Here is a 51,751-nt window from a genome sequence, read left to right as displayed (position 1 = left end):
ATCTTATCTTTTAGTCGGATGTCCGGATTTCTAGATCATCACAAAAAGAGTGTTAAAAAACTGGGAACCACAAGGGGAAATACTGATACATGGCTCAATGGGCGGGTTTGTGTGCCATTGTGTTTGGAACTCGGTTGGTTGAAGCTATAAAAGCTAGATTTCCATTGGTGGCTTGGCCTTTGTACGTCGAACAAAAGATGAGTAGGGTGCATTTGGTACAGGGGATAAAGGTGCAGTGATGTTGCGGTTGGAGATGTCAAAGGACGGGTTTATGGTCGTGGATGAGTTGGCGGCAAGATTGAAAGAGTTGATGGAAGAAGAGAGTGGAATGAGGTTGTGGTCGTTTGTAACTTGTCGCCACGCTAACGATTTATTTCAAATTTTCACTACAACAAATATTCATTTTCTCACACTTATTTTTTTTATAATTTTAAAAAGTGTGAAAATTTTTGTATTTTATTCACATTTAAAAGTGTGTAGAAATAGTTTACATTTCAAAATGTGAAGAAATTTTAAAAATTATAATATTTACACATAAATGTGGAAAAGAAAGTTCACACTTTCAAGTGTAAAAATATATCAATTGTTCACACTTAAATGTGTGAAAGCCAATTTGTAACACTTATTTTCCTCACACATGAAGAGTGTGAAGAAATCATGTGTTACAAACTGACTTTCACACTTAAGTGTGAAAATATTTGATAATTGTTCTCACTTTTAAGTGTTAACATTTTGTTTATACACTTATAAGTGTGAAAAAACTATAACTTTTGAAATTTATTCATACTTTTAAATGTAACTTTTTTCTACACATTTTTATATGTGATTAAATTCATAAAATTTTTTTCACATTTTTTATAACAAAGTGTGAACAAATTAATTTTTTTTTTTTAGTGTTTTAATTAATGGTCCATCAACAAAAACGATCGTGAAGTATATGATTTGAGAATTAAGATTTAAGACCTAAGATATTATAGTAGAGTTGGGCAGATTAAAGGAAGTGTAAGTTTCACAGTTTCACTTACAATTGGACCCTAAATCAGATTCGGCCCAAAGCCCTATGGCCGAAGTTGGCTTACGGCCCATTCACGGTATCACGGGTTGAAACATCCGAAATCCGAAGAGCAGAAAGACCCGAAATTAGTTTTCTACTTTATAAAAAAATAATTTGGATACAAACATGATCAAAACATTAACAACTATTAATTCAAGATTATTATCATACACACAAAACAGCTAAGGATTACTTGCAATGGATAAAAATAGCCTCAAGAAAAAAACGCAACTGTTATGCAATGATACGTAATGTTACAAAGTGATATAATAAGAATAATAATAATATGAAAAAAAGATGAAAATGAAAACTTCATGGGTGACGAAAAATTAAAGGTAGAAACTTTTGATGAATAGAACTTTTTGGAGCCACGTTGTCACATGCATCTATTTTTCAAACTTAAAAAATAGTTTTACCAATTATAATAGAGTAGTTATATTAATAAGAAACTCGTCAATATAAATAAGAAACAAGTAGCAAATTGGTAATATTAACAGACAAGAAAATCGATATAAATAATCAACAGTATTATAACGGTGCAGAGGAAAAATAATCAAAACTAAATATTTTTTAAGATAAAACCGAGGGCAAAAATCGTACAGTTGTAAAGTTCATGATGGGAAAGAAAAGCAAGCAAACCAAAGAAAAAATCCGGAGAGTGCAACTGTAAATGTGCAAAAGATATTTAATTGAAACATGAGAACTTAAATGTGTCAAAAAACTGAAAACGAAAACTTATAGGAAAACAAAAGCTATAGGACATCACCATGTATGTGGACCACCTATGATTCTCATCATGACTTCGCCGTAAGGTTTTTGATGTTGGTGAAATACCTTCACTTAATACCTACATAATTTTGACATCCCAAGGCTTGAACCTGTATTCTTTAACTTCACATGCGAGCCCAAACTGTATTGTTAATAGGCACCACTCTCATCTACTGATAGATTGGTTAAAGCTTTGATAGGTTACAAATGTTAATATATAAAAGTGTAAGGGGGTTAAAAATGAAAAGAGACCAAAATTAAACTTTTAAAACATATATAGACTTGTTTTCTTATGTCACGACATCGTAAGACATAAATAATTTGAAAAACAGAACCGTAAAACATAGATAAAAATAGACGCCAAGGCCAAGGCCAAGGCCATCTCCAACCGTAGGCATGTGAGCAGGCGTGCGTGATCAAGCTCGGTGTCACATTTGGAGCTTGAGTTTGCTACCTTCAATGTGTACTTGTGTAGGCATATATGCAAACTGAAAGTTCGGTTTGCGTGGGGGTTAAAATCTTTGGGTTTTTTATATGCACATTCGTTGTAAATATAATGACACATAAATGTACGTTATGACTTTTGAGGGCAATGCTTAAGACTCTTGAACAGTTGAATTAGCTATAGATCGGCTCTCCGGTTTCGTATCTATTGCTGTCACTAGCTTTTTACTACAACCAAACTACGGTACTACAATCCATTTTAGAATACCCCAAACGTATAGTTTGTGTTATTTAACATTATATTCATTTGCTAAATAAAAATTAGTGTTTACGATAAAAATAACATATAATCATAAAAGTATAATCATAAATCATTGCATAAAAAGTTAAAAATTGTTTTTTGCAAAAATTGTATTTTGCAAACTTTTAATATATATATATATTCTCATTCTTTACGTATTTCTTTTCTTTTACAAAAACTATGAAAACCATTGCATGTATTAAATCACATATTATTTAAGTTCGTTTACATATATATGAAAAGTCAGATGAAACAAAAAAATCGGTAAAAATATATAAGATTACATAAAACTTAACATGTTCACCGGTACACATGAACATACTAGGTAATTATATAAATAATTTTACATGTTTTTAATTATTACTTTTGTTATTATACTAGCTTATTACCCGCGTAATACGCGGGCATTTATACATTATCCTTCACATTAATTAAAACTTTTAAAATATAAAACGATTAACATCTAAATAAATATTTACAAACTTTTGAACCACAATATATTATAATACCATATTTATTGTTAATTAATGTTAATAAATAATGTTTTCATTCATAAAACCAAAATATATGCGTGGAACACATACAGTATGTTCCAATAAATGTAGTTCACAATGTTGATACCCATTCAAAATTGAAATTTGATCAAAAATTTATATCATTTACACAACATTAGAAATACAAATATATTAAACTTTATATACATAAAAATATATTATACTATATAAATGATTTTATTTATTTATAAGTTATATACATAAAACAGTACGAAGTACTAGTATTATAAATATATAGCTAAAATGATATTTAATTAGGCCATTTAAATTAAAATAAATAAAGTTAAAGGACTTTATAAACATTTATATAAGAATATGAGGACCAAAAGTGTTATTAACTAATTCTTTATTCGATGATGATGTCATCAAAATGATCTAATGGTTGAAAATAAGAGATAAAATTCAATCAATGGTCATAACTTTTTTAATTTGGAATTGAGGGTTTTGTTTTAATATATATTAAAGATGAATTTTTATTACTACATGTTGGTGCATTTCCTAGTGACAACAGCATCCGTGAAATGTTGTTTTGAATCATTAGTTTAAGTAATAAAGTGAAACGTTATTGTATTTCGTAAAATAAAGTCAAACCTCGAATTAGTCAACACGTTGACTTGGTCAAGCTCGATCTAGTCAAGTTGGAATTGGTCAATATGTTGACTTGGTCGAGCTCGACCTGGTCAAGCTCGAGTTGGGCTTGGTCCGTGAAATTCGAGGTCCGTCTAGTCCATTAGTTTTAGTATAAATAGAGATTAAACCTTATGTTTAAGGTTAATCTTCTAGTCATTGTATTTTCATGTTTAGGGACTTGGTATTTACTTATAATTGCATTTACTGAAGTAATATACGGTTCCGGTTTATTCATATTCGTGTTCGTGTTGTTGATTGCTTTTGTATAAGAATTTTCGCACTTATATATTAGATACTTAATCTCGTGTGATCCGGTGGCATAGGACTTAGAATCTTCCAGTCATTTTGTTTTTCATATTTTCGTAATTCGAACTTGGTATCTTACTTGTAATTGCATTTACTGAAGTAATATACGGTTCAAGTTTATATTCACATTCGTGTTCTTGTTGTTGATTGCTAGTGTATAAGATTTTCCGCACTTATCATTGGGATACTTTGGATAAAGTTACTAGCTGGATAAAGTATTTTAAAGATCGACTCGCGACTTTGGCATCTAGGGGGAGTGTAGTGGTACCTTCTGATGCTTGTAAGGTTGGATTTTCAAGTAATGTTCGGCCAAATGATAAAGACAATGACTCTAGTAAATCTAAGGGTCGTGAGATGCCAAAGTGCTTGACATCTCATGCTCGAGATGTAGCTACCACTTAGGGGAGTCTAATGCTTCTAAAAGTGCTCGTGATTCTGAGAAAGTGGAGAGTGCTGAAGCGGAAGAGTGTGAGCTTGTATCTGAAAGCCTTCCTGTTGATTAGGAAGTAGACTTAGATCAAATCATTTCTAATTATGAGATCGTTTGTACTGAAGATATTGAGGCTGATATTGTTGAAGTGGTCTATCAACAATCTATACTTGTGAAGGCAACTCAAGATTCACTAGTTAGGAAAGTACGAAAGAAAGTTTTTCGTGAAGGAATTTTTGATTGTATTGAAAGAAAGATTAAGAAAGCTTCTAAGATTCTTTACTTAAACAAAGTAAAAGATTCTTCTTTATAGAGCACAAATGGACGTATTTTGAGCTTATTCTATGATCTAGAACTTCAAAAGTTTGTTGTAAAGAGAACTTCTGGTGTCATGTATTTTCCAATAAGTAAGAAAGCATTGAGTACGTTGCCAAAAAGGGATTTTGTTGATATTACAAAAGTACCTTTTTACAATTATGGCAATAGTCCACTTGGTAATCATTTTGTTCAATTGATGAAGAAGGAAGCAAGTGAAGGATGTTATAGACATTTTCGTCCTCAGAAAGGTCAATTGTTAGTTAAACCAAATGAAGTTGACTCGATTACTAAAAAGCCTAAAGGACGAATAGTTTTTAGTGAAATTGAATGCTTGAAGGAAGTTCTGATGAAAAAGTTGAAGCCGAATTTATTGTCAAATATGAAGTATTGGAGGATGGATGTCAAGTCTTTTGAAGCTGTGGTTGAAGACGGTGATTCAAATGAGCTTCTCAGAGTCTATGAGCCTTTTCATTTGGCTAATCTGTGTAAGAGAGACCTTGTGAAATTAGACAATACTGAGATGATGTCCATGGGCTGTAGTTTAAGATTAGTTCAGCAGTATCAACTAATAGTGAAGCAGTTGTTGAAAGATAAGATGTATGCCAAATATGTTTGAAGACTGTGAATACTGCTGAATGCTGAAGATTCTAAAGATTTTGAAGACTGCTGAAGATTTCAAGATGCCGATGTCAAGGGGGAGTTTGTTGGTGCATTTCCTAGTGACAACAACATCCGTGAAATGTTGTTTTGAATCTTTAGTTTAAGTAATAAAGTCAAACGTTATTGTATTTCGTAAAATAAAGTCAAACCTTGAATTGGTCAACACGTTGACTTGGTCAAGCTCGAATTGGTCAACATGTTGACTTGGTCGAGCTCGACCTGGTCAAGCTCGAGTTGGGCTTGGTCCGTGAAATTCGAGGTCCGTCTAGTCCATTAGTTTTAGTATAAATAGAGATTAAACCTTATGTTTAAGGTTAATCTTCCAATCATTTTGTTTTTCATATTTTCGTAATTCGAACTTGGTATCTTACTTGTAATTGCATTTACTGAAGTAATATACGCTTCAAGTTTATATTCACATTCGTGTTCTTGTTGTTGATTGCTAGTGTATAAGATTTTCCGCACTTATACATTAGATACTTAATCTCGTTTGATCCTGTGGCAAAGGGACTTTCACTACATAAAATGAACTTAAAACATGTGTGATTTATTTATATACAAGTTAAAATTAAAAAAATTCACGTATTTTTTAAAAAAAAGTTCTATAAAATAATGCTCTTTGTTCGATAAGGTTATATACTTTTTAGTATATGTTGGAAATAGAAATATCATATCTTTGTAGAAATACCATTTAAGAAAATAACATTTTATTGATAAATAAATTTGAATTACAGCAAGATTACAATGAAATAGCAACTAACTATCAAAGCAAGAAACAAAATTACATGAATTAAAGATAAAAAATAGAAGGCAAAACGGGCTAAAGATATGGTTAAACCAAGGTCCATTAAAACTGATTTTGGGGCACCCAAGTGAACTTGTCAGTTTCCAAGGATACAACAGCTATAACAAATTATACTGTCGGGGTTAATTTACAACCCGGCCAGAATGTACCTTCAATAACTAAACGTAATGAAGAAAGTGAAAGGAAATCAGTTGGAGGATCCTGATTATTGTTGAGTGAATGTTGGTGGTGTTGTTGCTGCATGACCACTACTAATGTTTATAAGTAGTTAGCAACAGGTTTTAATACCTGTTGCAACAGGTGTCAAACTAGAAGCACACAACACCAAGTGACAAACAAGTGGATTCCACAGTTCCACTTGAGTCATAAAAGCCATAATGGAGCCGAGCCGAGTCGAGCCAGTCAAAAACAAAGATGGCTCTAAAGCGGCCTGTGGCAATGCGGGTGTGCAAAATGCACCACATTATGCCTCATCGCCCAAGGGCCCATCGAGCGCTTCGCACCTCATTGCCTACTTGGGGTGTGACCCCTTATAAGGAATTATTATTCCTCCAACACTACTTCTTATAAACACACTTAATGTTTATATTTCTATCAATGTGAGACAAACCCACATTAGTTAGACAAATCTATTCACTTGAATATTTTATGTTATATTGTTTAAACAAATCAAATAATATATATATAACTTCCAACAATCTTGGGCTAACAAAACATAAATATTTGTTTATGCAGCGTTGAGTCTAAGCTATAAATTAAATATTTATAAAGGACCCAGAATGAACTTGTATATAGTACTGCATGACTGCATGCATAGTTGTCGACTCGTAAATCTCGAGTACTCGACTCGAAATTTGATTTTTCGATTCGTGATTTGAAATTTGACTCAAATCGTAAGAGTCAGGATATTTGAAAATGTATATTTTTGTAATTATGTGCAAGTATTTATTGTAAACATATTGTAATGTATTAATATATTAAGCTAAAAATAGAAATACTCTTAAAGTTAAATCAAATTTAAAAGCATATGAAAGAGTTATGTTTTAAAAAAAATAATAAAATAAAAAAATTGAAAATTATTTTGTGACTCGTGACTCGACTCATGACTCGAACCGACTCACACCACAAAACACGAGTCATGTTACGAGTCTAGAGTAAAACGAGTCATTCCATCGAGTCGCTTCGTTTTCCCTTTGTTTTGACTCGACTCGTATGAGTCGACTCGTGACTCGTACGAGTTTGATGACTATGACTTCTATGTATATTCATATTTAAATGAAGGATAATTTTTGGATGCTTCTCAATTATAGTGTTTGTTTTAGCATAGAATTCAAGAAGAAAGATGCAGTTTCATCGCCCTTGTAGATTTACTTTGATAAGATTTTGTGTATTTTAATTCAGATTTGCTTTTGTGTTCATGCACAAAGCTGGTATTGAATAAACTTTTATAAAACATCGATTTCCTTTGATAATAGAGTTATACTGTAAAACATAACTATTTTTTAGGTAAAATAAAACAGGTATTAATGTAAAACAAATAAAATAATAGTTTTTTTTACAACGATAACTACTATGCATCATAAAAATCATCGCACATCAATTGTTTTGTGATTCTTCGTGCATCAATTTAACCATGATCTAAGGGTTAAGATTTTATCTTATTTGTTTTACCATAATACTTGTTTTACAATACCCAACCCCACTATAAGTATATATACTATTCCTAATACCCGTACGATGTACGGTAACTATATAGATTGTATAATAAAAAAATTTGAATATGACTCATACATGATTCGTGAGTATGAAATAAGTTATATTTAAAATAAACCGATGATCGAAAATGATAAATATAATATATGTTTAGTTAAAGTTTTGGATTTACCTTAACCTTTTAGAACGACATCAAAATCAGAGCTTGTAAGTATAGTGGATGATAACAGATAGTCCTGTGATTTCAAATCGTAAACTCAAATTTTTTTAGTCTTCAAATTAATAACTTATTATAATTAATATAAGTAATAGGAGTTGAAAAATTGAGAAAGAAAAAAAATTTATTAATGAGAAAACAATCAATCAAATAAGGATGTAAATGTCTTTTGTATTAATAAGCCAAGAGTTATAGTTTAATTCTAAGTCTTATAAAGAAATTAAATTTATGTATAATTAAAAAAAAAACTAATTTAACTAAATAAATAAATTAAAAGGACACGTGTCGATCAAGGATTACGCCACGTGTCGTTTCAAGAACATGTCAATCTTGTTTTATTTTATTGGTAGATAATATATTCTTATATATCCTTACCGTTTCATAAGGTATCATAGTTGTTTAGAGTTCCGACATCTTAAATCTTAGATTTAGGGTTCGTTTCTTTTTTAGTCATTAAGTACCAAATGTGTATTAATTAAGTGGCTAAATGCGTAGATAATGTTTATATGTAATAAGCAAAAATTTGGTAATTGATGCTTCAAATCTATTTATTAAATAAACAAAATATAAATATAAAATTTGAGTTAATGTATTAAATTTTTAATTAATTATTAAGTTTAATAAACCAAAAGTAAGACTTAAATCTTTTTACATTAAATTTCGGGATAATCAACCAAAGAAGTGTTTAGAAATAACCACTTGGATATTCTGTTTAAGTCATTTACATTTGAGATAAAACTAGTATTATACCCGGCCGTTACCATATATCAACTTGAATGCGGGTCATAAATTTAAACATGTTAACTGTTACTATCAGACTAAGGAAAAACATTTTAGGAAAAACATTTAGTTAAACAATACACGACAAATCTTAAGCACAAGTTTTTGGCAATTTTTGGTAAAATTTATGGCTAAATATAAAATTGCAAACTTTTTTAGAAGATAAAAACTAAAAGTTAAAAACTTTTATGGTAAAGAAAACTAAGGTATTATAAATCCTAGAAAAAAGAAAAAAGTTACCCTCAAAAATAAAACCTTAATGGCAAAAAAAGTTTCAAGATTTAATAGGTAAAATGTAAAACATTAAAATGATAAGAAGACTGCAAAATCGATAATCAAACAGGCAAAAAAAAAAGCAAATATGTAGGCAAGCCAGCTGAACTAGCTAGGTTCTGTTCACGCCAAAATAATTTATATAGGTTATAATGATTGTCTTCCTATCGATAATTTAAACTTTAGATAAATATCTATTGATAATCCAAAAAATGATAAACCTCACATGTTTACATATAGATAAGAATCTATTAAAGTTGAGATAAAATTGGATCATTTTTATCCTTAAATTAAAATGATCACGGTCTAAGATTAAAGCTTAATACTTTAACCTTGAAGGATGGAACCCCGAAAGATCGAGCTCGTGTCTTTAGAAGTTCACATGTATGTCTAAGCTTTATTGATAACATATATTTTAAAGGGATTATTTTTTGTGTCAAACAGAGATTAAACTTGAGACTTTAAGGTTAACAAGGGTCATTGGTATGGTATTTGTACGTAATTGAAACAAAGGGGGGAAGAAAGTGAGTGAGGATAATTATGTATGATTGGTATGGTTCTTTATAGGATGTGTTTTGTTTATTTATACTATTTAATAGCAGAACATGAAGTGTTTGATTATGAGAATCATATTTTATATGGTTTTTACTTCATATATAGTGTAGATATAGTTATAGACTAAAAGGATAACCGCATAATATGTGGCAATGTCGAGTGGCGTTAGTTGATGTAAATGTAATTGGATTTAAAGATAGTAGTGAAAATATTTTAGAAGAGAAATGTTTAAGATGTAAGTTAGTTCATTAAAACTTTGAATAATTTTATATAACTCCAAAAGATGTTTCATTAAAGATATAAAATGTTATTCCGAATGTAGAAAAAGACTTCTATGTAGTAATATAAAAATATAGATAACCTTCCTACACAAACATGTTAGTGGTTCATTTAAAACCATCTCAGTATACTGAAAGTTAAACATTCTGATTAATTAACTAAAAGTCAACTTGATTAGGAGGGAGGAATGAAATTAAGATTGTAGACATTAAGACAACATCAAGCAAGAATCAAGGGCTATGGTTTCCTTGATACCACATGCCTTCATTCACTAATTGTTTTTTAAAACAAACATTGTTCCCTCCTCTCTTTCATTCTTTTTTCTTTCTTAAAGAAGAGATGTTTGGTCGGTGTGTTAGATGTTAAATAATGAGTTTTCTGTAATCATAAATTGAATGATTGAAATGTAATGTAGATATTAAACGATTATTTTTATTCTGTCATGTGATAGGTCCCGGCCATGCATGTGGTATTAGCCATTTGTATAAATTCCTTCGATGATTGAGGAACAAATATGACTAGTAGAAGCAATTGTATTTGAATTTACAACAAACAATCGTGAAATTATATGGGAGCAAAGGATATTGTTGTTGGGAAAAAGTGTATTTTTTCATCACTTTGGACATCAATAAATATATGGTCGTGTGACATATATCGTGAACCGTTTAGTGGGTTTTGTAGTCTCTGGCCAAGGCTACATAACAAACTAAGATGCGTCCAAATTGGGTTAAAGGTGAATGAGATATCGAGTCTCAAAGTTGTGTGTTTGGTGCATAAGTTGGAGTTAGAAAACCTTGTCCCACATTGGTGTGGGATATAAACTTCCACTAGTTTATAAGTGGAATTTTCTAAGCTATGTAAGATCTTGTGTTGTGTTTTACTTTGGCTCCTACCCGTGCGCAGGGGGTGCAGAAAATGGATTTTTGGGTCAAAATTCTTTGAACCAATGCGTGTACGCGCGACCTGCGGTCACGAATGCAGCTCAAAAAATTGGGGCCCGCAACTCACCATTATAGCTGCTTTATGATATCATTGGGTACAAGTTTTCTGAAACAACATCCATCTCTGTGTTCCGTTCTTCTTTCAGACAAGTGATCAATGTCTGGCAGTACGCTGCTTTCAACCGTACTCTGGGAACAGAAGGCGAATCTATTTAAGGTAATTGTGTCAAACACAAGCCCAGTTATATTTTGTTTTATTACATTTTCTTTGTTTTGCAGGATTGTTCGTGTGGCTGATTTTATTTAGTTCTGTTTTTCATTCTGAATATCTTTTAATTGCTTCATAATAATCTATCACTTTGTAATATATATATATATATATATATAAATATAAGGAATTACATATTGTTATTATACTTTTTCCAACAATTGTTTACGAATTACGTACGACATAGATATCCAAATGAAGACCTTATAGCTAAATTAAACAAGTTAGACACTAAATTTTTTTAGATAGTAACATTTTTGATGTTCCATTTACCTATTACAGACTTACTGTGAAATTTTAGTGTTCTAACTCTTGTAATTTATGTTTAAGTACAAGTGTACAACAATACTAACATGATAATATGATATACTCCATAATCTGTCTATGTTTTTTTAAAAGTTATTAGAGCACCCACAATGTCCGTTAGTATTCACCGTATTCCACTTTCAATACGGTCCACACCATTAGGTGTGGGCTGTATTCGAGCCGTATTAGAGCAGTCTGTGGTGGGTAATACGGAAGGTTTGGTTGTTTTTTTTTAATTCATAAATTAATTATATATATACATGTGTATAGGGAAACAATTAAATAAGAACAGTCTTAAAATAAGAACGGTAAGAACACTTAAAAAACATCATTTTGATGCATTAAAAGTCCATAAAACTAACATAGTGCATAACTAATTATCATTATTTAAGTGTTTAACAACACATTGATCCGTCAAAATCTAAAAAATCACGTTTTTTGGTGGATGCATCGTTTTTGAAGAATATGCATCCAAAATGGATGCACAAAGCAAAAAACATGATTTTCTTGATTTTGATAGACAATGTTTTGTTAAACACTTAAATAATGATAATTAGTTATGCACTATGTTAGTTTTATGGATTTTTAATGCATCAAAATGATGTTTTTTAAGTGTTCTTACCGTTCTTAAAAGACTGTTCTCACCGGAGTGTTAGTTTTAGACTTCATGTCACAATCATATTACAAAATCCTGGTAGGCTAACGTGTCCGTATTTAGAAGATAAAAGATCTAGACCAAAAATGAAAATCGGAAGATGTTAGAAGCCCTAATATATATATATATATATATATATAACTTTTTTTAAAATCGATTTATATATACATACATGTCTATGTGTATATGTGTATGTGTGTGTTTTGTGTATGTGTATCATTGTGTGTATGTGTCGAGAGGTTGAAGAAATAGGATAGATATCTATATATTTATATTCTTATTATAGTATTATTTATATATTTATTTATTTAATTATTTAATTATAATTATTATTATTTATAGTATAAAAAAATATTAATCAAAAGTTTAAAAATAAATATGTTGGAGTGTATTAGAATGTATTAGGTATTGGGTGTGAATTGAGGAAAATGTATTAGAAAGAAATTTTTTCTGATGTGACGTTGATGTGACATTGTATTGGTTAGTATTTACCCCGCCCATTAGGGGTGCTCTTATATAACTTGCTAGATTAAATATGTCCATTAGACAATAATATTATAATTATTGGTAATATTATAATAAGTAGATAATATATAAATTATTAAAAGATATTATAAAATGATTACTTAATATTCTTTTAATTTCATATTATATGTATGGTCACATATCTTAAAAAATAAAATAAATATGTTTTAACATTCCCATTAGTTAAGCTAAATGATTCAATATATTTACTAATAAATTTATAAGAAAAAGTGTTGTAAGAATCCTTTTGAATGACTTTTCAAAATAAATGCTTAAACTTTAGGTAGCAATTTAAATTATGATTTTATACAATTTAACTTTTAGAGTTTTTTTTTAAAAAATGAAAAAATTAACAACAAAATGTCACATAAGAAAACAGTTTACTTTTTCTTTTTTACAGTAAATTTCGCTGGAAACTTTGTGTTGCGATTCGACAGCGGGATGTATAGCATACGTTGTCTTAACCGGGTCCGCGCTAGAGAGCTCATTCGAATAGACATGTCTATTTCCAATACCCGATTGGGGGAAAAACCTCTACTAATCCACCCGAAGGCACGACGATTAATAAGGGTGTAAACCCTGCCCCTCAGACTCGAACATGGATATACCCAAATTAAACCCTTATCAAGGGAATTAATTCTTATGTCTTCTCTAAAGTTTAAACTCAAAACCATGCAAGGGGATGATGCTTCAACCATTGAGCGAAAGAGTTTACTTAAACTTGACATTTAACAATATACACTCTTAACATGTATTGTACAATATTTTTAAGCCATTTATTTTCTATCATCTTATTGAATACACTGTTTAAGGCGTTCGAACACGCCCACATGGATATATATAGTCTATACGTTCCAACATAATGTTAAGAAATTCTAATTTAGTAGATGAAAAAGATATGGACGTTTGGTTCTCAAAATTTAGAATAACTTACACCTGAAGTATATATCTTAGACTACTCATTTAATATAAACTTTTGAAACTCCATTCGAAGCATATACAAACTTGCATATTGTCCACTCGAATGATACCAATCGGTATGATTGACATAATTTCTAAAAGTTGATTAGTTTTATGGGTATGATTGGTGTTCTTTTTAAATGTAACACAGCAAACTAAGATTTGTAAAAGATAATTTTCTTTAACTTCGTATCAATTCAATTGTTCATTAGTGTCTAATTTGGTTACGAACTTTTGACTTAAAATAAAAAAGGAAGACAAATATGAGATGCGGCCGGACAGTGTATGAAAAAAAATTTTATTTTTTTGAAAGTTATGAATTATTGGTGAATGCACAAATTAAAGTCCTTGATAATAAAGATAAAAATAAAAATAGTCAGAGATAGGAAATGATTCCCTTAGAAAAATAGTTGAGATTCTAAAAACAGAGTTGAGATTATGTATAGTAGCTCCATTTACATTACACAAAAACAGGCCACATATTAAAGCTTTTTACATCATGCCTACAGTTTTACTACTATACTAGTAGTATACTAGATACTAATTACTAGATACAACTTAAACTACAGTTACAACTTTTTTGTAATTTTTCTCCCTCTAATTTGCCCTTCTTCAAATGCTACTTCTATCATCCTCTTCAAAGTTTGATGGTGCACTTCCTGATCTTGATAGAACACAACAATCTGAAAGTCATTTAACCAAAAATTAGTTAAATAGAACAAAGTAAGAAACTAGTAATAAAAGGTGTAAATAATCTGACTATATTATAATTATACCTTGTGAAGGCGAGTTATAAGACTTTTTGCAATGAAGAATAGCCCCTTGGATAGAATTCTGTTGTTCTAAAGCAGAATCATCACTTCTCGTTACTGGCGTCTGCAAAATAGCAGACGCCGAACGACATTTTCCTAAATGTTTACGTACCCCTTTAAATACCGCCCCGCGTCCACCTTTTTTCTCTTCTTTCCTAGGAGAAAAAACAGATGACGCGGGCGACGAAGATGGAGTGCTACATTTATCATTAAACCTTGATTTTTCATTACTTCTTTTTGAAGGTTTCATAATATTCAAATACTTATTCACAACATCTTTCGAAAACCGCTTTGAAGGCGTTCGAGCCTCATTGCTATCTATCAATTTCTCTGTTTGAAACTTATGTCTTAAACTGTTGTCACGTTTCAATAATGCTCCAATCTTAACAACTTCTTCTTGTTTTTGTTCTACTTCTTTTTCGGGCTTGGTTTGTTTTGTTTTGTTGTTGGTGTTTTGTAAGCCCAACATGAGAATTCGAAAAGGCGACTGAGGTGTTTTTTTGTTATTTGTAACAAAAACTTCCTCAGGGGACACAAATACGAAACTGGATTTTGTTTCAATGTCGTTTTCTTTGTCATTGTCTGTCAAGACTAAATCGAAAAACGATTCTTCGTCGTCGAACGAAGAACCGTAATCATAGTCTCGAACAGACAATGTTTCTCCGCCACCACCACCACCACCACCGGCAATTTTCCAAAATTTTAGTAAGCTTAGAACATCCATAGTTGGGAACGCCAGAGTAGTAATTGAAATGGGCCTAAAAAAAGGTGAAGGGCTTTTTTGAAGTGAGAATAGAAAAAAGTGTTTAAGTTGTGTGTGTAAAATGAGAGTGAATTTGAGTGTGTCTTTTTGAATTGGTTGGATGGTATATATATAAATGAAGTCATGTAGGAAATGAAGGGGGAGCATGTGACTATAACCCCGCGGCTACATGCTATGTATAAACATTAACGCTTTTTCCGATTTATTTTTTTTCAAATTTCAAAGATCTTACTTCAAATATGAGATCAATCGTGATGTCATTTGAAGTATGAGTTTAATAATAACGGTATGATTATTATACTCTTTTAATATTATAGTCTAAGTACAATGCTACTTGATGATAATTAATACTATTTTCGAATGTGCGAAACTGCGAACTAGCTTGTAACATATATATACTCATTAACCATTTATAAATATTGTTAGTCAAATATATGATTGAAGATATCATTTCCCAAATATACTTTTCCACACATTATTGACATGAGTTTTTTATTTTTAATGATAGTTTAATTCTCTTTTCTTGATTAGGGATAAACTTTTACATTTTAGTATCTTACATCTATTATCTCTGTCATAAGGTATTGTTGTTTTCTCATATCTAACGTTGCAAACGAACAAACAAACATGAACGAGGCTATATATATATTCTATTCATGTCCGTTTGTTAAATAATAAACGATTTACGAAATGATAATCGAACATTGTGTTTATGTTCGGTTACTAAGAAAATTTGTTTATTCATATATTCGTACGTTTGTGTTAATGAAAGATAACAATTGAACCAAATGAACACAAATGTACAAAAGCAAACACAGATGAACGCGCACTAGCTAACAAACATTGTATATTAACATCACAAATGGAACATCGAACATGCCTTTGAGCACAAACAAATTCCATCCGCATGTAACCATAGAATACAAATATTGTACATTCTTATATAAGGCAGAGTAAGTATAACGCATAATTATCACATTACCATTAATTACACTAAGTATTATTTTAATCGTATTATATTATACTAATGAAACTAGCATGGTGCTCACGCTATGCGGTGGCGGTGCGGCAATGCAGCACGTTGTGACGGGTGGTGGAGGCGTCTGATGGTGGTGACGAAAAGTAGTCTAGGTTATTGATGTAAATGTAATTAATATAATAGTTTGAGTAATTATTTTAAAAGTTGAAAGACTGGTGTATAATTTATTTCATTAATAAAATTTTAGGTATATTAGTCAAAATAGTTAAATTAATGAATAAAGAAGAGAATGATTTGAAGAAAAAAAAGAGTATATTGGGATATTTATGTCATATTGTATTGAGTAACTTTCAACATTTTTAGAAGTAAAAAAACTATTTTTTATAAGTAGGTATAGAACTATAAATATAGAAAAGAAAAAAAAAAAAAAAAGGTGTGCAACCCTTCCTATCGTAAACGATTTATAAATAAAAGGCTTGCACTCAACTATTTTACATGTGGATAATTGAGTCCTTTCAAGGTCAAAAGTACTAGACTACAAAGGTGTAAAAGAACATTTTGATTAAAGAAACTTTGCCATGGATGTCGGGCCAAGGATAGTAAGAAACTTCTAACCAGCATAGAATAAAAGCAAAAGGAAGTATTGGTTAACCTAAAAGAGCAAAATGTAAAAAAAAAGAAAAAAGTGAGTAATGGGTCAGAAATAAAGTGCATGACAAAGTGAAGGTAATAGATAGTGATACATTGATAGTTATATTATATTTATACCGGATTATAAAATAAATTCATTTTTTAACTTTTAACATTCAATTTCAATAATATATATACATATTAATGCATGATGTACCATACTTTAATGCATACAACTTTCTCTCTCCTTCATAAATCATTTTATTCCTCTAATTCTTCAAAATCTTTTATCTTAAAAACCATACATCAATAAATCATAAAAATTATATAGGTGTTCTTAAAATTTTATGCTCTTTCATTAGAGATGTCATTCGATATATTTTCGACGAATTTTTAAATCTAAGGGCGGAGCCCGTATGGCTAAGGCATTTGACTATCACACTTTATAACCAATCACCTTCTATGACCTATCACACTGTATGGCCTATCACCCCACCATCTCACCGCCGCAACATGCGGGTACTTGCTCTCGTAATTATTAAATGCATATACGTTATGCATCGAATATACAGTATAAAACTTGTATTTATCGTAGAGAATTTTTTTTTAAAAATGATTGTGTAAATAAATACAAAAGTAAAAAAGGTAAACATAATGCTATCATTCACTTAAAATATCAAGTTTTAAGATACAACGAACATGTATTATAGCATAGTATAGATAGATAGATAACAATCCCACAACTCTACACAAGTAAAAAGTATTGGCTATGGGAAAAGACCATGCTAGACGACCGGAAACAACACACTATTTTATCTCACCACAACACAACATTTTAACACGTCACCGTGAACATCACCTGAGATGCATAAAGATAATTTCTTGGCCCACTTTAACTCCCAACCTGAACCTCACAGGGAAGTCTACGACCACATACATGTCACCGTGAAAACCATCTGACGTGCCACCATCGTCCACATTAAGTGGCTAGTCATCTCCATGTTGAACCACCAAATGCACCATAACGGACACTTATAAAATTTATTGTATAGCAAATTTTAATATAAATAGTAAGGTGATATACTGATATATATATATATGCACTATCAAACTTTGTCATACAGTACTCAGTTGGAACTGTGTATTATTTAAAATACACTGTACAACTTTTACATAAACCAAGATCGGTAATATATGGCTAAATTTCAATATAGGGTAATACTCCGGTAAGAACATTTTTAAAATAAAAACGATGAGAACACTTAAAATTATCATTTTGATGCATTAAAAGTCCATAAAACTAACATAGTGCATAACTAATTATCATTATTTAAGTGTTTAACAACAAATTGATCCATCAAAATAAAAAAAAATTACGTTTTTTTTGTTGGATGCATCATTTTGATGAATATCCATCCAAGATGGATGCACAAAACAAAAAACATGATTTTTTCGATTTTGACAGACTAATGTGTTATTAAACACTTAAATAGTGATAATTAGTTATACACTGTTAGTTTTATGGATTTTTAATACATCAAAAAGTAGCTTTTAAATGTTTTTACCGTGTTCTCATTTTAAGGTTGTTCTTATTTGATTGTCCCTTTTCAATGTATACATATTTCCAAAACAAATAAAGGGAATGAAATGATTTCATACTTGAAAAGTATAAGTCACAAAAGGGTGGGGGCAGTCCTGTGAAAAAAGAGAGAACAAGGCTCACTTGGTCACTTTTTATCGGGTAATAAAAAGATTTGACTTGCTCAGACTTTATTAGTGGTACTTGTTTATCAGGAGTCTGGACCATTTGGTAACTTGGTATTCAAATATAACGCTTGCTCATTTTGGCCCACGGCCCACAAAGTTCTTTTTTTTCCTTGATTCGAGTATTTTCATATGAAAATTAGTAAAGCCAAAAATTAATAATTTTTATTTATTGTAGTAAAAATTAAACAATAAAGATATCTACTGTTATAAGAACAATAAAGATATCTTCTACTGTTAAAAGAACGATAAAGATATGAAGTGTTTAAAATTACATTTATAAATGAAATTTATTTATTACAATTTCACATTGCATTCTAAAAATCTCTCTCAACCTAATTAGTTGAAGCTGTTTTTCTCATATAAAGAATAGTTTTAAATATATATAGAATACATAGTTTTCAAAATTGTCAATAGTACGTTATATGACATCTCTAATTAAAAATGATAGAATTATAAATATGTACTTTTTTTTATTATTAATGTATAATTTTTAGAATACGTTTATAAGTTTTTTAATTACTTTTTTTTTAAATAACGAGTTATTAGTTAGTAGTTAGCATTCGAGACAACATAGTGAATATCAATTGGGTAGTATGTGAAGCTCGAACCACGCATACCTTTGATAAAACCCAAGATTTTCGAAAATTCCAAATAATTTCCTTCTACAAATGTAAAAAGTATTAATGTTTCACAGATATCAAAACTTAAAATTTATTCTCGCATTATAAATTCGTTCTTAACCCAATTTAACAAGGTTATATAACAAAACTAAATCGAGAAAGAAAGTCATAGTTTCAACAAAACACCAGATGACCAGATCAAACATTTATCAAAGTGGGGCCTATATATAAACTTGGTTTAAAAGTATATTCTTTGAGAATGTACCTGTATTTTATGATAATAATAAAGTAAAGAAAAGGATATACCAAAGCATAAATGGGTGTTTGCTCATGAAGACATACCACCAATATTTAGTTTCGTTTGTTCAACGTAAAACAAATAACGATGGCTGACCAATCTCACCTTATCATATATCCCTTCCCCTGCCAATCTCACCTGGAAGCTGTAAGAAATGGAATTAGATAGATGGAGTTTACTTTTCAAAAATAAAAATAAAAAATAGATGGAGTTTAATTTTTTTGGACCATCATATAAGATGATCCGTACGTTAATTTGAACCCACAATTTTTGGTTATGATGATAAAATACACCTTCATTTTATGTTTGGCGCTTCAAGTTCTCATATGCAATTCTCATTAATACTACTGAGACTCCACTCCAGGTAATACTTTGGTTCCCTAGTCATTAATTAGCACATCTTTATATGTACGTATACTTGTAGCTAGTCTCATATGCAAAATATATATCTGAAAAATGACTCCATACAATGCAATGACACATGGTCAACCCTAATTCTTTCTTTACCTTAGATCTAACCATATGACTTGATCTCATATTAGGCCCATCTTATTTTTCTACCATATGTATATTGCATAGGTCAATTGTGTATTGTGACATACTTGAATATCCATAAATCATAAGTAGTTTTAGTCTAACCTCAGTTTTTGAAACGACACGACTCGATTAAAGAAAAACTAAAAAATTTTTATTTTTTTTTTATGCCCAGGTGTGTCACATGCTATATGCATGTGCCACATTTTTGAGTTAAAATCTGAACAGAAGCAAATATGTGCCACATGCTGTATTTCATGTGCCACATATTCTGACTTCAAGTTTTCCATGTGCCACATCCAAATTGTATTTGCCACACAAATGACCAAAATCCGAACAGAACCAAAACTGTGCCACATACCTTTTCTGTACGTGTCACATATTTTCGCTGAACAACAAAATGACCCTTTATAACACTTGACTCAACTTGCAATCTTTAAGACTCATTTCCAAGCTTTCAAACACTGATTATGGACACATTTTGAACTTAACAGGTAAAGTAATATCCTTACAAACTTCATTCAACAGAATGTACAAAGATAACAACTCATGGGTACTTTACCCAATTTGCCACATTATCCAAAACACCATTTTGACTTCAATTTATCATGACTAGTTACAAACACCACAATGTACAATTTACATATCCATAAGATTCAAAATGCCAAGATTGTACCAAGAGCCATATGAGGTGGGATGCACTAAGTCTCTAACCAAAAGAATACCATTCTTCCGTAAATGGCCAAAAATACCTTCGAGTCAACTAGCACTCCAAAAATCAACACTTCAATTCAACTAGAATTAGTTCCTTCTTTCGGAACCACCTATAAAATGGTATACAACTAAAATATAAGCAAAGGCTTAGTGAATATACTTGCATACATTTACGAATATGAAGGAGGGCATGTACAAGGACTATTACATGTAACCTATGGCATCGTCATGACACATTTACATGCTCACCTTGCACTCTAACAACACATATATGGATCCATATAAGCTAAACAATCATAACAATCATGTCAATCGGGATTCTTAGGCCCCGGAGGTTCTTAGGCCTCAAATCATATCAACTATCGGGATTTTTAGGCCCCGGAGGTTCTTAGGCCTCATAAACAATGCCTCACATGGGCTTAACACCGAACCAATTACCATACTTGGAACATTCACATCTCATGATAATTGGCCCAACGTATACATAAAGGTATGCAAATATACTCACCTCCTCCGCAACAAGGACAACAAAGCTATAACAATAATGCTCAACAAGCTCAACCTATAATCATATCATAAAAATGCATTAAGCTTACATTCACAACTTGACTAGCTCAACCTACTCATACTCAATCACTAGCCTTTCTAAACCCAAAACCCAACCCATTTGTCATTGAGTTACTTCCATTCTCAAGATTAACATTGGGTAGTTCAACCTACCATTTTCATCCATATTCCATTAACTAGCAAAAACTCATATTTTCTTATAAACTCAAATTATCACATAACCCTATAAATTTCATAATCAAATGCATCATATAACTCAATGACAACTAGGTTAACTAAGGAATTGGGGAACAACTACCATCATTCAAATTCTAGCAAACCCTCAAAATGGTTCATCCATAAACCCTAATTCTCAATAACAAATGAAATAATGAAATAAAAATCAATACCTCACAATAGAAGATAATAGCTTAGGTTTTCAATTCACCAATTTTTTTCCCTTTTCTTAATTAATTTTGGCCACCACCTAGAACCACCAAAACCCTAACTTTCAAACTCTTGAATGGAGATAAATTGATGGTGATGATTGTTAGGGTGATATCTAGTCTTGAATTTGAAAGTATTTTGACCTTGATTTTGAAGGAAATGGGGGTGGATTGCATGTGAAAAAAGAAGAAGAAGAATATTAGAATAAGAATTAGATGGGTGTGTGTGGCTGGCACATTCTATGGGTGCCATGACCCACTTCCATTTTTGAGGGTATTTTACCCACTACCCGTTAAAGTTCCAACTAAATTAACCCCATATTCAAAAATAAAACACTAGGAAATTAATTTAATACCAAAACTATATATATAAAAAAGGTTAATTTCTTTTACCTTAAAATCTTGTGGCGTTACAGTTTTGCACCAAAATGGACTTTCATGTGTTACATTCAAGTATTCAAGTATTCAAGCATATGGCCTTTACATGTCATTTTTTAGTTTTAAATTACGACTTACGAGTATCTCAAATAAACCTAAATATTCAACCTTTTAAAATTATACTTACTGGTTATCTCCTGATATCTAAGTAAAATATTAACGTCTACATAAAAAAATTTACCTTGTCAGCCAAACCATATAAATATCACGACATCAAAATCAAGCTCAAATTAGTATAGTTAAATATGTGATAACAACGAACTAATATACTAATAACACTAAATTTGTAAGTACCAAAATAAATTATTTAACGGGGGTTTGGAACTTTGGATATATGGAGACTCATGTTCAAATTTTAGAGGGAAAAGTTTTCCCTAAATATGTTGTCATGGGCTATTGTTTTCCTCCTAATAGCTATTGGATAAAGGGTTTTTTTTATCGTGAACCCTGCTAAAACAACATAGTCTAGACCTTCCGTGGGATCGAAAAAAAATTGTAGCAATCACACTTTTGCCACGGTGTAGAGAGAAGCCAAACAGTTTTGGGGATTTAGACGTTATCAATAAAATGTTATTACATATACTTAAATATTTGACCTTAATCTTGATTTATCTAATTTCTTTAACAATATTACACAACTGGGAAAAGGGAGAAAATTTTAGTAAAAGGAAACAAGGAATGTTTGTATATCCGGCCCAATTGCCCAGAAAAGTTATATTATTTTTTAAAGTCCATCAGGAAGTGTATCCATAACAAATCTCCAAAAAAGCCCATAATAATAACGGAGACAAATATAACGTCAACCCTAACGCCGTCACGTTACTTTAAACGGAATTCCCGCTCCCCACTTTTGTCGCCCACTGACACACACAACACCTTATTGGTTCCCGTGATAAAGGTCCCAGCTTCGTTTTATCCGAACCTCAGGCTCGGACCCAAACCTCCTTTTTATTTACCTCCAGATATTTAATTCATTCACACAAAAGTATTTTTCAAAATCTTACACACACAGTCACACTTTCTTCACCACCAATATTTTCGGCGCCGAATCTGCACTATAAGATCCGGTAACTGATTATCCCGAAAAAAATGGCCGATAATACCGCCGCTGATCATGAAAAAGAACACGAGCAATCATTTGTTGAATCTATGAAAGAAAAAATCACTGAAACTTTTCACGATGGAGATTCGGCGTCATCAGATTCCGATCATGACGGAAAGGATAGCTCGCCGGTTGAAGATGTTAAGAATAAGATCTACCGGTTGTTTGGAAGAGAGAAGCCTGTTCACAAGCTCTTAGGTGGCGGTAAACGTATGTGCATTCTACTTACTCTACATCTATATCTATATATATATCTATATATATATGTATATTAATTAGTGTTCATGTATTTACAGTTATGACTGAGTAGAGATTCGAGTAAATAATTAAAGTTAACTGATATAGTAGATCTGATGATTAATTACTCTCCATATCTGTATTAATATTCATTCACATATTTACGGTTTGTGTATGACTTGAGCTTTGAGTAAATAATTTTTAATAACTGATGATGTAGTAGATTGATGATTCGATTATGTTTCTCGCTGAATGAAGTTTAGTTAGATTCAGATCTTATATATCTCATCCAGATCTGGATTTGTTGTTAATCGATTCTCTAGGCGAGGTATACATGTTATACTTTGTATACATAGATATTTGTATGTATGTATGTATGTATAGATGATATTATAGGAGCCTAGGAGGAGTTTAAAACATGAAGGGATCAAGGTTGTAAATATCGCTTTTCGGTATCGGTCCACCACCGAGAAGCGATATATTGGGGATATATATCGTCTCGCTAGTAAGCCGAGATCCGGTATGTCGCCGATATATCCGCTGAGATAACCGAGATTTACAACACTGGAAGGATATAGATACACAATAAGTCAGTAATTGGCAGTGAGTCAGTGACGATATAATCGTGATTTGGATCTACAGTGGTTATATGGTTTTTTTAGGTGTATGCTCATTTTAGTATTATAAATTGAAATTAATGATTTAGTATAGCTGATTGTTACTTTGTTAGGTTAAGTTTAGTTGGATTGAGAACTTATGTGTGATTGGTATGTCATCAGCTGACGTTTGATTTTCGAGTTTGAGAATCTTCAAAGTTTGTCGATGAACTAGCTATGTATCAAGAGGATTTAGTGAGTTGATATCTTTTGTGGATGTTATATTTTGTGGACTATTAGCATGCTATATGAATGCTGGTTAGAATTCTTATTTTGGTCTAGAATCTAGATGAAGAATGATTTTACACACAATGATTAGTATGGATATATATGACTGTACATCTGATTTGCTTATGTAAAATGGACTCTTTGCTGTGTTGGAATTTGAGAAATTTTTGAGAGATAATAGAAAGCAACTTTTGCATACTTTAGATGGCAAAAGTTAATATGTTTAGCTCATTTTGAAGTAATCTAGCTTGTTATTTGTTCATTAAATACTTAATATTGATTTTGTGTTGAGCTTAATGTTGGGTTGGGTATTGGACTATTGGTCTCGGTTTATACCATGTTGTTTGTTTGTGTTGTGTGGGTTTATCATTGGTGTATAGATCATGGTTTGGTTCGTTTAAGTATCAATGATTTTATCTTTTATGAACTTCAACCTGGCATAGAAATTTAGGAGGTATATTATATGTTGCCTGTATTCAATATGGGTGGACGTTGGGTTCTAGTCTCAGTTTATACTCGCATGTTGTTTGTTTATCCTGTGTGGGGTTATCGTTGGTTTTGAGATCATGTTTGGTTCAATTATCAATGATCTTATCTTTAATGAACTACAACCTGGCCTAGAAATCTAGGGAGTATTTAGTTTGTTGCTTGTATTCAATATGGGTATGGGTTTGTATATACTTACTATTTAGAGTGGGAATGGGAATCAATATCAAACCAAATTTTTAGTGGGTTCCAGATATGCATGTTTTTTTGGGTTCGATACCCATTATTTAAATCCAACTTTATAAAACAAACAAAAATAATGCGAATGAAGTCAGTGTTTGATTCCTTAACTTTTAAACGACACACTGCCTTAAATCAACATGGGATTCATGAACACCTATGGATAGTATACTCTCCAGCTACAATTCTGTATATATAAGGCATATGACAATGATGATTGTCAGTGTATAATATGTTTTAGAGAACTAGATAGCTTTACAATAATCTTACTGATATTGTTTTTCAACCTTGTCTCATATCTATGTTTTTGTGTATAAGTAAAAAAAATCTGAATAGTTTGCTTTGTTATTCAGCTTCTTATACATTTGAGATTTTTAATTGCAGCTGCTGATATATTTTTGTGGAAGGACAAGAAGGTTTCTGCTGGTGTTCTTGGATTTGCCACTTTGATATGGGTCCTTTTTGAGTTGGTTGAGTATCACTTGCTGACACTAGTGTGCCATACTTTGATATTGGCTCTTGCAGTCCTATTCTTGTGGTCGAATGCCTCCAGCTTCATTAACAAGTAAGTTGCTTTTTTCTCATTATCTAGTAGACTGTATTTTGTTTCTTTCATACACTGATCTTATATTTTCCATTGTTTTGATTATCAGGTCTCCTCCTAAATTCCCAGATGTTGCCCTCCCCGAAGATGTTGTTCTTGGTGTTGCCAATGCCCTCAGGATTGAAATCAACCAAGCTTTAGTGATCCTCAAAAGCATTGCCTCAGGGAAAGACTTGAAAAAATTTCTTGCTGTATGTATCGATCTTTGCAACAATCACCTTCATTAAAGCTCTTTGTATCATACATGGTCATATGTGAAATGACAATTTGATTGTTTTTATCAGGTGGTTGCTGGTTTGTGGGTTGTTTCAATTCTCGGCAGCTGCTGGAACTTCTTAACCTTGTTTTACACACGTAAGAATCATATTAATTTTTTTGTGCTAGTGATGTTTTAGTTATTTAAGATGTTATCATTATTTCAATCTTTAACTTTTCTTGGCTATCAACAGTCTTTGTTCTGCTCCACACGGTGCCTTACCTTTATGATAGATATGAAGACAAGGTTGATGCATTTTGCGAGAAAGCAGAGGCTGAGATCAAGAAGCAGTATGGTGTATTCAGTGTCAAGGTTTTGAGCAAGGTACCCGTAGGGTCATTGAAGTCCAAGTTTGCGTAAATGATGATCAAGCAGCGCTACTAGTCTCAGGTGACTAGATGGGTCTTTCTACTTGTTTGTTGTGGTATTGTTAAACTAGGAACCATCTTATTCATTGATTCCCTTATACATTTGGGTGAATCCATGATAAATTAAACAATTTCAGTAATCATGTAATGGAGTTTTTAGACGTTTAAAGTTCCCTTTACACCGCAACTGTGGGCAGAAGCCAATGTATGGTTCTTGCTTTGCCCAGTTGTTTAGTTTTGAAAAGCCTATGAATGGAAAGGGATATAATTTTGTATTCTTTTACTGGTCCGGCACTCTAGCTTAATTCAGTTTAATTTTCTATTTTGCCACTGTGGTGAGATAAACCATGTTATAATGTTGAATGTATGGATATGCTTGTGATTGCATTAAAATTTTCTACAGAAGGTTTCTGTAGTGTTAATTTTGAAGAGATGTGAATCTACAATTTCAGAGCATGATGCCACAATCTGTGGCAAAGTTACAAACTGATTACTTTGTTTATGAGAATAAAGGAAGCTTAAATACTACGTGGCTATAATGCTCTTGTTCGAGTGTTCAACAGTTTTTTTCCTGGTTTGGAGTTACATACATACACGTGTGTTTGTAAGACGAACATGATAGGGTGTAAACAAATAGCATCTGTTAGCCTTTACCTAAGCCGAGGTCTAAATTTATTGCTGTAGGACAAAGTATGTGGCAAATCCTTTGCTGGTACATTATGAGATGGTGGCTTGTTTCAGTCCTTTGACGGCACGATGGCTGTGTGGGAGAGCTCCACACGGGGATGATCAAGTCGTGTGATGTGCTTCTTCTAGGTTAGTGGTTCCTTTTCCTTTGCTCCACTCTGTTAGGAATTAGGATTGTGGCTTGAGTGGCTCCTTACTTTAAAAAAATGAAAAAGACATTACTTTAGTACCACTACTGACACAAGCACTTGGGGTCACAATAGGACGGTTTCTTTTGTGCTTGACATATTGCACATGGTTCACTGGTTTTGAAAAGAAAACTACCTAACTTTCCACATGCGAAAAACAAGAATGTATCGAACAAAGGAAACCAAACAGCGTCACTATCTACTACCTTCTATTTGTTTTTTGGAGAAATTTCTTACCTTTGGATTTGACATATAATAATAATAATTACATATAAAATGTATGGTCATAATAGGGACTAGGAGTAAATAACTATGAAGTCAAGAAAAAAAATTGGCATAATGGGAGTGTTTTTACACTTCTTTCAATACCTTCAATTGTTCTTCCTCGTTCATAACATTGAAGTATTTACGTCTTTACTTGTCTTAGAGTATTTGTCCATAGTTAAATGTTTTTAGGCATCCTTAAGATATCCACGGTAATAATTTTTTTATTTGTTTATGAAATAAGGATATAAGGTTGCATTCTCGAGTTTTATTTTTATGTAATAAGGAAAGGAAGGAAAAGAAATTTTATGTTTTTGTATTCTTGAATTTTTTTTATTAAAAGAAAAGAAAGTGATAGAAAGGAAAAGTAGGGGGTTTTGGAGCAAAAAACTTTCTCTCCATATTTGACATGATTTGGAGGGATAAGTTGTAAATTTATCAATATATCCTCCAAACTTTTATATAGGTTATAATAACTATGAGGCTATAAATATAAATTTGCATTATTTTATTCTTTCTTATCATTTTCTTTTAACTCAAGAATGCATTTAAATCCTTTTATTCACTTTCCTTTCTTTTAGATGATAAAACTCAAAAATGCATTTTATATATAATTTTTTTTATCTTTTATTCTCATATCCAATCTTCTCCTCTCTTTTCCTTTAATAAAAACTCGAGAATATAAATATGTTTGTATGGTAGAAGGTAAAATTAAAGGCTTTTAAGGATTTGTAAGGATATGATGTAGCAACTCAATGTCGCATAAGGACATCCTTAGTGTTACAACAAGAAGACCCAATCCTTATTTACGGGGTGTGGGGGAGGTGGGATGTAGACGGTCTTGCCCCTACCTAGAGGTAGAACGACTGCTTCCATAAGGACCTCTGACCAAACGAGAAGAGAACAAGAGACTGTTAAGAGTTTAATAACTATACATGTCGGTCAAGTATAACCTGAGTACATTAAGAGTAGAAAAAAATAGCAAACATACAACTAAGCACGTTTTAGGGCAAAATCCAACAATATATAGTAAATAGAAACCCATTTGAACATATTAACATCAATCTAAAAACATAATAAACATAACCCTGCATAAAACCAAGCATGTGGGATGGGAGCAACAATTATGAGTGTCATGTGCAAGAACTCCTCTTAACCCCTCCGAGCAAGTCATATAAGCAAATAAGAATGGTATCAACTAGGCACATACATATAAGTAGAAAGTGACTAAGGAGTCTTGAGGACCGAGAGGCCCAAATATAATAAAAGATTAAAAGGGTGCCAATCTATCTATGCTTGAGATAGCCTAATACACCTTCCAGATTCCATTCAATTGTAAGTTGTAGTCTGCATCTAAAATTTCATCATTTCTAATGACATGACTATGGGGAAGTGTTAGCCAATTTCGGATCACTAAGAAAGTTAGGAAAAATTGTGTGGATTGTGACGGTTTATATAAGACGGAAACAAAGGATGTTTGATAGCATATATGAAATGCAATGGTGAGATTAGATCAAGCATTTATTGGGTCGATTTCCCCTCTCGTTAATAAAATGACCGTTGTCTTTAAATTGAAAGGGTCTCGCATGATAATGTTTTATATAGTAGTAGAAATCAGAATTTGCCTGAGATTTAGATAAGTGTTTGCTTAGAACCATGCCTATCTTTCCTTCATTCCTTGGTTGATGTTGCGATCTACTTCATTCATGATCTATATTGAAAATATGAATTTTGACATCTAAGTCAAGAATTCCGTGAAAATCCATTGTAGCCGTTGGCAAAAACTGCAATAAGCGTTTATAAATCGATTTTGAGTTCAATGGACTTGTGAAACTAATTAGTAATAAATAAAGAGAAAATTTCATATATGCCATTGGTAAGTCACAAAATATCGTATTTGCCTAGTTAAATTTTGAAGTATCATATGTCATTTCTAATTTATCAATATATCAAATATGTCATTATTGAATAATAAAGTATCATATATGTCATTCATAATCTATCAATATATCAAATATGTCATTTTTAAGTAAAAATAATGACCCCATATATAATATTTAATAATGTTTTTAGGCTCATATGATATTTATTATTTAATAAAGGCATATTTGATATTTGAGGGTAGAGGTGTACAAAAAAACCGGGTTGGAACCCAAACCCGAAAAAGAAACTGAACCCGAAACTGGTCAACAACCGGGTTTGACCCAAACCGGTTCGGGTTTGACCGAACCCGGCGGTTCAAACCGGTTTGGGTTTTCGGGTTTTATTTTCGGTTAGAAATCGGGTTGAGTTCGGGTCGGGTTCGGTTTTTGGTCAAAAAAACCGAGTCAAACCCGGTCAATAACCGGTCAAAGTTTGACCCCAAACCGGTTTCAAACCGGGTCGGGTTGGGTCAAACCCGGTTTTGGTTCCGTTGACCGAAAAACCGGTTCGGGTTCGGTTTCGGGTCGGGTTGGGTAGAAACCGGTTTTTGTTCATCACTATTTGAGGGTATTAGAAATGACATGTGATATTTCAAAATTTAATTGGTGATATTTTGTGACTTAAGAGTGGCACATATGAGATTTTCCCATAAATGAAACTGCTGATCTTAAGAGAGTTAAGCTATGATCTTAAGAGAGTTAAGCTAGAACAACCGAACAAGTTAACCAATAATCAACCCATATAATTTACAATGAAATATGACTAAACAAATTCCAATCCCCAATTTACATGACATGATAGTTTTCATTTGTTCCTCATTCTTTACTTTCAAATCACAAACAGACCAATTTTCCCCGCCCAGATTCATTTCAAATGTGGTACATCAATTATCAGGACATAAATTATGTTACATTTCACATTCCAGTATGTAGTCGGTCTGCATCACCCTTTCTAGATGAACGTTGCCGTTTCACTGATTTTGATTTACAGGAAGTAACTTAATTGCTCTTTCTTTCTCGAACCACCTTCCCCATACAAATCATTCCATTGTTTCAGCTCACCCATTACGCACCCCTCACCCGCAAAACTAGCTGCCACCTGTCACCAATCGACGAATTATCAGTTTTTTGACCAACATTTTTGTTTTCTAAACTGAATATATTTTGATTACTAAATTAAGGATCAAATGATATTACTTGAGTCTTTGCCTGCCTCATATCTTCCATGTTTAATGGTCTCAGTGTAATAACACTTTCACTATCTTCTTTCTTCTCACTTTGTGCTTCGTCGCGTGCCTTGTTGTCCTTCCAAATAAAACGAAAGAATGAATATAACTAAGTTTATTCATTTGTACATTAAAAGCCAAAATAAGGTATAACACCAAGTAACAACTTACAATATCCTTTTGTCTCTCTTGCTGCATTAGCTCTCTCACTGGTCGATAGGCTGCTGTTACACATAAATTCTGTATGAGTAGTTAATGCCAACGTTCCTTGTTGATTTTTGTATATCTTGAATTCGGTAAAAGAAAACAAACCTTAAGGTCACTTCCACTAAATCCTTCTGTCATTACTGCAAGCTCCTTAAAGTCTAAATTTTCCACCTTTTCTTTTGCTAAGAGAGTTTTCAATATCGTTTCTCTGTTCTCTACTGATGGTAGATCCACCATGATTCTGTACATCAAACATTTATGGCGCTTCTAAGCAATGTTTCTTTCTATCAAATTGCTATTGAAATTCAAGATTAATAAAAAACATGTGTGAACAACCATTCAAACCATTCATATGTGGATGGGTGATTTCAAGACTCTCCGAAAAGTTTATTTACCCAGTCTATACTTTTTGGAAACTATGTGTTCTTTGACCACCTTACTACTTGTCCGGGATGAAAGTTGCCAATGTCTAATGGATTGACAAGTGTTTGTAGTAGTATTATATTGTCATCATAGATAAAACGCTAAGTGTGTATAGATTTTCAAAATTGAATGTCGGGCAACCCCAATCCATTTTGTTTTAAGTCGTACTAAAAATGACTAGTCACCCAACCCACCCATGTTGTCACCTCTAACTATAAGATATCATTTGAAGAACCATGAAGGTTGAAAAAGAAAGCAAATATACCTGCGTTCAAACCGCCTAATAATGGCTTCATCAAGATCAAATGGTCTATTAGTGGCTGCAAGAACAAGAATCCGCTCACCAGGTTTAGTCAATAATCCATCCCAATGTGACATGAACTCGTTTTTTATTTTCCGCATAGCTTCATGTTCTCCCACTCTTGTTCTTTGCCCAAGCATGCTATCAACCTCATCTACAAAAATTATAGTTGGAGAAACCTTTGCTGCAAGAGTGAATAAAGCTCGCACGTTCTTCTCATCTTCCCCAAACCATTTTGAAGTGATGGTTGACATCGACACATTTATGAAACTTGCTCCAGCTTCATTAGCAATTGCTTTAGCTAGCATTGTTTTTCCGGTACCTGGAGGGCCAAATAATAATATACCACGGCAAGGTTTAAGAAGTCCGCCATTGAAAAGATCTGGTCTTTTAAGTGGAAGCATAACTAACTCCTGTAGGGACTCTTTTATTTCATCAAGGGCCCCAATGTCTGCAAATGTTACACCAATCTCACTGGAAGGTACAACCTCTGGTCTTATACGTTTTTCAAACTCATTGTCCGGAACTTCCTGGCGATGTGATGTAAACCATGAAATTTGTTGTCATACCACTGGATGGAAAGTATCAAGAGGTTTGATTTACACTATATAACTGATAAGTAAGATTTAGAGTTGCATACCGGTTTTGGAGGAACTGGTTTTTCGGTCTCATTTTTGTTATCTGACTTTGATGCAACATTTTCATCACCTTCTGACCCCTATAGAAAGTACAAGATAAAGTTGGCATGACGAGCCATTATATTGAATGAAACTTTTGTAAGAAATATATCAAACCTTTGATGTTTCGGCATTTGTCTCCAGCTTTAAAGTATCTTTTCCACCACAATTATCCTCTTGGAAAATGCTCAATCCATGTGACAAACTGTGAGATGGTAATATCAGTAATGGATAGCATTTTGATCAGTCTTTATTGATGAAAAAAAGAATACGTACCTGGTAGACGATATGACGAGCTTTCCATTTCGATATTCAGGATCTTTGTGACTCATTAAGTGATGAGAAATTGCAGATATCACTATCTCTTGTATGTAATTACTGATAAACATTGTGTCAACGTGACAAATTGAACCTAGATCATCACACTCAAGATCATTTGCAGCTAACACCTCGGCAATATGATTTTTGTTTTCCTGAAACCGGATGTCCTTCATTTGCTTTTCCAATTGTGCTGTCCAGTCTTTGAGATGAGACTCGTCTTCAGGTGGGTTGATATCAATATTGTAAGGAAATAAGCTGGCGATTTTTTCATCGACATCAACAATTTCATCACGTGGGTCCAATATCCGGGAACCAATAACTAATGTTGACCCTGATAGCTTCTTTAACATTCTATCAAACAATTCATATGTCCGTTGTGATTTAAGAAACCTCTCTACGTCCCTGACATAGAGAATGATTCCGTTTGTTTCAGAGAAAGAGACTAAAACCTGCAAGTAAGCAATGATGTTATATATTATTTTGAGCGACGTCTGAAGCCACAAGTGGAGTTTACCTTGTATAGTGTCTGCAAAAATACTTTTTCATCAAAAGGGCAGCTGCTCACATGCTTGAGAGTGGCTATAGCGAGTAAACATAATTCACAAGATCAGTAACATATAAACACATTCTTAAAATATTAGTAACCATAGGGTATGTTCCAGTAGAAGGCTTCTGATGTACTTAAGAAGTTTAGAAAAGATGATGCGCCTATTTTACATTTTGATGCATCTGATGTACTTACTTTTTATACCTGATACATCCGACTCACTTAATTTTTGCAATTTGATCCATCTGGCTCACTTAAGTTTTATACTTCGGTGCATCTGATGCACTTACTTAACGCGCATCATCATTCCTGGACTTCCTATGTTGAGTCATTTCAAACCTTAGCTATTACCTACGTGCGTGTGTGTGTGTTAATGAAATATTAAAAGATCAAAACGCCAACCTAAATTTGAAGAAGAGGACTGTGAACTAAGAGAAGTAGTATCTGAAGTGACGGTGGAATTTTTGAATTCTGTATTCCTGCAAAGTTAACGAGTCACGTTATAAATAGAACCAAAGTGGATATTTTGTAATTGGATGATTTTAGCTTGGAAACCATACCTGGATTTGGTAGCTGAGCCATTTCTTCTCTTACATCCTGAAAATTTCCAGCCAATCATATCATATGAAGTTGTTCTAAGAACATAAAATACAACATTTTTGACTCTATACATACCTCCACCATCTTCTTGTGACACAGAGAACGATCCAAGTAAACTGGACATCCGTTCCAATGCCATATCAGAGATGGATCTTGTGACAGACTATACAGAGAAACTCTATCAGATATTATTCATATTCAAACGGCACTAATTCTTTCTATTTCAAAACTTTTCAATATAATCTCAGTAAATAAAAGTGATATGCTTCCTGAAACATAATGTTGCCCTTACCGAGTCTTTTTTAGATGTACCATACTTGCTCTGCATCTGCGGTTTAACGCTAAACATTAGCAAAACATTATACTATCTGAAATAGAAGGAAAAAAAAAGTTGATAGTCATGTAATCACCTTTCTAGAAAAGTCAACCATGTCTAACACTAGCAATTTTGCTTCAAACTCATGTGATAGAGCCTTTGCTAACTTTTGGTGATAAAATTCTTTGGACGACAACATTTAGATAAAAACATGTGTAATTCAATTAGGCCACAATTGAGCTATATAACTTAATAAACATTAGAATTCTGGGAAATGGGAAGAAGTTGCTTACCGGCAGGTCCTGAGAGCAGTATCGCTCTACTTGCAGGTGAAAGATTTCTGGTATGCTTAGAAACATCCAGGTGTTTTAGATAAACAAATGCTGCACTTGTCAACAACCACCTTGTCCGTTCGCTGTCATTACATTTTACAGAAGTTGTTGGAATAGTTACCAGTTAGTTTGGTATAAGAATAGACATTAGACAGCAATCCTAGCCAACAGCATTAACATTTTAATTAGTGTCACGACTTATTAACTTAATAAAGTGCTTTCAGGCAATACAAGTTACAACTTACAATGACCAAGTTTTAAAGTACGAATTTTGCTGACCATGGCCCTTTAGGTCTACGGTTAACACGTAGTAAAGTATTCTAGACCCTGCTGATAATTACTTATGAGGGTGCCATGTACAACTTTTTACTGCATATATATAAGGTTAGCAAAATCGTTAAAGTAATACCGCTTTGAAAATCAACCATTATGTTTTTTTTTGTAAAAAGATTAAACTAGAAGATTGTACTAATTGAAAGAAGGAACTGGCAACACCCTCATGGGAAGTTACTGTTGACAAAGTATACAGCACATGGCTTGTACCGAACTTAGATTAAATTGTTATAACTTATAAGTGCAAATCAAGGACTATACATATGATATGACTTGTGTTATCACAAAGCTTATGAAAAGTTCAAACCCAGTCTAACATGCTTACAAATTCTTGTCAAATACTGTAGAGGTTCTAGATTGTAAAAATATCACAAGAAGATAGATATGTTAACAAATGAACAATAAAATGACTATATGGTACTCCCTATCAAAATTTAATTTGTTGATTTTTTTTTAGTGAACCGGTCCCACGTCAAACCGTCCCAACTCCCAACCAAGTAAATCAGGCCCTCCTAGCAGCCAGCTAAGATAGTGACCAAAAAAATGAAACTTTTTTACACTGCACCAGTTTTACTATATTTTTTTTTGATAATGAACAATTATTTTATGGGAAAATGATCTGTACTGCGCCGCTTTACCTATCTTAGGTACTGCCATGTTAAAAAAAGTTACAAATTAAACCTTTGAATTTGATAAACATACACAAACCCTGAATTTTACATAATCCCCTGCTTTACCTATCTTAGGTACTGTCAGCTCTACCTAAGCTTTCCAAAACTTTGCATAAAAATATAAAAACTTAACATTAAGATTTGAAGAATTAATAAGCATCAACACTAACTAAATAATCACTTATATAAATCTATAAAATTAAATATCAAATTATGCAACTAAAAAAAAACAAAACGTTTTTCACCTTATATAATAAGGAAATTCCTTAAATGTATCCTTATCATCATTATCCACACGCACAACAAGCCGGAGAAGCTCCTGCTCAATCTGCGCCGCCGTGACGCCGCCGTCTTCAACACAGCCGCCACTCCACTTGTTTACTCCAAGGCCAACACCCACACCCACACCAACACTCAATGCAGACAACAAAATGTGCTTCTGTTCCATGTCCTTAAAAGACCCAACACTTTAAATTCTATGAAAAGATTTATGGTTGTATATATATATATGTATAAGTACTTTTGTATGTGTACCCAGATTTGAAAACTATGAAAAGAAGATGTTGGTTGAGTTGTTTTGGACGGATTTATTAGAGTGGGAAGATTATATATATAGATATAAATATTTGTATGTATGTAAATTATAGAGAGAGGAAAAGGAGAAGTTGTGGGCGTGTTTTTTGATTGGTGGAATTCCACTGCTGACTTTTTATAGAATGCTGACTTGGTGTTTTTGGTGGGAGCTTGTTTATTTTCCTGTTATCTCTGGATCCTCTCCTGCAAATTTTTATGTACTTGTATATTGGTACTAGTGTATGTTATCCATCCATAAATCAACCAATAGTCTTCTAAGTTCTAATATCATAGAAGATAACAATCAGCTTAATTAGATAGATAATCATTGGAGATTCTTTTACAAACAAACTAGATGAACCATATAAAAAAAATACATACATTTATTATAAAAGAAAAAAAAACTGACATAATAATAATAAAAAAACATTAATATTTAAATAATTGAAAGAATAAATAATAAAATAAAAACAATTACACAAACTAACAATAAAAACATAAATACCTTTCTATATCTTTTGTTTTGAAAAAACTACAAACCTGACATTTTATTTTTTCTTTGATCACCTTCAAGTATATATATAACATAGTTATAAAAAAATTTTGTAAATATTTTATATCTTAATATTAGAAAGTAGATATATATTAGTCAATCCTCAGAACAAATTACACCAAGTAACATATATATGAAACTAGATTATTGTCCCGCGTAATATGCGGGTAAATATATTTTTATACTTATATATATCTAAAATACTATTTTCTTAATTAATAGTTGATAAATTAAAATATTCCATTTCATTTTATTAACATTTGTTTTTTTTACCTTGATAATTTTACAAACACTTATTGTGTTACTCATTAAGTCTTACTGATTAAATAAATTATTCAATACCAAAAGTTATTGCTTATCCATGTCATCACAAATATCTCGATGTCATTCGGATTTTTATGTCAAATCATAAAAATATCACACATGACACATTCTTTAGATGGTGCAAAGACATACAACCTTCTTAACCGAGTTGCGAGATTGCCACCATCAAGCCAATGATCATTCTAAAATCTTGTCTTATTTTCACTCCCAACTATTCTTTAATAATATCTTAAGAGGGCTAGCAATCAAGTGTGCCTCAAAGAATGAGGAACATATATTTTTCCATATTTTATTACCATTTGTTTACACGGGAACTCAGACTCAGAACCATGAATCATATTGATGATTTTAAATGTAACGTAATTCAGATTTTGAACCACATGTTATATTCATTTGTACATATCAATGCTAAATTAAGAGTATACAGACCACCAAAACCTAAACCACCGACTTTTTTACTTGACAATTCTCTATCAGTAGATCCATTACATTTCATTTTCCGAGTTCGACCCCCCCCCCTTCTCCCTTATTCCTTCCACCAAAAAAATGAAGTTGTGATCCTTATCAATCAAAATAGAGAAAAATAATATATCATAAATACTTTGAATTGCCGAGTTAGAATCCATCATAAACAACACATTAGTATTGAGTTTAGATTATATTCTATAATAACTTTGCAAAGTTTATGAAATCTAACCATGGATGGAGTCCTCACTCCAATTTGGTGAATCTTATCTTATTTTCACTCCCAACTGTTCTTTAATAACATCTTAAGTGGGCTAGCAATCGAGTGTGCATCAGAGAATGAGGAACATATATTTTTCCATATATTATTACCAATTGTTTACACAGGAACACAGACTCAAAATCATGAATCACACTGATGATCTTAAACCTAACGTAATTCAGATTTTGAACCACGTGTCATATCCATTTGTACATATCAATGCTAAGTTAAAAGTATCTTGACCACCAAAACCTAAACCACCCACTTTTTTACTTGACAATTGTCTTCTAGTAGATTCATTACATTTCATTTTTCGAGTTCAACCCCCCCCCCCCCGCCTCCCTTTCCACTTCCACCAAAAAAAATTGAAGTTGTGATCTTTATCAATCGAAATAGAGGAAAATAATATATATTAGATACTTTGAATTACCGCGTTAGAATATATCATAGACAACGCATTAGTATTGAGTTTAGATTTTATTTTATAATAACTTTGCAAAATTTATGAAATATAATCTTGGATGGAGTCCCCACTCCAATTTTGTGAATCTTGTCTTATTTTCACTCCCAACTGTTCTTTAATAACATCTTAAGGGGCTAGCAATCGAGTGTGCATCAGAGAATGAGGAACATATATTTGCCCATATAATATTACTGTTTGTTTTACACAAGAGCACAAACTCAAAACTATGAATCACATTGATGATTTTAAACCTAACGTAATTAAGATTTTGAACCACATGTCATATTCATTTGTACATATCAATGCTAAATTAAGAGTATCTAGACTACCCAAACTTAAACCACCCATTTTTTTACATGACAATTGCCTTCCAGTAGATCCATCACATTTCATTTTTCAAGTTTGACCCCCCCTCCTCCCTTACCCGTTCCACAAAAAAAATGAAGTTGTGATCTTTATCAATCGAAATAGAGAAAAATTATAAATATTTTGAATTGCCGAGTTAGAATCCATCATAGACAACGCATTAGTATGGAGTTTAGATTTTATTATAGAATAACTTTGCAAAATTTATGGAATATAACCATGGATGGAGTCCCCACTCCAATTTTGGTACAATGTAAAGTTTTTTAATGGTATTTTTGTAATTTTGTTCCTACAAAATATTAATAAATAAATAATACATACAAACATTGACTTTGTTATCATAGGTCTCTTATTTGGAAGTACATCACTTGGTTGGAAACATTATTTTTGAGATAATCCTTTCTAATGGTAGAGTAAAAATTTTAAGTTGTTTTATTTTTAATAGAATAGAAAAAAAAGGGTTTTTCTTTACTTGGGTAAATATACAGTACATTGATAATATAATTGTATGTAAAAACGTTATATTTTTTTTCAAATTCCTTTATAATAGTAATCACAATAGTCATGCATATTTAGAAGCTAAATTATTTATCATTAATTTCGAAAATTTATGTTATGTTGTTTAATAGAGCGCAACTTTTTTATCACCACATGCTCCAAAATTGTAGATCAATGTTAAAGGTTGACATTCCCAAAGTTGTTACTCACCTAAGCTAAACTCCGCCTTCTCAACACTGTCATTGATAATTTCTAAACCCGACATTATTATTATTATTATTATTATTATTATTATTATTATTATTATTATTATTATTATTATTATTATTATTATTATATATGTTGTTGATACAGGGTGTTACGACATTATTAATATTCAATTTTATTTTATTATGATATAAGATATAGCTTACTATATTTTTATTAATAGAAAATTGATCTATATATTTTATATGAAACATATCTTAAATATTTCAAATTAAAATATGCTTTATTTTTTTATATGATATTAACTATTATTTTATTGGATAAGATATAACACGAGATCATGACTTTAGTGACAACTTTCTTAACATTATCCAATTATCATACACAAAAATGTATTCTTTTAGTTAATCAATCTCCGAACTATAAAAATTCTCATGTTTGAATATATTTTTGAAGATATTTTTGTGACATGAGCTCACGATTGAAAAGGTTTAAGAAAAAGAATCAAATTGTTAAACATACAAGAAGATGGACATTATTATTCTGAAAAAAATTTAAAAATGCAATTAATATTGTGTTTTAGTTTAAGCAAATTAATTGAAGTTGGAGGACTAATATCACCATTTTTAAAGTTTTAGTCAAAGATGATGTAAGTAATATGATCTAAGGTGGAGAATAAAGATGAAATTTTTATAGAGGGTAAAGATTAATTTATGTTACTATTTAAAGTTTTTTTTTAATATATATTAAAGATATGATTAAGAAAGTTACACAAAGCCATTCCCAAAATAAATAAATAAACATAAAAATAGAGATTCCATAATGTAAGAGTTGTATAAAAATAGTTTGTTAAACATAAATTTAACGATGATTTGGTTTATTTTATTCTTTTTTTTTTTTTTCATTTTCAGTTTAAAACAAAAGAAAATAATTAAAAATATATCCTGTCCCAGACGCCTTAAATATTATAACTTGGTTTGTGACTTATGTCTAAAACAAAATGCATTTATCAAATACATGTAATTCTATGATCTATTAATTAAAAAAAACGATGTCACTCCGTAATTAGAATACGACTAATTAAACTTGATTCGCATATCATTAAATCTATTTGTTTTAATAATTAAAAGTACTTTTTTTAGCAGTAGTGGTGATTGGACTCAGCAGCATGCATCTTTATCGTCCGTTAGAGATCGACCACGTCATCAGTACAGTCAATCCGGAGGCATGACAGACGGTGGAAGTCCCACTACCGTTCTGGATAAAGAAAACTAGCTAATGCTAGAAAAAACCTCATGTTCCACCTCATTGTCAAAGACTTCTTAATATGTCTTTCAAAAGTTTTAAACCCGTGACCAATATTTGACTGAAAGACATAAGGGACATTAAATGTCCAGTTAGGTCAAATCCCAAGGACAATAATTAAAAGTACTTAACGAGTGTTTCTCATGATACCTTCAAGTTTAATTATGAATTTATGACAACAATACTGATGCATGCTAAAGCCTTCAAAGCTTAATTATGATAACTTAAACAACCCAACTCTAACCCCAACCCATTTTGTGTTTGTTGCATAGAAAAATGTGAGAGGAATAATATATTAGGTGATGTAATGTAATGTAAGTCTAGTCGATATATAACTGTATTAAACATAAATACATTTTTACGATAATTATATATGCCAATAATCCGTAACAACAACAACAACAACAATAATAATAATAACAATAATAATAATATATTTCACGATAATAGAATAAACTTACACTTTGTGTTTGTTGCATAGCTAAATTTCCAAACATAATATACTAAGGTGTAATGTATTTCTTACCGATATATTATTGTGTTGGACAAGAGTATATTTTTACTGACTATTATAAGTGCCAACAATCCATAACAATAATACTATAATTATATGTCATCTATGCTATCTAATAAAACAAATCACTTTTTTTTTTCATTTAAACTTTCCGCCTTGAAAAACAAAAAATACCCCTCTCCTTTATTCACTAATTTAAACATCACCATCCAATATACCTATAATACCCTCTACTAATTTAAACGTTTATTTGCCATAGATACTATTAAGGATTGCTTGATTCATGAGAGACGTTGAGATACTTCCTGGACATGGAAATGGAGACGCGACCTCAGGGATGGACACGAAAAGGAGCAACTTACTAAATTGCTGAACATTCTGCCCAGTACATTTACTCATGAAGATGACACCTGGTCTTGGAGTTTTGAAGGAAAAACTGAATTCTTTATCTCCCAAATCCGTAAGTACATTGATAATAAATGTCTTGATCATTTTGTTACTTCTAATCTTTGGAATAAATGGGTGCCGAAAAAGATTAATGTTTTTATATGGAGATTGGCACGCAAGGGTATCCCCACTAATGTTAACTTGTTCGGAAGAGGGGTGGATGTGAATTCTTTTCGTTGTATGCTATGTAACTCTGGAATAGATGACATATCTCATATCTTCGTAGATTGTGGGATTATACGTGAGACCAAAAAGAGGCTTAGTGAGTAGGTTCAAATGGATATACCTGAAGACGATCCTAATAACGTGCTCTTGTGGATTAAGGCTCGTCAATGTAACACTCAAGTTCGACAGATTATGAATCTTTAATCTACACCTGGTGGTGGCAAATTTGGAACGAGAGAAACAATTGTATTCATTACTTTTGCATTCACCACCATCTTCGCCGTCATCGTTGTCCCCATTGCCGCTCCCACTACCACCACCTCCGCCATCACTACCCTCACCGTTGTCGTATTACGCGGGCATAAGTCTAGTAATAAGAAATTATGTCCATAAATTTTCATTCTGAGTTTGTTGCATAGCGAAATGCCCAAAAATAAATATGTAATATAATCCCTATCGACATATTTGATTATCAAACAGCAAGTATATTTGCGGTTATGAATGTTAAACAAAAGTAGCTATGAATGTTCAATAAAGATGCAGATACTAAAAGCTATTGTTTAAAACTAAAAGCTAAAACTTTCAAAATGCTCTTATAAAACCTTCGCCAAACAATCAAACATGCATAAATGTTAACAATCCATAATAATAATAATAATATATTTCGATTCGTAATATTTTTTTTAGAACGACATTCTAATCTACTCCTACTCTTAAATTACACGCATGTCTGGGATGAAACCTAGAACTCTCGAAAAATCCCTATTAATCCACCCCCAAAAATGTGAGAAGTGGAGCCACTCGAACCCAGATGGATCCCCCCAAGGTCAAAAAACCTTACCAATGAGCCACCAACCCGATTGACTCGATTCGTAATAATTGATTGTTTCCAAAAACTTAATTTGTGTTTGTTGCATAGCAAATTGCAAAAAATAATATCAATGTAAAGGGTAAGGATGTAATCAGTTCTTTCTCTCGGTTCTCTCCATCGGTACATGTTGGCACCTCGATTTCCTTAGACCATCTTCTCAGGCACAAAACAGAACTCGACATCGATTATATACCGGCTCTATGATGTCGATGCTTGTTAACGTTGGCTTGCATGCTTTGTTACTGTTTTTTTGGCTAATTTTAACCTTGTTGCCCCTAATGTAATGTAACCCTTTTAGTCTTGTCGTTTAAAAAAAAAGGCTTTTAAGCCTTAACAGGCTTGCATGGTTCGAGAGTCCCGAGTTCGAAGTCTTAACAAGAGGGGGGGGGGGGGTGAGAGTCCCGAGTTTCATCCCAAACATGTGTGGTTTGAGGTCCGCATGTTGTCTAATTGGATGTTACCGTGGTTTCTATATATTATTAAACAAAAAGTTTTCACTATTATATGTAGGGATTAGTATCCTGGAATGTAACAAATTTTGGACGAATGTCTATAGTACGAAATAACTTAAGTCGTGTATATTGTATGTAAACAACTCAAAATTATGTCTATTGTATGCAAAAAAACATACGTGACAACCATATATAGCTGTCACTTGTTTTTTTTATTGGTCAGATACATTTTCTTACATACAATAAACATAATTTCGAGTTGTTTACAAAGAATACACACGACTTTAGTTATATCCCATTATAAACATTCGTCCAAAGTTTGTTACATTGTATGATATTTATCCTTTATATGTATGTATATATTATTGTATTAAACAAAAGCACCTTTTTACGACTATTATTAATAATTTATAAACTTGATCCGGGCTCACTAGAATTGTGATTCAACTTTAAAAGAAACAATTTAGTATTAACTATTAAGTGATCTTCGTTGGTACGTAAAGGGGGCCTGAATATTTGTTATCATTGCTGTTCCCTTTTTGATCATGCGCCTAAACATACAAGTATACTCAACTAATGTGATCATGTATTTATTTAACAGTAGTAAACTATTCACGCGATATAATGGAGTAATTTTATTAATATAATTTCTTTTTATCTTTATCAAAACTGGGTGCTTTTAGAATCATTATTTTTTCCGCTGATCATCGATATGTAAAGGAGAGCGATAAAAAATATGGCGTTATATAAATTCAATGGAAAACCACTTATCTCCGTAAATAAATATGTGTACACGTAAAACTTTCCTTCTAAATCATGTGACATATCTCAAATAAATCCACATCAACATTCCATCTAAATCATTGACTATAATGGTATCTCAAATACATCGACATCTACCAAATCTAATTTTTATATTTTTTGCTTTTCATGGTTTTAAGCTATTCTTATCTTCCTATTAACACTAGAATTAAATCATATATAATTATTTTATTAATAATAAATAATAATCTATCTATTTATATTAATAAAAAAAGATTGTGATGACATAAAATTTTTTAAAAATTTTATTGCTACAAATCCTTTTAGTTTAATTATGACATCATCATATTTTTTAGTTTAAAATTCAAATACCTTTTTTTAAATTAGTATCATCAATATAGACTTTTATTAGTTATATGTGGAGATATATAAGGTAACCAGAATTTTTATTCGGGTGTTGCCCCAGATCGTCGTTGCATCATGCAGACATACATCTAGCATTACTCAAAATTTTGGACACTTAAAGTTTACTATAAGGGGTAGAAAGTTAAAATAATGGGTGGAGTTCGATGATAAAATTTAAAAACCTTATAATAAAAGATAGAAAGTAATATATAAAGATTTGATGATTAAAATTAAAAACTCTTAAGTTAATTGATACAAAACAAAAAAAAATGTAAAAGTAAACTATACTTACAACTTTGTAAAAGTAAACCATATTTAAATTTATAAAAATGTTAGACGAAAGTAAAAAAAAAAAAGCAAAAGGTTAAGTGGTAAAAATACGAAACTCTAAAAATGTACTATCGTAAACAAAAAATTAGAAAAAACAAAATAGCTGACATCAGCATGACATTAGCAGAAACTGTAGCTAAGGTTGTCCAGTACTGTAGCTAAGGCTGTCCTTTATATATATATATATATATATATAGATAATTTTAATAATGATTAATACATTTATTAAAAAAGTAACTGCTTAGTGCCGTCTTTTGCGGGTTTTGAGCCCCAATACCTCGACGGTGTATGGGGGAGGTCAAGATGTAGGCAGACCTTACCTCTACCTAAGTAGAGAGGCTGCTTCCAGTTTTTACCTAAATGGTAGAAAAGACCCTCCAACCTTTACATGGGATAAGGATCGAACCCATAACCTCTGTCTCCAAAGGCAATGGTGTTTACCACTGATTCAACCATGCTGCTGGAATTTCTTCATATTTGTTTTGCGAATCAATTTAATACATTTATTCATTTAGTTAAATTAAACATATTTGTTTTGCGAATCAATGTAGAGCCGATAATTTAATTTAATTGTGGAATTTATTTTACATTAATTAAATTCATTCGTATATGTTGATTTATTATACTACTAATATTAAAAAAAAAATGTTAGAAGTTTGTGTTTTATAATTCACGATAAACCCAAAACGTTACCAAATTGATACTAAACTTTTATTAAAAATAATTATAGGTGTTGTTAATCATAAAATATTTTTTTTATTAGTATTTTCATCTAAAAGCGACATATAAAATTAATAATGGATTTGGTTTTTTTTATCAATTGTAACCTTTGTTTGGATCATATGCATACATTGATCATACGCATACCATATATAGATCTTATAAATATATTTATCTTTTAAAACCAGAAATATGACTTATTAAATAACATGAATATATTAATTTTAAATTGGCTATATATATGGATGTAACATTAGATTAAAATCGTACATTATTCGGGACTGAATGACAGTAATTGATAGTTACTATATTATTAATAATTTATCGTAATATAAATTAAAAAACTGTCAGATTATAACGTGAATGATAAGATTATAGTATGGTCAGTTAAATGATATAAATATATTACTTTTTATCTGGATATACATGTGTATCTCATACCAAAAAATATGACTTATTTACTAATATAAATATATTAATTTTATTTTGGCTATATCACGTTAGATTAAAATCCTACATTGTACACTGAGAACGTAGATAAAAAATAATTGATAGTTACAGTGTTATTTATAGTTTATGATAATATAAAAAACTATAATAATAAGATAATGATTTAAATATATGATATATGTCAAATATGCTAAAACATGACTAAAGAAACATGATATATAAATTTTAAAATTTCTCTTTATGATTTATTTTTAATAAATATAATATAATAAGCAATCACATTTTGAAATAGTTATATATTAAAAAAAATCAATGATACTATGATGAATAATATTTTCTAAACTTTTGAAAGTTTATTGCATAACATAGTAATTATAGGATGTTCAAAAAATAGTTTTAATACATAATGTAATCGCACATAAGACTATGACTAAATACATGATACGCTATAGCATGATACAAATTAACTTGACATTTTTTTTATCATTATACTAATAAATATATAAAGTGTTATATTTAAATTTGTCAATTTATGATATCATAACATTTATATATGTCTACTCGCGTATTACGCGAGACAATAATCTAGTTTTGTTATATAATAATGATTCATATATTAATATCGATAATACAAATAAATTTTTAATATTTTATATATTTTAATATCTTGAGTTATTTTATAAACCATATTTTAAATGTTTGTGATAAAAATTGAAATATTTCAATAGTAAGTATTAGACCCAGGTTCAAGTTTTAAAAGATAAGTCCTTCCCTTAAATTGTTGTTATGCTTTTGGACGAATTATAAAGAGTTTTTCTCCTATTAAGTATTGAGTGAGAGACTCTAACGTGGACCCTTTTAAAACAATATAGTCTAGATCCTTTAAAAAAAATTGTATATATGGTAAAGAAAGGTTTAAAAGTTTAACCTAAATTGAGTATAAAATTATGAGAGGTAGTTTAGACCTTTAATAAAATAAAAAGTAAACTCTTCGTAAGGATGATGCGTTTAGATTTTAAACAAAAAGTAATTTAAATTTATAAAGTTGTACAAGGTATTGCGTCTCAACTAAACACACTGGTGAGTAGATAACCTTTTCGTTTGCATTATAGTAGGTCAGTAAGTCCATAATTGTTCGCAATGACACTTGCAATAATAAACTAGTAATGTGTAATTCTAAATTGGTTGTGGGTTGTCTTGTTCTTAATTAAACTAAATAATATAAAATGAAAAGTAAGTTAAAGGTCGCAACCGTTGGTATACGAGAAGCCTTGCTAGTTAATTGCTAAACATGAAAATTTGTCACGTTCTTAATTAAACCAAATAATATAAAATGAGAAATAAATTAAAGGTCGCAACCGTTGTAAAGGAGAAGCGTTGCTAGTTAATTGCTAAACATGAAAAACAATAATATTAAAAACATACTTCTTTTAAAATCATATTACATCCATAAAAAACTATTCATTTGCTATTACTTTTATATATCTAATAATTAGGAGGTTCACAACCCTGCGTTGCGAGATTTGCAAGAAACTAAGAAGTAACATGTAAAAAACCTGAACAAGGTGCGATGCGGCAAAATCCAAATAATGTAACCGGATGTAACCTACAAATAATAACTCGTCATCAATAAGAACTTTGACATATGAAATAGATATTTGTTCAAAGGCACTACTCCAAATAAAATCAGGAATTAACCTATAGTTTTATACCCTAACGGGATCAGATGTGGTAAAATCAAAATAGTGGGAAAAAATAAAAAAGTTTTCAATATAATTATTTGGAAACTCAAAAGGAAAAAAAATATACAGGAAACCAAAAAATAACCCGTAATAAATACCCGAACGGAATGTGATTTGGCGAAATCCGAATACTAAATACTAATACAGAATATGACATAGACGAATAATAACTCGCCACGCAGATGAGTTACTATTCACATTTCATTGTCTTAATATAATAAATAAATAATTTTAATATAGTAAATAATTAGGATCTATTGGAAAAGTTTTTCACAGTCCGATTCCCAGCTACATTCACCAAACTAAAATAATAGGAATCTTAGTTATATTCACAATACCCTCTAATAAGGTCCTTAGGCCTTATACAATAAGCATCTCATCTATATCTCTTTCACACTGTCACATCAGCTTTTGTTTTTGTTTATCCACCTATTCCATAATCACTACCAGTAACACCTCTTCCTCAACTTTTATTTATTTTATTTTATATTTATCCATAAATATAATTTACTTTAGTTAAAATAAAACATTATTGTATTTACATTAATTAAAAAATAACACTAATAAAAAAGTTTAAGGGCCATTATAAAAACTTATACAAGTTTGGGCTAAAATGCAAACTAATAGAAAAGATTAAAAGTCAAAAGCTACTATTCTTCATCTTCAATATTAATAATATATATATATATATAATATTATTATATATATACGTCTGCACCTATATACACACACACATATATATATATATCGATACCCAAAAAAATTTTTAAAAAAAATAATAATAACTTACTATCGACCCACTCTCTCCCTCTCTTTCTCGTTATTGCACTTCGATGGATCGATGGTTGGCGACAATTGACCCCATCAACGAGGTGCTACAAATAGGTCAACGTCGACGACCCCATCGATGGGGTGTTGGCGCCCCTATTATAAGGCCTTATAACATTTAAGTACCAAACATTATTCTTATTCAAGCTTGCTTTTACAATTTAACCTTTTATGTATATCTATACTCCCTTATAATAGAAATTGTCCCCCCTCCCCTCCCCTCTCTCCTTAATTTTAAGAACCTGAAATAACACATTTACCCTCTATCTTAATACATCCTTATTTTCATTTTATAGACTGTGACTAAAATACCTCTTAAAAAAATCAACCTCTATCTCTCCCTCACGTAGAAAAATATAGCAAAAACCCTAATTCAAAATTCGTCTCCCTCCTCCCCCCTTTCATATCCCAGCGCAACAATTAATCACATCTTCGACCGCAATGAAATTACTTTTACGTTAATAATCACACCATCACCGCCGACGTTACCACTGCTGCATTATGCGGACACCAATCTAGTTTAGATTTTAAGTATATCATTTTGTATTAATTATTCTAGCACTCTAGAACTCGGTCTCCGTTCCTCAAGTCTGCTAAAACATTGTATTAATTATATCATTTTAGATACCACAATGGCACATTTTACCTAATTCTAAAGTGGCCATCAGATATGTTATATCATCGTACTTTACCTAACAAATATCGTTTTTGAAAGTATGCCTTATGGTATAAGAATTAAGAAAGGGTCTTATATGAAATATTAGTTTGTAAAAGTAAAAAATTGAACATTGAAATGTGAAGTATAATATCTAAAATGCTCATTGTATGTTTAGATATGACTGACTAGCTAATTAGTTAGGGTATATTAGTTAAAATTTTAAAACCACAAAATCAATTTACTTTTATGTTATAAATATATCATAACTTGATATTAAAATAATAAATAAACTAACATATTTATAATAAGTTTAACTATTGCATTAACAAAATAAAACTATGATATAAAAAAAGTTTTGTTTTAATATGACATTATAACGAATAATAAAGAACAAACATATAGTTATAAGTATTTGAATTTTATTCAAGATTACAAAATATTCCTATGTTGATAGTTTACGGAAGATTCCTATTTATGATATGGATATACAACATTTATCTAATCAAAAAGAGGTTTATATCCCCTTATTTCCAAAAAAATTGGGTTAAAAGCTTTAACTTCGTGGCAAATATCATACGATCACATGTTTTTCAAGTATTTATATTATAAACTTTTTCTTAAAATATTGATAACTAGGTACAAATAAGACAAGATCTTGACCCTTATATCATGATAAATTTGATGCACAGAGATTCACATATATATTAATGAACGATGATTTTCATGATTCACAATGATTTTTAGTGATGAAAAACCTATTGTTTTATATATTTTACTTTAATACTTGTTTTATTTTACCTAAAACCTATATATATATATAATATAAAAGAAATATATATATATACATATATTTAAATTTTTTTTAAGTATAGTTGACTAGATATTAATATACGTAAATGAACGATTGTTCACAAATGATTGTTCACGGACATAAACGAACGAACGTTCTTGGAGATAGATGAATGAACGAGATTTTTGTTCAGACTCGTTTATTTAAGTAAACAAACAAACACGAATGAACTTCCTGACGAATATTTTATGAACTATTCAATTCGTTTACGACTAGTTATAATTCCCTTTGCTCGATTTACTTTTCTATTTTATAAGTCATCTTATCTTGCTAATTAATGAAAGGAATACACTCCGTGCTGAAAGTTACACAGGGGAAATTGTTTAAAATACTCCTTCTTACAAAAAACAATCATCCCTTTATTTGAAAGTCTTGATTGGCCATCTATACCGTTTTCGATAATCACTACATGAAACACCATGTTAATGGTATCCGTTGTAATGCGCAGATAACATGTTATCTATGGTTATAAAAATGTAATTGACTGAAAAAAAGTTGAAGTTACAAATTAAAGGATTATTTTTTATTTTACATAAAAAGTTAGGAGGGAGGGGTCCAAATTCACAAAATGAGAAAGTAGGTGCAAAAAAATTGAAAAGGACGTGTGAGCATTAAGAGCACTTATCAAATAAGACAAAACAATTAACGTAACGTATAAACTTTACTTTTTGGGTAATTAACGCAACGTATAAACTTATAGAGTACTTTTTTTAAAAAAATACTAAAGAAACGTTGTTATGTTAGTTAAATTGTCAAATGGGTGTAGCAAAACTTACACTTGTGTTTGTATTCATGATAAGTGCACAATATTATTGGTTCCTTTATTATGTTCTATATTAAAGAAGATTTTGTCATATCGCATTTCATTCGAGTTTTTCATTATTGGTTATTTTTTGATTTTTTTCACACCTTTTTCTTTTTTGGTTATCCAATCTTTTCGTGTCACAATCCATACCACTACTCACATTTGCTACTTTGCATCCCGCTTGAATTCCCAACTAATATATTAAAAATGTTGCCAGATCGCATTTCGTTCGGTTTTTGTTGTAAGATCGCATTTCGTTCAGTCATTGCTACTATAGGTTACTTCTAGGTTTTTGTACACTATAAAAAAACTTTGACGAGTTATGATTCATCCACGTCACACTCTTTACCGCCACTCAGATTTTGTCACATTGCATCTAATTTTGGTTTTCTAATACGAGTTACTTCTTCGTTTTGTTTCACACTTTTTTTTCTTTTTGAGTCATTCAACGTGTTGGTGGCCACTGGTATTCATATTTTGTCAAATCGTATCTCGCTTGAATAATCAACTAATATATTGATGATCTGACCATATTGCACCTCGTTCGGGTTTTTTAATACGGGTAGAGGTGACAAAATGTGCGGGTCAGGTCGGGGTTTAAATGGGTTCGGGTCATTACGGACAATTTTGATAACGGGTTAAAACGGACCGGGTAAAAACGGGTCCGAGTCAAAATGAATCGTTTTAAAAGTTAAAACCCAAATAGCACGACTCTCCAGCAAAAATTCTATGGGACTCAAGTTAATAAAAATAAAATTTTATACAATATAATACTAGCTTATCAACCTGGGTGTTACCCGGGCATTGTTATGATATTTTTTTATTAATTTTAAAGCATATAATTGTTATTAACGTTAATTAATATAAAAATGATAAAGTTATGTAAAAACTCGTAAAGTTACAACTTATTTTATAAATAATAAAATATAAGAGTCTAGTGAACCATTCATGAAAATAAGTTTGAGACAATAGCTTGGATTTGAAATATACAATTGAGACATTAAGATAAAATTTTTAAAATTTGCAAAGATAACAAATTTAAAAACTTGCTTGCTAATTTTAAACAACTTGCAATTACCCATTGGAAATGATAAATATTTATCTAGAAAATAAAAATTGATAATGTAAATATGACATCACAAAATAGTTTTTTTGTAAGATTGATTTTAAAAATTGATTGTGATAATCTATATAATTTGATAATGTAAATATGACATCACAAAATAGTTTTTTTGTAAGATTGATTTTAAAAATT

General features: G+C 31.1%; 3 protein-coding genes across 4 annotated transcripts; 1 reads left to right on the top strand and 2 right to left on the bottom strand.

Moving 5' to 3' along the window:
- Positions 1–14,152: 14,152 nt before the first annotated feature.
- On the bottom strand, positions 14,153–15,278 carry LOC122588019 (membrane-associated kinase regulator 5). The gene is made up of 2 exons (XM_043760166.1): positions 14,519–15,278; positions 14,153–14,425 (listed from the first exon to the last, which is right to left on the bottom strand). The coding sequence occupies exons 1-2, from the start codon at positions 15,276–15,278 to the stop codon at positions 14,355–14,357; spliced, it is 831 nt and encodes a 276-aa protein (XP_043616101.1). The 3' UTR covers positions 14,153–14,354.
- Positions 15,279–23,271: 7,993 nt separating this feature from the next.
- LOC122586568 (reticulon-like protein B5) lies at positions 23,272–26,788 on the top strand. The gene is made up of 5 exons (XM_043758551.1): positions 23,272–23,601; positions 25,623–25,803; positions 25,892–26,033; positions 26,127–26,196; positions 26,292–26,788. The coding sequence occupies exons 1-5, from the start codon at positions 23,379–23,381 to the stop codon at positions 26,456–26,458; spliced, it is 783 nt and encodes a 260-aa protein (XP_043614486.1). The 5' UTR covers positions 23,272–23,378; the 3' UTR covers positions 26,459–26,788.
- A 3,461-nt stretch (positions 26,789–30,249) lies between these two features.
- Positions 30,250–36,233, bottom strand: LOC122586566. Of its 2 annotated transcripts, XM_043758548.1 has the most exons (16): positions 35,727–36,142; positions 34,439–34,560; positions 34,240–34,328; positions 34,122–34,157; positions 33,905–33,992; positions 33,790–33,826; positions 33,632–33,708; positions 33,197–33,261; positions 32,638–33,131; positions 32,479–32,566; positions 32,325–32,402; positions 31,649–32,214; positions 31,066–31,201; positions 30,925–30,993; positions 30,725–30,832; positions 30,250–30,626 (listed from the first exon to the last, which is right to left on the bottom strand). In XM_043758548.1, the coding sequence occupies exons 1-16, from the start codon at positions 35,927–35,929 to the stop codon at positions 30,513–30,515; spliced, it is 2,370 nt and encodes a 789-aa protein (XP_043614483.1). In that variant the 5' UTR covers positions 35,930–36,142; the 3' UTR covers positions 30,250–30,512. The 2 variants fall into 2 exon arrangements, with proteins under 2 accessions (XP_043614483.1, XP_043614484.1); XM_043758549.1 differs by lacking the exon at positions 30,250–30,626 and having other exon boundaries at positions 30,740–30,832; positions 30,925–30,977; positions 35,727–36,233.
- Positions 36,234–51,751: the final 15,518 nt, after the last annotated feature.

The sequence above is a fragment of the Erigeron canadensis genome, chromosome 2 (genome assembly GCF_010389155.1).
Source record: "Erigeron canadensis isolate Cc75 chromosome 2, C_canadensis_v1, whole genome shotgun sequence".
Classification (NCBI taxonomy): domain Eukaryota; kingdom Viridiplantae; phylum Streptophyta; class Magnoliopsida; order Asterales; family Asteraceae; genus Erigeron; species Erigeron canadensis.
The sequence above is the reverse complement of the archived record's forward strand: the minus strand, read 5'-3'. Positions and strand labels throughout refer to the sequence as shown.

Excerpts from the sequence above, each read along its gene's own strand:
- LOC122588019 (XM_043760166.1), bottom strand. The coding sequence starts at position 15,278 with ATGGATGTTCTAAGCTTACTAAAATTTTGGAAAATTGCCGGTGGTGGT. Across the intron at positions 14,426-14,518 it reads TTATAACTCGCCTTCACAAG|ATTGTTGTGTTCTATCAAGA; the intron begins GTATAATTATAA and ends AATGACTTTCAG.
- LOC122586568 (XM_043758551.1), top strand. The coding sequence starts at position 23,379 with ATGGCCGATAATACCGCCGCTGATCATGAAAAAGAACACGAGCAATCA. Across the intron at positions 23,602-25,622 it reads GCTCTTAGGTGGCGGTAAAC|CTGCTGATATATTTTTGTGG; the intron begins GTATGTGCATTC and ends TTTTAATTGCAG. Across the intron at positions 25,804-25,891 it reads GCCTCCAGCTTCATTAACAA|GTCTCCTCCTAAATTCCCAG; the intron begins GTAAGTTGCTTT and ends TTTGATTATCAG.
- LOC122586566 (XM_043758548.1), bottom strand. The coding sequence starts at position 35,929 with ATGGAACAGAAGCACATTTTGTTGTCTGCATTGAGTGTTGGTGTGGGT. Across the intron at positions 30,833-30,924 it reads AAGAGAGACAAAAGGATATT|GACAACAAGGCACGCGACGA; the intron begins GTAAGTTGTTAC and ends TTTATTTGGAAG. Across the intron at positions 30,627-30,724 it reads TGAGGCAGGCAAAGACTCAA|GTGGCAGCTAGTTTTGCGGG; the intron begins GTAATATCATTT and ends GATTGGTGACAG.